Source organism: Rattus rattus, chromosome 15, assembly GCF_011064425.1.
Source record: "Rattus rattus isolate New Zealand chromosome 15, Rrattus_CSIRO_v1, whole genome shotgun sequence".
NCBI lineage: Eukaryota > Metazoa > Chordata > Mammalia > Rodentia > Muridae > Rattus > Rattus rattus.
In genome coordinates, this window is record NC_046168.1 from 79,227,905 (window position 1) to 79,291,544 (window position 63,640).

The 63,640-nt window shown below is 40.2% G+C and overlaps 1 protein-coding gene and 1 pseudogene across 1 annotated transcript; both read right to left on the bottom strand.

Annotated features, from left to right (window-relative positions):
* Nucleotides 1-7,459: 7,459 nt before the first annotated feature.
* On the bottom strand, nt 7,460-29,670 carry Srfbp1 (serum response factor binding protein 1). Its single transcript, XM_032885597.1, has 8 exons — nt 29,551-29,670; nt 21,886-21,974; nt 20,916-20,988; nt 14,726-14,797; nt 11,623-11,704; nt 10,285-11,005; nt 9,169-9,206; nt 7,460-8,794 (listed from the first exon to the last, which is right to left on the bottom strand). Exons 1-8 carry the CDS (start codon nt 29,614-29,616, stop codon nt 8,610-8,612), a joined length of 1,326 nt encoding a protein of 441 aa, XP_032741488.1. The 5' UTR covers nt 29,617-29,670; the 3' UTR covers nt 7,460-8,609.
* Nucleotides 29,671-63,082: 33,412 nt separating this feature from the next.
* The window catches only part of LOC116884425, a 10,154-nt pseudogene continuing 9,596 nt past the window's right edge, over nt 63,083-63,640 (bottom strand).

A 63,640-nucleotide genomic window follows, 5' to 3' on the forward strand; every position in this document is an offset into this window, starting at 1 on the left:
GACCCAACCCCAATTTATGTTTGGTCGTGGTGTTTTAACACAGCAGCAGAAACCCTAACTAAGACAGGACTGAGTGCCTGTCCTTCATGGGTGATACCTATGGTAAGATAAAAACAAAAGAAATGTGCTTTACCTCATACTTACCTTTGGAGATGACCTAGCTGGTTGTTTGCTAGCATGCACGAGGCTATGAACTTCTGTTTGTGACAGAGGGAGCGAAACCCGCTGTGGAATATTCATACCATGTTTAGTTTAAAAATAAATACGAATAACCCGCATCCCTTCATTGACCCTCTAAGTTTTGGCTGTCTTCACTGAAAAACATCCTTTTAATTTTACCCTGAAAACAACATGGAGAATGACTTTCTTTCAAAACAAGTTTACTCGTGAAGAGAAACACATGTTCCAAGGACAAACAACATTCCAGTGTCCGGCTTAAGGCTGCTTGATTTCTGCAGGATGACATCATACTTCAGCTACTGAACGTGTCTTCACACATAGTATTTGTTCCTCCGTTCTATAATTTTTCACAGAAGGCTCGGTTTTTATGCAATTAATTACAGAACATGCTTGAAATGCAGCTGCTCCCCAGGTTATTAATAATCTCTAAGAATAACAAGAGTTACATGCTAGCATATTTTTAAAAATAAAACTTGGCAAGTGGACTTGAAAATTTACTCATAAAAAGGTATTTGTGTACATAAGGGAATGGATATATAAAAAGATTTATGGGTATGGTACTTTAATTTTCATCACGAACTTTAAAGGATTTAGAACTACTATGAAAAGACACTACTGAGTGTTTCTAGGAGGGGATTTCCAGAGAGAGATTTAAATGAGGAGGGACGACCCACCCTGAATGGGGGCAGCTCTGCCCATGACTGGCACTGTAGGGGAAGTGAAGAGAGAAAAGCTTACAACTGAACTATCTTCTGACTGCAGACAGCAGTCATCAGCCACCTCACATTGCTTCCGTGGCTTCCCCACCATGGTGGATTGTACATTCAAACCACGTGCCAAATCCTCCCTGCTTTAAGGTGCTTCTATCAGACACTTCTTCACATCTAATCTAGTGGGTAAGCCAGGATATTGCTTTTTAAATGAAATTTAGAGCTGTGATTTCCCATGGTATAAAGAGATGGGCATGCATCCATGTGAGTGCACACACACACACACACAGAGAGAGAGAGAGAGAGAGAGAGAGAGAGAGAGAGAGAGAGAGAGAGAGAGAGATACAGAGACAAAGAAACACAACACAGGGTGAGGTAGACAGAGAGACAGAAACCAGCTAGGAATATTACCATGATTATATGATGATACTTCCAATTATCAGTGAAGGAATGACCCAGTTAGCCAACAGTAGCCTTCAAACATTCACATTTGAAAAAAGTCTAAACTATACATTGAACGTGTGGTAAAACAGCTACAGTGACAAATATCCCCAGTGACTAAATCAACCACTTCTTTTCTGCTTATGTGAATGACGATCAGGGGGCAGCTGGATATGGTTGGGAGGACCTTTCCCATGTTATCAACAAGAGACCCTAACAGAACCTCACCAACTTTAAAGTCTGTCTTGCAAGACTGCTAGACCCAGGACAGCAATATCTAATGGAAACAGGAAAGGGGTCCTCTGATGTTCAGAGGCACAGGTAAAAGCTGCATAATCATTTTTTTGTCCATATTCCATTGGTTACCATTTGCCTACCTTCAAAAAGCTGGGAAATGCAATTCAACCAAGTGCCGAGATGGGGTGGAAATAGTCAATGACCATTTAGCCAATGGTCATTCATAGACTATTAAGAATGTTTTGTTATTAAAAATTCTACCACACTTACAATACAATGATTCCTTCCTTCTTCATGGGAGCCAGTCCAAAATCCCATCCTGTTACTCAGCACAGCTCTAAGTGGGTGTCCTGTGAGTCACAAGTGATGCTATCAGCTCTGGGGAAGGTTCCTGGGGGAGCAGTGACCCTTGCCCAAACACAGCTTACAGTGGCGATTGCCAGTAGCCCAGCATACTGGAGTGAGCACGGAAGGATTGCGTTTATTGTTGCTGTTGTCTTTCTGTTTGTTTCTTTGTTTTTAATAATAACTGCCAACTAGTAAAGAAATGACACAAGAGAAGGCTCACATCTGAGGTAGCCATACCTATTGAGTGGGCATTTTGAAATCCTCTGCTCTGAAGTGAGGGCATTTCTTTGACTTTAATTTGCTTTTAGGGGAAAAAAAATAGTACTTTGTTCCTCTTTGTGGTCCTCTTGGATGACATTCCACTATTGCCTTCATCCTCTTGGAGGGTCTTTTTTGCACTTGAAGGTTATGATGGGGATTCTACCTTTTGGGGACTACACAATCTTTTGTCACATACTTCTTCCTTAAATAACTACTGTGGCCTGGGCATATGTTTCCTAACAGGCAATTCAAATGCTGCTAAAATTAACTCTTGCAATGTTTTTTGGCATTACAAATAATTCAGTACAAAGATATGTGGTTGATTATTTTTGCAAATAGTACCCTCCCAAGGTTCTTTCCTAATTCCAGTTTTCAAGTCTGCTAATTGGTTTCTCCCTTTGTCTCTATATTTCAAGGCTGACATATTTAGGAGGTAATCCTATTCCTTTTCTATTATCTATGATGGAGCCCTAAGTCTCAATTAAACTTTGGAACTAAAAATATAGAATTTTCTTTCCTTTTTGCTCTTGTCTTATCTGCAAACTAGAAAATTGTTAACATGGTTCATCTGTCTCTTTCAAACTCCATTTCTTTGAAAAAAACAGATAATAACATTCACTAAACACTCTTAGTTTCTACCTTCACCCTGAGACAAGGGGTCATAGGCATAGGTCCAATGTGCAAGTAATTGTGAACAACTCCTTTAATAATTGCCATATAACATTAAAAAAAAACCTCCTGTTCTTCAGACCTGCAGAGTAGATCTCATCTGACCGTGCAGGTAATTTGCAGCCTCCTTTCTTCCTTGCATGAACACCCTTTTCCAGCACCAAATTCTCGCAATAGAATATTCAACATGGGTCTTTTAATCCAACTTCTCTTTCACTTGACACTCACTTTGATGAACACTCAAGTCTCTGTAATTTACACAGAGAAAATCCTCTCCCTTTTTTTTTTTTTTTCTGCTAACAGTTGCTCCTTCATAGGAAAGGTGGGGGAGGGATCATCCACCTGTGGGACAAAGAAGCTAAGTTTTGTGGGCAAGGACTGAAGCGACTGACACAACTTTCTTTCTTATTCTGTTCATGACTCAGGCAATTCTTTTTTTTTTTTCTTCCATTTTTAAATGGGTTTTTTTAATCTACATTTTAAATGTTATCCCTTTTCCTGGTTTCCCCTCCACCCATGTAATTCATAAGTTCTTTGACTCAAATCTAATTCAAGAGAGGTTAGCCATAGGGAGACTGAGGCAGGTGAATTGGTGTGCTTTTGAGAATAGCTTGAAGGTGAGATCCTGTCTTAAAAACCAAAGCAACAAAACAATAAAACAAATGACACCTCTCTCTCTCTTCTCTCTCTCTCTCTCTCTCTCTCTCACAATACACACACACACACACAGAGAGAGAGAGAGAGAGAGAGAGAGAGAGAGAGAGAGAGAGAAATGAGAAACTAAGAAATGTCAATTAGTTAATACTATAATAATTGGTTTAAGTAGCTTGCTAATCTGCCAGACACAGAGGGATAAACTCCAGATGGATTAAGAATACACATTTCAACATGAAGCTATTAAAGTATTGGAGGAACAGCAGGGTTATTTGGGGATATCATAAACTTTACAGGGCATGAGAATTTTCATGGCTGAGTGGAGGAATGCGATGCTGGATCAGAACCAAGTAATTTTATTACTCACAGTAAAAACAAGACACACAGCATGAATATGATGCCTATGCCAGATCCCCAGGAGATTTTGATCTTGAAGACTACCCCGAATCTCAATGTTTCACTAGACTCAAACGACTCAGAAAAATTTGTTGTACTTGTTGAATGTTTGGTGATTTATTTACATCATTGTCATCATCGTCGTCTTTTTGTTATTATTACAATAGGACACAGTTTAAAATTAGCACAGGGAGAAGGGGCATGGCTTGACATTCAAGAGACAACAGGTGCATCTTGTAGGCCTCTTCTCTTAGTGGAGCCATGGATAGACATTCTACATAATGACACCACAACAGATGATAATGTCAGAAGTCTGAGAAGTTCCTCTGAATTCCCATGACCAGAGCCAGCTAGCCGTCTGTCTTTCTTTCCTTCCTTCCTTCCTTCCTTCCTTCCTTCCTTCCTTCCTTCCTTCCTTCCTTCCTTCCTCTCTCCCTCCCTCCCTCCTTCTTAATGGAGAATCTATCACACAGGTGCAAACTGCCAACCTGATCTCAGCAACTCATGCCTTCATCTCTTAGAAAAAGCAATATTAAACACAAACCATACTTCTAGTAATAACCCATTGATCACATTGTCAACTTATAGTGTAAGTTAATCTGCTAGGAACCAGTGAGGCAGGTCCTAAATAGGATTTTCTCAGGGTGTGCTCATTCTCCTTGCAATGATATATTACAGTCCATGGGATGTTTCCAACCAGGCAAGCTCACTGGCATGTTGGTGTCTTGGGTTTTTATTGGGTCAGTTTTATACACACACACACACACACACACACACACACACACACACACACACACACACACAATTTTCATGATTTATGAAGTTTGGTACACAGCCTCTGTTTAGAAAAGGCCACACAGATTTATAAATTACTTTGTTAAACACACTATCTGACCAAAGAAGTATTCTATGGCCCAAGTTCATACATATACAAACAGTTCTTTTCAGGCAGGAATGTTAGTTCAGACCTTGTTTCCCAAAAGGTCCAGTCCAGAAGATAGGCAAATGTTAGGAATGTGCAAAGTTTGAGTAACCCAAACCTAATGGTTGACCTTTTCTTGACGCCTATATTGTCCAAAGTCCTGTAGAGGAAATGCAAATGAGCCACTGTAGACTCTTCACATACAGTGATTGTTAATAAGGAAGGGGAACACTTTGTGCTAAAGTTACCCAATCTTGTGATTGGTCAGCAGAAAAACAGCTTGAGAAATGAACAAGCTGTAAAGCTAATAAATAGGTCTTGATGCTCAACAAGATGGCAGGGATGCTCAAAACTTAGGACAGATTTTTTTCCCCTCTACCCTGGGTAGGCTTTCTTAAGCAAGGGATAAAGCAGAGTTGTAATGAGTTATGAACTTGATCATATACAAAGTATATCTATAGCATAAATGATATTGCCACAGTGAAACTAGGACATAGAACACAGGAAGCTGAGAAGATTGCTGTTGAAAGATATGAACTGGATAACTTGAAAAACGAACTTTTCTTGAGTCCGTTAGAGAAGTGAGGTAGACAGTGTAAAAAAACGGACCTAGCGAAGTCCAGCCATTTTCTAAGAGTGTACACCTGGCTTACCTGTAACAGGACAGGTGATGGGGTTGCTCTAGAGCAGTGGTTCTTGACCTGTAGGTCATGACCCATGTGCCAAACCTCTACCTCCAAAAATATTTACATTATGACCCAAAACAGTAGCAAATTAGTTATTTAGTAGCAACGAAAATACATTTTACGATTGGGAGTCACAACATGAGGAACTGTATTGAGTTGCAGCAGTAGGAAGGGTGAGAGCTGCTGCTCTAGAAGGATTCAGCTCAACTTTTTGACGGATTACTACAGCTGAATGGACTTAGAGCATATAGTCCAAGGTCCATCAGAATGGAGAGCTCAAATCCTCTTCTGGACTAATGGAGATGAGCCAACACTGAGCGTGCATGAAAGGAGACACAGAGATGAGGCAAGCTTCTGGTTGAATTTCAGTTGAAGTCTTTGGTCATGGACCATGCTACAATTAGAACATTGTATTGGTTGACAAGAATTTGTTTTGATATGGGCATTAAGATTGACTTGGTAGTGTTGTTCCAAACTACACACAAAACTGCATTTAGATGAAGAGCCCACTATATCATGACAAACTCCTTTTACGTTCTCGGATTTTGTCTTATGGGCTGGTGTTCTGGCTATGAGGTGACACAAAATGGTAAACGGAACACTTGGGGTTAATTGGAGCAGGTTGAAAACCAAAGACTGGCTGCCCATAGTTTCCAAATAGCCAAGAGCTGTTTGATGGCTACTATCTGCTACACCAAAGCTCAGAAAGTAACATATAACCGATCCAAGAGGTCTCATTCGGCATATTCTCAAGTTCTACCCATGCTAATAGTATCAATACCTCATTTCTCCTGTAGATCACATTTCTTTGGATATTTTGAGTGTATAGCTATTATTTGCACTCTAAACATTCATGCTTAAATTTTAATGAGAACACATTTTCCCAGTCTTTGGGAAATACAGCTAGTTGACTGTAAACTGGTTACATAAAAATCCCATTATTTCTAAATTGGCACGTTAAGTGGTCATCCATAGGTCTCCAAGTCTGTCGGGTTTTAATTTTTTTAAATGTGTATGAACGTGTGCATGTGACTGTTTGTGCATGCAGAGTCAGATGAGGATGTCTGATCCCTTGGAGCTAGTTCCAGGTCTTTTGTCTTGGGTGCTGTTATCTTAACCCTGGTCCTTGTAATCACAAAGCAAGTGCTCGGAACCTCTGGGCAAAGCTGCTCATTCTTCTGCTCTTCAAAGAGCATCATCTCAACTGACGTAAGAGCTCGTCTCAACCTTTCTACTCCATAGCACTTCCTAACCTCTGACTTTGGTTCTTCCTAACTTTGTTTCTTGACACCACAATACAGGCATGTGTCAGGCCTTTCTCTATAAAACAGTGCCCTATAGGTTGGAACATATTTAATTTAGCTCAGTGTTTTTTTTGGTTGAAGTTCAACATTTGCTTTTCCTCAGTTTCTATTTACTGCTGCTCCCTACCCCCTTGTACACATGGGCCACACTTTGTGTATAATTTATTTGTTGAAAATTAGACACATTAAAAATCAGTACTCTATGCCTAAGGTTGGTGATAGCTTCTGAATTACTTTTGTGAAATTCAGTTCTCTTGATGTGTAAGGCCATTTGCAGTCTGTTCAATATAGCTTGACACTGCCCTAATTTGATAGATTCCCTTAAACAGACATGCTTTCATCACTTACACACCAGGATGTGCTCTCCCTTGGAGTACTGAGCAGGCTCCCACAGCCTGTGCTTGCGCACTATCTGACTTCTAGAAAGCATTACCTTCCGTGGATTTCCCTCTCAGCTTTTTGATTAATGTACTTTATACCTCAACAGAGTTCTGCTGCTTCTGGCAGCTTTAATGTACCGCCTGTGTTTCTGAACAGCGAGCTTAAGGGAGAATGTGGTCAAGCTAACCCAGACTTGCAAACTAGGTGCTTGCAGGCTGAGTGGAAGGCTTTACCTTATACTAACAGAATTAACACGCCGGCCAAATGGAATTCAGTTAGCACTGTTTAATTAATTAATGATCTTTTTTGTCTTCCACAGTAGTAAAAAGGAAGTAGCTGAAGATCTTTAAAAAATTCTTTTTCTTTAGAGCTACTGTACAGTATGAAGTAGGTAGTTCTTTATGAGTCATTTTAATCTCTCCCTGTTCTACATTTCAAAAAGATAAAATACCAGCAACCCCAGTACTGGGAGAGTAAAAACCCAGCCCTGCTTGAGTCACACAGCAAGGTCTCAGTGGTAGAGCAAGTTCAAACCCTAGAATGCATGAGGCCCTAGACTCAATTCTCAGTGCTGTACCCCAATATAACGCTAAGTGAGTAGACACCACGGATAACTTTTCTGTACCATGAACATCTGGATCCTGTACTTGGTCCATGGACAGGAAAGAACTAGGGCTCCACCTATCCATTCTTCAATGAATGGAATGCTTGCTCCAGAGGCACTCTGAGTGTCGCTACACATGAGCAAGTGGCTTAAACACCGCAAAGACTAAGTTGCAAGTAACTGCGACTGTGACAAATTAGTATTTATTTATATTTCCATATCCACAATGAAGACTGCCACTTCTGTTGTCTTATAACAATAACATTTCTAGTCCTGATTTCTGCATCTTCCCACTATTATTTTAAATATGTCCTAACATTTTTTATGACATTTACTGTGTGTTTGAGCACACGCATGTGTACACAGGCACATGCCACACTGCATGTGCAATCAGAGAACAACTGAGTGGGTTCTGCCCTCACACCCTGGGGCTGACTCTCAGGAGCAAACTCGGGTCCTTAGGCTGTAGGAGGTGAGCCATTGCCTGAGACCTCTCTGCCCTATTTTCAAGGCCAAAGGCAAAGCTTAACTATCGAAATACGGTTTGCAATCCTGAATGAGAAAACCTAAAATTCTGTAATGTCTAAATTACTTTATGTAAGAAATAATTTGGGGCAGGCACTCTTATGAAACAAATTTAGAGATCTGTAAAAAGATTATGTAAATATTCCCCAAACTCACATTAAAAAAAGAAAAACAAGCAATATATTTTATAACTCTTTCAAAGAGACTTTTTAAACACAAGTTTAAATAACAAGCTGGTTAAAAACAAAACCAAAATTTTTGACAGAAAGCTCGGAAAGAGGCAGCAAGCAATCAATCATCAAACGTAATTTTCTTCCCCTGAAACACAGCGATTTTGGACTGCTGCTCCTTCCGCCTCCTGCTTGCTTCCCAGGAAGGATGCAGAGGTGCATACGACGGCTGCTTCGCACCCTCGAATCCTCTGCGTGCACTCTTTGTAAACTTATTCTGGATTGGAGGTTCATTTTCTGGAATATCTGGGAAGAGAAGCAAAAATGACAAGTTACTATACCCGAACTGGACAGATTTCACTTCTTCACACCAGTTATTAAAGAAAATCTCATTTTACTTAGACACAGTATCTCACAAACTAAAGCTGAACCCCAACAGAAGACAGCTTCAAGTTACATGAGGAGTTAATTTACTAATTATTGTATGAAGCTTCTTACAACATGGGGAGACAAAACAAGCCAAAGGAAACCGATAAAAACTGCTATTGATAACGATGACACTCTGTTTCCATTTGTGTGGGTACACACGTCAGGAACACTATCAGGAAATGATAATTTTCATCCTCTCACTGTGACAAAGCAATGTTTGTCTGCTTGCAGGCTGAGCAGTCTGTACACACCTGGGGCTTTATTCTTTGGGGCCTGTTCTCTGGGATCCCTAAAAGAAAACAGAACAACATTAGGACCTATAAGATAAATCAAATCCTCTGATGATGGAATGGGTGATAAAACTCACTCACAAGATGCAGTCACCTGCTCACTCTAACATCCAATTAAAAAAAATCAAGACTCAGCTAATCAGACATTCAATTCCATTGACAATCCCCCCCCCCCAAATCCCCGTTTTGGCTATCTTGCCCTTGCTCTTGCAGACTGTCTATATAAATAACTTCAAAAATTTTCTCAAGGGGAGAAGAATTTATATAATAATGAAAATTAAAGTTTACATTTTTGGTGCAGAACCAAGAAAAACCTAGAAACATTTTGGGCATGGCTGGGTCAGATAAGTAAATATTTTAATTATTCTCAAGGTTCTATACTCCAAGTTTAAGAAAAATATTGGCTGTATTATTTTATTAAAGACTATCTCTAACCAATAAATACATAGAAAAAAGGTCATTATCTTTTTAGATTATTTATTTATTGTTTAGACTTTCTAAACAAAGCTAATCACAGCCTCTACATTAAAATGCACCATCATTCTCTATCAAGACTGAGAACTGAAATGAAACGTTACAGAAGATCAGCTGAGAAAAGAGACTATCTGCAAGTGTGGACAGCAATATCCCAATATAGAGAGTCTGGAAAAATGCAGCCCCATGCCCTGAATCATAGGAGTGAGTGAAGCTTAGAGGAGTAGCAGCCCAACACACACCTCCCAAAAAAATCTTTTCATCAAGACAGACAAGAAAACAAAGTTTCTCCCTAAAAAAAAAAAAAAAAAAAAAAAAAAAGGTTCCACATTTCGAAACCCTGATAATGGAAAGAACAATAAATTGGCCAGGCATGTCACTGGGCTGCAAAGTAGCCTTTCATGTGAAGCTAGGCAGTGTGCTGCTGCTGTTTCCACACACCATGCAATTTACAAAGGTGAAGAGAAAGCACCAGGCCAAATCCCAGCATGGATGAGACAAAGCAGGTCCACGAGGAGGGCTTCTCATACTGTGAGGACATGTAGCCACGTCGTATGTCAAACAAATGAACTGAACCATTTCAGAACACAAACTCGCCCTTACCTTCTGGAGCTTTTAGGTCCAGATAAAGAGTGGAAAAACACGGATTCTAACTTCCTGGCTTCTGGAATCAGCTTATGTTTATCGTTTCTTATATCCCAGTGGGTTTCGAGTGTATTTGTTTTGGATGACACTTTTGGGAGGGGCTTCTGTTCCTTAGCTGAGGAAGGGACAGCACATTCCTTCTTTCGGGTCCGCCTGACTTTTCCAATGAAGAAGTCGTCCCCACTGTCACTGTCCTCAGATGCAGAGGACTGTTTGTAGAACCGTTCTTCAGTGCTGTCATCAAAATACTCCTTTTCCTCCTCGCTCACCTCTTCCTCACTGATGTTGTCATCAGGTTCACACACGCTGTCCTCTGTGGTTCTGGTTGAGGCTCTCCCCTGGCTGTGGTTCCCTGGGGTTGGGGCCCCCTGGCGTTCAGAGTTAACCCCAGCACCCTTTTCTGAAGGCTTCCCTGGAGAATGTGGAGTGGCCACTGCTTTGGGTCCCTGCTTCGTCTTGGCCAGTTTTTCTTTTGAGCCACTTCCTGCCTTCTTGGCTGTGGTGGGGTCCTTGTCCTTGCCCTTCTGCTCACCGACAACAGTTCTCTCAGGATGCTGTGACTCACTTGCTGCAGCCTGTGACCTTGGAATGTCCTCACACTGGCTTTCTTTTGAAGCACTCTTAGATGACTCAGCCTCCGGAGCACTCTGCCTTGCGTCTTTGAAGGCCTGGATAGCAGCTGCAAGCAAGATAGTGCAAGACTTGTTTCAGCACGGGTACACACAAAATGTCACTGTCCCCGCACAGTCCTACTTCGGCTATGTGGAAACATTTACGAGGATAACTGGAATCCACAGTGCGTATGTAAGAAGTCACAAAGAAATCTTTTCACTGTGTATAAGGCTCTTTCCTCATGTCTCTTTAGTCATGAAAAACAGTAAAAATATTGCTGAAAACAATGAAATGGCAATACTAATTTCTGTGTTATTGCATTGATTACATTTCTAGACATCAAAATAAGTGGTAAATAATCTTTGACAAAGTTCTTAATTTCATAAGTACATTTTATAAAAGATACATAAAAATTATGTGACAGTATGGAACTGCATAAGTATTTAAAATATCAACTGTTCAACATGGTTATGTGTATATATTTAACATAAATTTTATATTTAATAAATACTAAAATTTTGAAAAAATACAAATTTGGTTTCTTTTTATGACATAAAACATCTTTCAAACTTATAGGCAAAGGCCCACAGTTCTATACATTAAAGATGACTATTTAAAATCAATGAAGTCACCTGCTCAGAATCGTGGCTCAAAGCATTGCGCACACAGCCATCTGATTCATACCTTTTAGCGCATCAACTTTCCTCTTCAGAAGAGGGTGAACTGCTAACCTGGCAATCGCTCTCTCAGTTGCAGTAGAATCTGGCTGCAAATTAAAAGCAATAAATACATAACATCAAAATTAATCTGGCACTATTGGAAATGATTACACTGCAGTCTATTAATCTTTTGTATGTATTAATTGGAGCACACAATTTGCAAATATTCTCTTTAGAAAAGTAACATATGTAATGTAAAGACAAAGATCACGCTGATAAAAACAGAGCCAATCTTGAATAATTAAAATGTTACCATTTAACAGTCTAAAAATTTGGACTCAATTACTGTATTAGTGCTAAGCTATGATGACAGTAACATTTGAAGTCTCATTTATGGGAGACCTAGAATAATATAATGCTCTCTCCTTATATGTCGAATGTCTTTTACCTGTGATATGTGCTCAGAGCCCAACACAGTACCCAGCTCATTAGTAACACTTTACAATATTTGATAACGGGAAAGGAACATGTAATTCTGCAGCACTTATTTGCAAATTAAAATTTCACAGCACATGCTATTTGCTTTACCTGCCCACTAGGCCCAACCTCTCCCAAACCTCTAGCTCCTAGCTCCAGCCGGGGCTTAGGTAGCGCCCCCTTGGCACGGCTAAGCAGACATCTTTAACAAAGCCCATCCTCTCAAGCCCATCTCCCCCACAGCCGTTTCCGTGTCCCTGTATGTCTCCCCTCCAGGGGTTCAGGTAAAGATTCGGCTGCCAGTTTGCCTTCCCTCACAGACCACGTGACTCCTTCAATGAAAATAGTGCCATGACAGCCTGTTCTCAAGAAGGTAAAATGTAACAAGTTATGTAATGCTTTTATCTTATTCCTAAGAAAGCAAATTTAACAACCCACTTCTAAACCATTAAGATGTTTGTTCTTAAATGATGCTTCACTTAAATTTTAAAATTCAAATGCTAATAAGAAAAGATAATAGGCCAAAAGCTTTTTTCTATATATATAAAGAAAAAAAACCAATCTAGTCTTGATGTCAAGATTATTTGAATTTAACTATTAAGGAACAAAGTGGAACTCAAATTCAGATTTGTGAACTTAGTCTAATACTTCCCCACAAGTTTTCCTCTAATTCACAAATCATTTGTGACTTAACTGAGAATTATTTCTGCACTAAATTGTTTAATGTCCACATTAAGTGTTTCCACAAAAAGATAAAAACATCGGTGAAAAGGCCAAACCCAACCAGGACTTAGCTTGCTGTGTCCTGGCTGCTCAGTCTTGCATACACCATGTTTAGTGCAGGACCTCAAAGGAACAAGGAACCCTGCACACCGACCCTCTGTCTGCGCTCCCTCAGGACACTCACTGACTACACGGTGTGGCTAAAATGTCCCCACAAACGACTATCGAGAGCAGAGTGTGATAAATGTCATAGGAGAGACATGTCACAGTGCTGTCACCTGCATCAAAGCCTTCACAGGGTCAGACTGGAGGACAGAAACCGCAGCTTTCCTTATTTAAAACTGAAACAACTTTTGCCATGGAAAATTCTCAGGAAACTGTGGTTTTTCACACACCTCCAGTTTCTTCCATTTCAAATAAATTAAACAAAAAAGGAGAAAACACCCTCATCTTTTAATGGAAAATTTTTACTTTGGTATTGGGTATTTATTGTCAACACAAAGGCATTTGTTATTCAATTTTGAAAAAAGTTCTTCAAATATACTCTGGATGACATTAAGTGTCTGATAAAGAAGGATTACTTGTGTGCAACACTAATTCTTTGAAATATCACCTAAACAAACTGTAAATCCACTGGCAGAGCAAGAATATTTAACACTTGTAATAATAAATTGGGCTTAAGTTCAACTCCTTTTATTTAAAGAAACAAATCAGCAAACCACAATCACTGACGTACAGTTCTTGTCTTAGTGAGAATGCGTGCTTTTGAGCTCCTTTGACCCCAAGAAAACAGATTTTGGTTACCCAAATCCCATAATGCCAACATGGAAGCAGTTTGGCGAAGTTTTATAGTTTTACAGAACAAAGAAGACCGTAAGTCAAGGCAGGTTTAAAACATATGGTGGGTACAACAGAGAGACAAGAGAGGAAGCTTTTCCATAGGCCTAAAAAGCTATGCAGTTCCCTTTCCCCAGCAGCCTTTCCCTTCTAGACACTTAGATGCTACTGAGGCAGCGTCTGAGTCCCTGGCTAACAGACTCCTATGTGACACCATCTCTTTTCTGGGGACATTTATATCAATGGAGGTATTAGTCTCCAGCTCCCTACACCCACCCCTGACTCTGGAGTGGGAATCATACGATCCCTGGTTCTATGAACCAACATTCTCAGAAAATATAAGAGACTCCCCCATTTATGTGTGGTTCTGATTTCTCTTAAGAGACCCTGCCATGCTGTCAGCCTCTGCACTCCCCTTAGACTCCATCATACTGCGGTACATCCGCCTAGCTGACTGTGCACGCATTACTAACACTATTAGTTACCCCAACAACCCACCTCCGTGTATAGTAAGTCCTGAATTTTTGAGCCAAAATAAATTCTCTTTCTGCTTCTATTACGTTGTTGTTTTTTTAAATGGAGATAAGAAAAATGGATTCATTCTAAGCACAGAAAGTCTTTATGTTCCTGGTCATCACACAATATAATAGCACGTGAAGAACGACTATTAAAAAATAATTAAAAAAAATGGAATAACAAAACATAGAAATTGATCCATATATCACATACTTGACTTGAATTTTAAGTAGATTGAGGGCAAAATAAATCTTTTCTCTAACAGGAAAAAATATAGTTTTAATATAGTGAAGTCACTGGGCAATAATGACAGGAAGAGGGGAAACACTGAGCACCCAAATTAAATCAATCAATAAATAATCCAAACCTTTAGTAGTGATGTAAGCTTCTTTCTTATGATTCTTGCCACTGCTTTATGTATGAGTAGTAAACACACAGTACTGGAGGGAGGAGAGAGGGAGTGGGCAAAAGAGAGTGTGTGGGGCGGAGTGCCAGGAGACGGTCACAGGACAAAGGCCGGGAGAGTGCGCCACATCCCATGCACCCTTGCTTCCTTGTCGCTATCACAGACTTACCTTTTTGCAAGTTTTTTCAAAGTTGATATCATCATTAAGAGCAGATTTAGTTATGACATCAGGTTTCAATTCCTGTGGAAAAAACAATTTTAATTAATTTATGAGTATCGTGAGTTATTAATAAAAAAGCTAAGTTCTAGAAAATAAATAACACCAGCCACAGTTAAGATCCTACCACGGTACTAGAAAAACTAACGACAAATGCCTCAAATGTTGATTCCCTTTGCAGCAGCTCACATCATCAGGTTCAGTACAACTTCACGGACTATAATCTGCAACCCAAAGATTCCTATGCAGTCAGGAAGCCTTCAAAATCAACTCTTTAAATAAATAAATAACTGAATGAATGAATGAATACAGGCTTGAACTTAAGGGAATACTGTATACAGGAGCCCCTGTAGAGGGATACTCTAAAATAGAAACCAGTCTGGGAGAAGGAACTTTATTAACAATATTTGGGGTCAAGTATAAATTTTCAGGTTAGGAATAACTTCAGTGATACTGCAGAAAAGCATAATCGATAAAGCTCGTTATTTTGACTGCACCTGGAGAAAAGCAGAGGAAGAGAGGAAGGGGTGGAGACTATTATTTTACACACCACACGCAGACAGGAGCCCAAAGGATACCATTTGAAATGGACAAACTACAATGTAATATTTCAGAGGACCTTAGTTCTAAGTCCATCAACCCCATGGCAGCTCACAACTGCCTGCCACTCCAGTTGTGACTCGCAACTGCCTAGACCTCCAACATTAGGCATATCTGATAGCTCTGGCCTCTTCAGGAACTGCACTCACAAGCACAGACCATCCCCATGATTAAATGAACAAACCATTAGGCAGGATCAGAGTCCCTGAACAGAGACCAAGAAAGGCTATTGGTCAATGGCTTGGTTGCAGAAGACCCTAGCAGTTTAGAGTTATTAGTCCCATGGGACGACCTAAAGAACAGCAGCAGCCAAGGAGTGGAGCTGGCTTGAGCCAGGGAGCAAAATGGGTGCAGAAGTCAGAGTAGGAGAAATGCCCCAAGCCCTTTGAGGAGCCAAAAAGACTGTGAGTGACTCCCAGACATTAGACACTGAGTTATTTACACTGTTGGGAATTTGATTTTGCTTTATTCAGAGCAAAATCTGTGCCCTGGGTTCCTCCCTTTTGAAATAAGAAAGTACTTGCTGTTGATTATGACAGGAGCCCACAGTTAAAAAGACTTTGAGATTTTAGAGACTGAACTTTGAAGTGTTTTGAAGACTATGGGACTTTTAGGTCAACTTGACATAAGCTAGCACAGTTTTCAAAGGAACCTTAATTGAGAAAATGCCCCTACCAGATTATCCTGTGGGCAAACTTGATTTGCACTTTCTTAGTGGATGTGGGAGGCTCAGCTTGCTGTGGGCTGTACCACACTTGGGCTAGTGTGGCGCTCGGATGCTGTAAGGCAGGCGGAGCAATCCATAAGGAAGAAGCCAGGAAGCAGTGGTCTTCCATGGCCTCTCCATCAGTCCCCACTCCCAGGTTCCTGCCCTGACTTCCTCTCATGATACACCTGAAGTGAAACCACCCCCATCCCCAAGCTGCTTTGGTCATGGTGTTTTATCAAACCAACTGAAACCCCAACTAATACAACAGATGAATGAAGCCATCTTGGAACACAATGGAGAAACAAAGGCTTAATAATATCTGTTTTACATGCATAGGACAGATCTATAAATCACTGTCTCTTGTACTCACTGTCTCTCCTGCCCGCTCTTTCTGGCCATTCCTCTGCTCTGCCTTCAGTCTCACCGTTTTAGAAAACACAATTGCGCAAAAACCTTGGCTGTGCCTATGTAAGGAAGGTTGTGAAATGGAGTACCACCTGCAATCTTAGTCACCACTCAGACCTTTACGTCTCCTTCATCCCATCATCCAGCAATGACAGCTACTCTATTAAAGACAGACATTAATAACCATCTGTTATGCTACAATGGTGAACTGAGACGGAAACTACTGAGACAGGACAACATCCCTCCTAAGGAGATGGAGATGGGAACTGGCCCCGTAGTGCAGCACAGCAGGACTGGAGCGCCCAGAAGCTCATACCTGCCACGGACTGACTGATCTCCGGCTCTGTCTGTGGTACACAGGGGAATACTGATATCTAAGTGGTTCACATATATTTTCCTAGTTCTAGGTTAGAATTTCCACTCGGTGGCGTCTTCCTAAAATCATGTCAGACACTAACCTACTCAATCTTCCTCCTTGGCTGTCTTCCAATGGAATCATTCTGACAGCCAAATCAACAATCTACTCCACACACCCTCTAAGTTTTAAACTAAAATGTACAAAACCTGCATATGTAATATAGAACTTTAAGGAGTTTTCTAGATACCAACTTTTTCATTTTAACTCAAAGTTATTAATTCTATGACCCACCAGACATGAGTACTAAAACTAGATGTTAATAATTTTGATTAAAACTACATTTTAATAATATTAAAAACCAGAATGTGACCAGAAGAACAAATTTTCCTGAAACCTGCAACATCTTCATAATGCATTTCAACAGTTATAAGGGTTTAAGAACATGAGTTTTCTCTCTGGAATTCACCACCACATATAAACAATAGATTTTAAATTTGGCTTCCTTTAAAGATGTCTCTACAACTTTACTAGAAATTGCCAAGAATTAAAAACTGAAACAATACTCCCCTTGGAATAGCTTTTTATTCTATTAAAGATGTATTTATTTTTATGTGTATGGGTGTTTTGTTAGCATGCATTTTTGTTTTTACATTAATGGTTGAAAATGCTTTGCACACTTTCATGGTTATTAGGAAACATCCTGACAGGGTAAAAAGTTCACATTTCCAGAATTACAAAACTTGAAAAATCAAATAAAAACAACAGCCTCCCCAGCCCCCACGTATCATTCTCTACTCCTAAATCTTAAAAGGAGGCTTATCTGAATGGGTCGATTCCAGAATAAGTTCTCTGCCCAGAAGCCTGGTGTGCGTTGTAATCTAAGAAGTAAGAGCACTGCATTTCATATTTACCAGTAAGTCCTGCAGCCTGGCCTGCTTCCCCTAGGACCGGAAGCTTCAGAGAAGACAGACACCACTTACATTTGAAGATTTGCTTATTTAGAAGAGTAAGGTAAGGCCATCATATGCGAGACAAAAATGTCTATATTACAGGACCTACAATGAAACAATATTAAGGGGTCAGGAATGTGGCCTATTTGAAGCTCTGATTTTTAACTGGAGAAATTACATTCCAGAAAGCAATGTGGGATTTCAATATAAAGATTCTATTTTTCAACTGGTGTTTCCTGAGTGTGAGGAAGGCAGTATATGCTGATCTGTGCACATACCGACATTATTTCCTGTGGATTATTTCAAAGGTCACAAGACCTAAAGAACCTTTTACTAAATGAAAGACAGCTCCAAGCCTAGAGACTTCAGCTTGATCGCCATGGAGAAAGACGAGATTCAACGACTAGACACTGTCCTCTGTCCTTCACACAATGCATGTGCTCACAGATGCAAAGACACATAAATATATAACACTGTAGAAAAACACACACACACACACACACACACACACACACACAGTGAGTGGCATTATTATTATTCTACATACATAGTGGCCTTAGAGCATTGACTAAGGTGACTTTAAATAATGAAGAACTAGCTTTTTCAATTTTATGTTTCTGAGACTTAGCACTAATAAAAGAAAACTTGATTTCATAATCTTTTTAGTAACAGTTTAGCAACATTTTACATATGTCTAGGGATTAAGAATAATCCCAGTACTATAAATACAGCAATGTAAGTTTAAAAAAAAAAAAATGCTGCATTAAAATCACTCAGCCATCCATGCCAGGAAAAACAACTGAGAAAGCTGACTCATCATCTAAGACACCCTCCTCAGCTATTAGCAGGAATGCCGTGAAAACAGACAGCTGAGAGGCTGACAGCGGACAGACCAGGGCTGTACTGAGAGGCAGGGAGCTTTTGGAATCAGAATGGTAGCGCTATAGAAAGTTTCTTAGAACTAGCAATGTGAAGAGGAAGGTGTCAGGCACTGGGAGATGAATGATTTAGTGGGAATGTTGATGCCACATTAAGTAGGAAGATTTGGATTCAATCCCCAGCATTCACATAAAAAGCTTCACCTTTATCTTTTTTGTCTCCAGGTAAGTAACCTGGGGATCTTTAGATTCCTAAGCCACCTCTCGATGAGAAAGCCTGTTCCAGAAGCCAGCATGTACATTAACACTGAGAAGTGTGGGCATTATCAGCGGCAGCATCAAAGACGGGGCTCATACTTCAGTGTGTGAGATTAGAGCCTCTCACTTTACAGAATCACAAAGATCTGGTCTTGCCCCTGCCCCACTCTGCCATGACCAAAAAGAAACTTACTCCCATTTCTAAAAATATATGGGTTTTCTTCATGAGACAGCATTTTGCAAACAAATACCCTGTTATCATACCGAGAGAGTATCAGACAGTATGGCCTGAGGACAACTATAAAAATCTAGTGGTGTATAAACTAAAGGAGAAATCCCCTGTGGAAAGACAGAAAGTAGAGGTTCTCCTTCAAATTTAATTGTCGCTCTGAATCCACTGTATTCCGACCATTTCTTTTGATACTCCCAAATGTATGAGAAACACTTCCTTACAATAAATTATCAAAGACCTTTCAACTGGAAAAATGATATATTTATTTCAGAAAAGGCTGATTCTGTAAAAGTACCATAAGCTGGAAATAAAATTAAACAGTTTAGTTAAGTAAACATATAGTTTACTACTCCTATTCTGAGTTTTTATATTTCAACGTAATTCTATGTTTGAGTTCATATCAAAAGAGAGAAAAAAGCCAGAAGGAAGCAACCAAATAAAATGAGGCTAGCCAATGCGGAATACCTTACCCCCGACAGGAATTCAAATGCATAGACTCTGAAGTGTGTGAACTCACTGCAGTCAGTAAACTGCGGCTTTGGGGGTGACAATAAGTGGTCTCAATTACAGGGAAGACAGTGGTCACTTTGTAAACTTTTCTAGCACTGGGTCTGACCTGCTGCTGATAAAACTAAAGAACAGAAAGCCGACGTCACATATAGATCAGATAAGACAGCTCCTCAGCTAACACGATGAGGAGTTGCTTTTGTCATCGCCCTCCTTACAGACTAAACATTTGTCCCTTGTATGTACCCAACCCTTCTTACAAAAGAAACCCCTAACAATCACCTAGTGTTTCAAAGCCTGTGCATAATTAAAATTACAAATATCAATATTTAGAAGAAATCACATGAAAAGTTCTATCGAAAGGATTTTAGGGCCTGATAGTCCTACAGGAGGAGCAACAAATACAAATAAATACACTTCACGCTAACCAACCATTTCCTATACCTAACTCTTTAACTGGAGTAACTGTATCCTGTTCAATACCTTTCCTTCTCTTAAAAATAGTGAAAAGCACTGATAATTTAATTCAATTAAAATATTGTTAAAGAAATCTCTTGTTCTTTTATCTTACCTGAACTTAGATGTTAAACCAAATTATAAAAGTCAAGCATATACAAAATTACCCTGCAATTGAGATAACTGCTGGTACCAAATGTTGTTTTTAAGTTCTGCAATAAAAAGGCTTCCAGACATTTAATGGTATGTCATTTGGTAAATGAAAGTTTCCACAAAGAAAGGGCAGAAAGAGGACTAAAAATGACACCAGTGAAAAGTGTGGCTGGAAAGACAAGAATATGGAGCACGTTGGTCCAACACTACACTTATTTTAAGTTCTTACAGAACCCAGTAAAACGCGGACACCACTCCATAAAAATTTATTGAGCTGGCAACAAGAGAAGCATGATGTCAGCCACCAGCATCACCATCCACATTCCCAAATAACATGGACACTTAACTGTTGGCCTTTCTTTAGAATACATGCTCAAGAAACAGTGAAATAAAAGCCTTAGGCATGAGGCATTATAAAACACAAATGAGTTTAGTTTGGCAGTTTTGACTCAAATTAGTCTAGCACTTCAAACCAGGGAGACATGCTCACACAGTGCAGCTCTGCAAACCTGCCACTCCTCAGCAAGCCCGGCTACACAAATGAGCCTGGGGCAACTCAGGAGACCTTGACCAGGGACCAGTGAAATGAGCTGCCAAGGAGACACTTGTATATGATGTGCAATCCCAGGCTTTTACCTTCATGGCATGGATTTCTTGAAGCAACCTCTGGGCTCGCCTTTGGTTTTTCAACAGTGCCTCTTCAGAGCCCCTATAACAGATCACCAAGAGGAGCGTTAGCTTTAGAGCCATGTCACGGTGAGCAAAGCCTGTGAGAGGCGCTGCACCCCGCACTGCTGTTTTCAGGCCACAGCAACACACCCTGATGTCACTGTACTGGAAACGGGACAAGACACACATTATCCTGGAGTCGTTTCACTGGTAGCTTCTCTAGTCCTTTAACAGCAAGGTCGGCTACACCCTCTGATCAAAAACTCTATTTAATGTAATACAAGCCTCCAAAGATATGGTTAAAGTTTGGCAATGCTTTTATTAACTGAAAAATTGTTTTCTGGAATTAAAGAAAAAATAAAGATGTTCAATATCTGCTTAGTCAGAAAGGAGGGTTATCTTCTAGAATACTTATGAAGGAACAGAAAATCAGAAACCATACTTTTGAAGGCTTTCTAAATCCTTGTGTTTAACATTAAGAATTATAAATAGATTTCCATTAATGCTGCTGATACTAGAAATAAGAAGTATTCTTTTATTCAAAAATATCACACAGTATATAAAAAACTGACAAACATTTCCACAAATACTGAAAATTTCAAAATACTAATCCAAAGAAAGGCTGACGAAATAAAACCATAAGTGATTCAAAGCAGACAGTCTAGACTTACTAACACCTTGAGATAACTTCTAGTTCTACAAAACACATTTGGAATACTGAAGGCAACTTCATTTTAGAAAGGGGAAAGGGAAGAAACGGAAGACACCATCCGGTATCTTAAGCAACAATAGTTCACAGCACAGCAGGCCATGCTGACACAGCTCATCCTTGCTCACCCCATCACTGTACACGGAAACTCAAGTGCTGAGCGCATACTCGGCCCTCTCACTTTATAAATATTAAACGTGTCCTGACATCCGACTTCCCATGACTAACTTTTTGGACTTCAGTCTGCCGACACTCCGGACTAGTTTTCGGATGACCAGAACTCGGATTCGCTTCACTTCTTTTCTCATCTTTACAACCTTAGAGAAAAAGAAGACAAGATAAATGGATTCTTAAAGGAAATAAGACATTCTGAACGTTATTACACTTAGTCTGCAGTTTAACCAAAGTTCTGCTTAACCATGCTCGGATTGATCAAGTCACGCTTCTTCCATAACAGTGTGGGAACATGACAAGGCTGGCCATGTATGTGCGGGATGGAAGGAGAATCAAGTCAGGATTCTGATTTCAAAGCCAGAGCCTTCCCAGTAATTAGCGGTTTACTTTTATGTCCTGTTGGTACTGGAACACACTAAATCATGATTTGTTTTCTATGAGAAATCCCTTTGTCCTGGAGTTCTGGGACTCATATTCACCATTTTCGATATCACACATTAACTTCCTTCCACAGTGTCGGGCACTGTTCAGACACTACAGGGCCGACTCTCACTCTGGCCTCAGCATGCTTGTATCACCATCACAGCTTTTACTGGAGTCTTTCTTGTGACAGGAAGATGTCTTCCCAAGGGCTTGTTAACATCTGTTCTTTCTGATTGGCTCAACATCATTTCTAAAGGTCACAAATCTCATACTACTGCAATTAAGGGTACTTTTACAATTTGTCACAAAAGTAAGAGTCTTTTACTGTTAATCCAATTATGTTTGGTTAAAATAATAATTGATGTGTGTTCCCTCCAGATAAATCCCATGGAAGTCAACAATCTTATTTTACTCAACACTGGTTCTAAACACTTGAAATAGTGCATGGCACACAGATCATGCTCAACAGATACTTGCTGAACAACTAGTAACCCAGCCCAGCTTCTGTCCTTTTACTGTAGCAGATGCACTGTATCACATGGATTAAAAGAACATAACCACTTTCTTTCCCACTAGAATACAGCAACATCTTTGGAATTTCTGGTTTTGCTATAAAACTTTTTTTGAGGAAAGAAGAAATACTGTCCATCAACACCAACTCTTGTCTTGCTTGAGCTCATGAGCAGAAGGCAGGCAGGCAGGCAGGCAGGCTCCCATCTGTGACCCAAGGCTTGGGATGAAGGAAATGGAAAAAGGCATGTCTCAGGACAGCCTGTCCACGTGCTCAGCTGGAAGCAAGCCTGGGCTACAGAGTAAGACTATTGCAAAACAACAAAACAAACTTAAATATCGAGAGACAGAATCATAATAGGTTATCATACATTGTAAAATTAAGTCATTTATAAAAGGAAGTACTACCAAGTGACAATTTATACATTCAAACATTAATATTCCTCAAAGTTTAATCTTGCGGGCTTATAAAATGATAATATACCACTCACTATTAAGTATTAACAACTATTAACTAATAAATCACAGCAGGCAAAGCCACTTCCCAGTTACATTCCAGACATAGGACACTAGTCTCCAACTCTAAAACTCCAATTCAAGAAGAGGTATGCTAGACATTACACGATAAAGAATTCTCAAAGTAGGGGGAATGCTTCCTATACTCATTCACACCAAAACCAAACATGCTCTCTTTTTAACTCTCTCAGTGTCTGTGTATAGGCAACAGAGAAATTCAGCTGTAGTGTAGACATTCACTAGATATAAAAATGAAATTTTAATTCTTCTCACAACTGTTTACTCTAAATTCTTAGCTCTATTTTTGTAAAACATTACTAGTGGCCTTTTTTTGTGAGGCCATTGAAGGTCATCAATTCATGTGTCAACCAGGAACTGCAGCACCAGTTGGCAGGAGGCCAACTCACTGTGCATCACATTTGGGCAGTCCCTGGGTTGGGAGGTGCAGCCATGGTCCCAGCACTCACAGGCTAAGGCTGAGGAATGCAGACTTTGGGAACTACAATGTGTAGGTTGATGTCATTATGCAGGTGAAGGCAGACAAGATAAAACAAGGCCTGTCATTGGACGAGAAGGGAGGAGATGGGAGGGAGGGAGGAGAGGAGGCTGGGAGAACATGGCGGCAGATGTTAAGACTCTTCTCTGCGCATAAATACAGGTTGTTATGACGAGTTTTAAGGGATGGGTGTGTACAGAATTTTATGTTGTCTGGATGGCAAATTATGTCTTATCAATTGGATCAGAGGATATTGCATGGTCTATTTTTTCATGGTACTTAATTGAGTCCACAGTAAGAGAGGTGAGAGATAGGTGGTCTCTGTATGAAACTGTCGTGGCGGCCACCCCCTTAGGAACTAGGTGGGTAGAGAAATTGCTGGTGGAGTAGCCGTGGGGACAGTGTAAGAAGGGATGGCGCTTAGCGGCTGAGACTGAGATGAAAGTATCGCACAGACGCCAAGTGGCCCTGCAGTGCCTCCACTAGCGTGGGATAAAAGAAACCACTTTTTATTTTACCACAACAATGGACTACACGCAAGACCCCCTTTCAGAAACTAAACAACACTCACCCACTCATACACACCCCATTCGAGCCTGGGAGTGATGGGCACAGCGGATTCTTCTCATGCAGTGCCAGCCTCCCCTGAGACACGGCCCAGGTTACAGTTGGTGAGAATGCATTTGGCCACACTGGATGCCCGGGTACTAGGGCTTCCTTCAAGGTTGGCAAAGTGGATATTGTTGCCATTACTGACCTCAACTACATGGTTTACATGTTCCAGTATGATTCTACCCATGGCAAGGTTGACGGCACAGTCAAGGCTGAAAACTGGAAGCTTGTCATCAATGGGAAGGCCATCAGCATTCTCCAGGAGTGAGATTTCACCAACATCGAATGGGGCGATGCTGGTGCAGAGTATATTGTGAAGTCTACTGATGTCCTTACCACTACAGAGAAGGCCAGAGAACACCTGACCCATGAGGGTTATCATCTCTGCCCATTCTGCTGATGCTCCAATGTTTGTGATGAGTGTGAACCATGAGAAGTATAACAATTCACACAAAATTGTCAGAAATGCTTCTTGTACCAACAACTGCTTAGCACCCCTGGCCAGGACATCCAGGACTCATGAACAGAGTCCATGCCATTACTGCTAACCAGAAGAAGTAGGTGTCCCTCCCTGGAAGGGAAGATGTGGCCATGGGACTGTATAGAACATCATCCCTGTATCCACTGGTGCTGACAAGGCGTGGGCAAGCACAGAGCAGAACAGAAAGCGCCCTGTCACAACCTCCCATGTGCCCACTGTGAATCTAATGCTGCCTAGAGAAAGCTGCCATCAACAAGGCAGGGAAGCAGACATCTGGGGCCACTCAAAGGCATCCTGGGCTACAATGTTGTTTGGGCGGGAGAGGGAAGATTATAGGTAAAACAGATAAGGAGATAACAGAAACAAAGTGAAAGATATGTACAGAGTCTGGAGAGAGAAAATGAAGTAAAAATCTCTAGCTTATCATTACTCAGACTGATGATCCCTAGCAGAAAAAAAGGGCATTTAAAATAACGCACTACAAGATTCAAAGGTGAGGTGTCATGTGGAATCTAGGTAACCTGAATCGCTTCTTGGATAGATAACAAAAATAATAAAGTCAAAACCTAATATTCCCACCGAAAAAGGGACAGACAGAAAGTCAACTCAAAAATGAGAAAAGAAAAAAAAGGGAACCACAAACAGGTAAAAGCAGACCACAAAAGATGGACACTCCATCCAAAGGGTTCTCTGGCTATGACTTAAGCCCTCTCTGCATCCAATATTCCATTGCTGGTGGTGATCAGCAGACAGGAAGAGTGTTTTACAATGTGAGCATTCTCTCTAGATGTCACATATTGTGTAATGGGACACTTTACTCATCTAGCCTATCTCTTAAGCTTATGTTTTCTGAGAACCTGCTTGTGAGAAAAAAATATATTTTGCTATTAACAATTAAAAGTTTTCGATACCATAGTGCATAGACAAAATTAAGTGATTTGAATTGACTTTTGCTGACTGTCTGCTATTCATCAATCAGCTAATATCAAGTAATGCATACGTTGCCATGTACTTGGTCTAGAGTAACCTTTAACAACACTGATGGTTATAGGAAAAGCTGAGCTCATCTGTGTACTTCTGGAATACATTACAACTTTTACTGAGTCACTCCATACATAAAAATCATAAAACAATAATCAGGACACTGGAAAACAGGCATGCTCATATACCGCTGGTAGAAACGACAACTTCTGTAGTCCGTATGGAGGAACTTTTGGCAATCTTTAATAAAAATACTCCCGAGAGTCCATCTAGAAGGCATACTTACAACAAAGGATCACTCACAATGCTTTCCACACCCCTCCCACTAGAACGTGCTTCATAAAACACATGTATAAAAAACACACAGAATGACAGACATTTCTGCAATGCAGTATCTCACATGTTAAGTTTAGAAATATACACCAATACTACACATTAGGTACAGAAATGGTAGAAAATAATGAGACACATAGGTAAGAAAAGCATACACCAAAAAAGTTAATAATTACCTCTAAGCTAGAAATAAGTGTGATACTACACAATATTGAGACTTGTTATAGGAACTGTCATTTTCCATGTGTTTCAAGTATTCCACAGTTATAAGCCTTTACATTACATTTATGCCTTTACAAGGAAACTCTAGGTTGGTCATTTAGTTTACCACTTACTATTAGAGTTACACTGTTGAATTATTACTAATAAACAAGAATTCCTAAAACAAAATCCAAACTGGTAAGTGGCTGTCTGTGACTTAACCACTGCCAAGCCTATGCTGCCACCTAGCAAGGCTTGCCAGGGTGTTAACAAGCAAGCAAGCTGGTTGTCAGTTCAAGGAGAGCAGATTTATAGCTTCAGTCATTTTCACAAATACTAAGATATAAAAAGTTTTACATATATACATATATGTCCATATATATACATAAACACAGTTTTGGGTATTCTTATCATTCATAACAGAAAATAAATTGGTTCTTAGGCATTTTAGCTCCTACCTTTACAAGTTACCTCCTCTGCGGGAAATATTTTCTGATACTGAAAGTGGATGTCTGAAACCCTGGGTAGTTCAAAATCCTGTAAGTAAGAGTTCTTTTCCCTATATATGCCTAAGTAGACACGAAATTTTAAAAGCAATAGAACAATAATCACTACCACCCCTACACACATGCACAACAGTCAAATACAGAAGACCAGAACTACTCCCCGAACCAACTTAAGAAGAGCTATTTACTTTAAGATATCGAGGATCCAAGCCTGAAAACTGAGCTCCATCCCCAAGACCCAGACGGTAGGAGGAGAAAACTGACGCCCAGGAGCTATCCTGGGCTCCTCATGTGAACTGTGGCACCCTCCCTCCTATATAAAACAAAGGAAATATTCACAAAATATATACTGAGAATACAAGCAAGACTGTAAAGACAGGTAGAGGGACACAAAATCTCTTTCACATATACAGTCCCAAGTAAATGCCATTGCAAGTACTGACAAGAAGAATTACATGGTACTTCCAGAACTTACACAAAGGACAAAAACTAGCAATGGGCTTCTTAAGAAAGTGTTAAGAAGGAACAACAAGAGGACATTCCAAATCCAGGAACAGCATGTGCAAGGACTGTAGTGGGCCAGAAGGAAGCCAGTCCAGCTGCAGTGCATGGGTTGACACAACACGGATAGGCTGCCCTTCTGTTGCTCAATTTTATCCAAAAGCGAGCTAGTGGATTTAAGACAAGGAAATGACCTGATTAAATCTGTGTTGAAGAAAGTGCTCAGGAGCAGTTAGAATGACCAAATTAAGGGTCAGTTTGGGTGGCTAGGAGGAGAGCAGAAGAGCTTTCTATGTGGATGTAATCTGGACCACTAAAGCAGCAGTCACAAGAAAAGAGGAACGATGTGGAACAGTGGATTTCAACTTTTCCAGATCAGCTTCCTTTATGGGTAAGCTGTTGAGCCATTTCTTTTGACAAACTTTTAGGGAAAAAAGAAGTATGCTTGAGGAGCTTTTTCTAGGCAGTTAGTTGTCTCTCTTCCTTCTTTGGGTATGCGCCTGTTTTATGTAGATCCATCATAAACTTTGAAGGGATGAACACAGGGCAGTGGCCCCATAATAATTCAAGGATGAGTTATGTCGTAGCCATTTCCGTTTGTGTGTTTCCAAAGACAATGTTACCAGATGCCACACTTCTTACACCTTGTTGCCATTAAGTGATAGGTAACTATATTTTGTATTTCTACTTTCCTCATTGACCTTAATTATAATATCAACATTTCCACCCTTTTCTGTCCTCTTTATCCTCTCTGAGGACATATTAAATTTAAATTTGAGATATGTATCATTTCTGATTGATAAATTCAGACACAGGCACACAGAAACAGATTTTCACAGCGTGGGAAGCATTCTGGTTAAAATCAATTACCAACTGCTTCCTAACGGTCATATTTAAGCTATTCTGAAAAAGTCTACAAGTCAGTGACATGCAAGAGGAACCTTACTTGACAGATGCCCGAATACTATGACACTGACATCAATACTGGACCTAAATGTAATTATCCTTTTCTGTGATTTCCAATTAACCTAAGATCACTCATAGCTCATACATAACCTAATAAAAATGTCCCACCAACAGTTATCTTGTACAAAACACAAGTTTAAGTGGGTGAAAAAAAATCAATAAATCCTAAATACTTCTTTGATCTGGCAATTAGACAGTAGTAGCCTATTTGTTAACTCTCATTAGTTGTCTAGGCCTTCTTTTTTTCATCGTTTCCTACTACCCTTTCTCTGCTTATAAGACCTTCAGATATCTTAGGGAACTATTGTATGCAATTCCCACATATCTTCAAAGAAGATTAAAAACTGTATCTCACATCTGACTTTGCCTCTTTCAAAAACTTCTGCACTGTTTTTGGGAGGGATGGGACCTTCATATTTACTTTTTATCTTAGGTTACCGGAAAAGAAAAAAAAAACATAAAGGACATCATACACGGCTGTGTAACCTGCATACGAACGGCAAACAGGGTAAACAATTCTTTCCATGCCGGTAGTTTTGAGATGTTCTTTTCGATCCTTGCTCTCCAAACCTTACTTTTTAGGATGTCAGGTAACAGTTGGGAAAAACATAGAGCAGAAACTCAAGGTGGCCTAGTGACAGTAGCAGACTACAGTGGAGGTGGTGGTGAAGGTAAAAGCGCGAAACCAGGTTAGAGAAAACAGAGATAGCGTGTACGAAATGCTGTAATGGGGACAAATGGTACCGACAGTATCAGGAGAAAAGAAATGAGGTGCGTGCGTACACAGTCATTAAAGATCTGGAACTTCTTAGGACAACTTATGCCTCAGTTTGAATTCCCTTCCCTTCATTTTTGACAATTAAGAAAGGAAGAGCTTACTCAGGGTCCCGTACTACGCAAAGATTTCAATAAATTTGTATCTTACAACCCTCTGAGGAAGATACCACTCTGAGCTTCATTTTACAGAGAACAATTAAAAGTGACTGTACACTGAGCGACCCCCGCTTCGGTCGCACAGACAGAAGTGTGCGGAGCCTGAGACCCGGGACCCGACCGGCGCGTGGATCCGGTCTCCACGGGGTCCTGGGTGGCCGTGCTCCGCCTTTCCGGAACCTCTCAACCCACAGCGGCCCGCGCGGCGGGAGACGCCGAGAGGAGGCCCCACATCCCACGGTCTCGACCCGCGTGCTCACCTCGTTATTGAGGTTCAGAGGTCCCGGCTGAGCCATTGCGGACGGAGGAGAGGGGTCCGCCGCCATCTCGGGCACGTGAGCACCGGCAATTACACCACGGTTGCGTAGACACGCCCCCGATGGCGGTCTTTTCCGCCCAAACGTAGGGATTTTCCGGCAGTGCCGGAAGTAGGAACAGTGACTTCCGGTTCGTGGGCGAGCAGCCAAAATTGAGCGTTTCCTTGGAAACCAAGCTAGTGCGCGCTGAAGTAGGCGTTGCTTTAGCTGTTGTTAGCGGAAGTACCGGAAGGTTCTTGCTCTGTTAAAGTTGGGAGGCCGCAAGGAGAGCCAAACGTGTTTTTGTTTTTTGTTTTTTTTAAAAATAGATCAAGTACTTGAGTTGCCGATTTTGTTCGATTTTAAAATTTAGCGCTTGTGAAAATTTTTGCCCTTTCAAGAACATCATTACAACACCCTCAAAGCCTTTTGTTTCCTACTGGCCAAAGCATGAATATGTGGATAGGTTGAATTTTGGTAAACGGGATATTTGAGGTAAAATAGGAGCAATTGCTTTTGCCTGTAAGAACTGTTTTGAAGAGCCGAACACTAGGCTGAAGAAATGTAAATGAGAAGTCTGAATTAGACCAACTATTAATTACAAATTTTAGTAGTGACCTTTACAGTAGGTAAAACCCTGGGCCAAACGCTTTACTTGATTTAATCTTAAAATCCGATCTTCATTTTAAAAACAAACAAGACTGACAGTTAAATAAAATGGCTTGTTCAAACTCCCCTAGCTGGGGACTGACTACAAACAAGACTTTAGGAACCCCTGCATAGTTTATGGGGTCCAGTGCAAAAGAGAAATGCAAGACAACCCCACTCCCCGATTTTTAAAAAGGAGGAAAATGTTTGCTGCATCGTGTCTCTACTTGTACTACTACTACTACTACTACTACTACTACTACTACTACTACTGATAATAAATCGTAAAACTACCATGATGTCTCCTCAGTTTTCTTTTTTTTATTGGATTTTTAAATTTACATTTCAAATGATATTCCCTTTCCGGGTTTCCCAGATATAAGCCCTCTATCGAATCTCCTACACTATAAGGGGGTTTCCCTTCCCATGCACCCCCAACACACACACACACACACACACACACACACACACACACACACACACACACACCTTCACTGGGGGTCCAACCTTGGCAGGAAGGGCTTCTCCTTCTATTGCTGCCCAACAAGGCCATCTTCTGCTACATGTGCATCTAGAGCCACGGGTCAGTCCACATATAGTCTTTGGGTAGTGGTTTAGTCCCTGGGAGCTCTGGTTGGTTGGCATTGTTGTTCTTATGGGGTTGCAAGCTCCTTCAGCTCTTTCAATCCTTTTTCTAATTCCTCCAATGGGGGTCTCAATCTCACTTCAGTGATTTGCTGCTAGCATTCACTTCTGTATTTGACATGCGCTGGCTGTGTCTCTCAGGAGACATCTATATCCTGTTCCTGTCAGCATGCATTTCTTAGCTTCATCAATCTTATTTAGTTTTGGTGGCTGTATATGTATGGGCCACATGTGGGGCAGGCTCTCAATGGCTTTTCCTTCAGTCTCTACTCCAAACTTTGCCTCCATATCCCTTCCTATGAATATTTTTGTTCCCCCCTTTAAGGAGTGAAGCCTCCTCATTATGGTACTCCTTCTTCTTGAGCTTCATGTGGTCTGTGGATTATATCCTGGGTAATCCAAGGTTTTGGGCTAATATCCACTTACCAGTGAATACATACCATGTGTGTTTTTCTGTGATTGGATTACCACACTCAGGTTGATATTTTCTAGTTCAATCCATTTGCCTATGAATTTCATGAAGTTATTGTTTTTGATAGCTGCGTAGTATTCCATTGTGTAGATGTACCACATTTTCTGTATTCATTCCTCTGTTGAAGGGCATCTGGGTTCTTTCCAGCTTCTGGCTATTATAAATAAGGCTGCTGTGAACATAGTGAAGTGTCTTAGGGTTCTCTAGAGTCACAGAACTTATGAGTAATCTCTATATCGTAAGAGAATTGGTTGATGACATACAGTCTGTAGTCCAACTCCCAACAACAATCAGCAGCAGCTGTGGATGGGATTCCAAGGATCAAGCAGTGGCTCTGTCCCATGAGGCAGGCAGGCAAAAAAGAGAGAGACCCTCTTCTTCCAATGTCCTTATGTAAGACTCCAGCAGAAGATGTGTCCCAGATTAAAGATGTGTACCACCACGTCTGGGTCTGGGACTTGCTTAGTCCCAGGTGACCTTGAACTCAGAGATCTCTTTGCCTTAAGCTCCTGGGATTCACAGCCACTTTGCCTCAAGTTCTCCATACTAAGATCCAGGTCAGAAACTTGTATCTCCCAGGCTTAAGATCAGGATCAAAGGTGAGCCTTCCAATTCTGGATTATAGTTCATTCCAGATATGGTCAAGTTGACAAACAGTAATAGCCACTACATGGAGCATGTGTCTTTGTTGTATGTTGGAGCATCTTTTGGGTATAAGGCCAGGAGAGGTATAGCTGGATCCTCAGGTAGTGCAGTGTCCAATTTCCTGAGGAACCTTCAGACTGATTTCGTGGTTGTACCAGTTTGCAATCCCACCAACAATGGAGGAGTGGGCCTCTCGCCAGCATCTGTTGTCACCTGAATTTTTGATCTTAACCATTCTGACTGTTGTGAGGTGGAATCTTGGGGTTGTATTGATTTGCATTTCCCTGATGACTAAGGATGTTGAGCATTTCTCTATGTGCTTCTGAGCCATTTGAGATTCCCCAATTGAGTATACTTTGTTTAGCTATTTATCCCATTTTTAAATAGGATTATTTGGATCTCTGGAGTCTAACTTCTTGAGTTCTTTGTATATTTTGGATATTAGCCCTCTATCAGATGTAGGATTGGTCAAGATCTTTTCCCAATCTGTTGGTTGCTGTTTTGCTTTAATGACAGTGTCCTTAGCCTTACAGAAGCTTTGCAGTTTTATGAGGTCCCATTTGTCGATGCTTGATCTTAGAGCATAAGTGTTTTGTTCAGGAAAATTTTCCCAGTGCACATGTGATAGAGACTCTTCCCCATTCTTTCTTCTATTAGTTTGAGTGTATCTGGTTTGATGTAGAGATCCTTGATCCACTTGGACTTAAGCTTGGTACAGGGCAATAAGAATTTGCATTCTTCTACATGCTGACCACCAGTTGAACCAGGATTATTTGTTGAAAATGCTATCTTTTTTCCATTGGATAGTTTTAGCACCTTTGTCAAAGATCAAGTGACTATAGGTGTGTGGGTTCACTTCTGGGTCTTCAATTCTATTCCATTAATCTACTTGCCTGTCTCATTACCAATACCATACAGTTTTTTTTAAATCACTATTGGTCTGTAATACATCTTGAGGTCAGGGCTGGTGATTTCCCCCAGTTCTTTTGTTGTTGAGTATAGTTTTCACTATCCTGGATTTTTGTTACTCCAAATGAATTTGCAAATTCCTCTTTCTAACTCTATGAATAATTGAGATGGAATTTTGCTGGGGATTGCATTAAATCTGTAGATTACTTTTGGCAAAATGACCATTTTTACTATATTAATCCTGCCAATCCATGAGCATGGGAGGTCTTTCAGTCCCCTGAGATCTTCAATTTCTTTCTTCAGAGACTTGAAGTTCTTGTCACACAGATCTTTCACATGCTTGGTTAGATTCATACCGAGGTATTTTATATTATTTAGGACTATTGTGAAGGGTGTCATTTCCCTAATTTCTTTCTCGCCTGTTTATCCCTTGAGTAGAGGAAGGCTACTGATTTGTTTGAGTTAATTTTATACCCAGCCACTTTCCTGAAGTTTATCAGGCTTAGTAGTTCTCTGGTGGAATTTTGGGGTCACTTAAGTATACTATCATATATGCAAATAATGATATTTTGACTTCTTCCTTTCCAATTCGAATCCAATTTGACCTCCTTTTGTTTTCTGACTGCTGTGGCTAGGATGTCCAGGACTATATTGAATAAGTAGGGAGAGTGGGCCTTGTCTAGTCCCTGATTTTAGTGGAATTGCTTCAAGATTCTCTCCATTTAGTTATTAGCTACTGGTTTGCTGAATATTTCTTTTACTATGTTTAGATATGGGCTTTGAATTCCTGATCTTTCCAGGACTTTTAACATGAAGAGGTGTTGAATTGTGTTAAATGCTTTACCAGTATCTAATGAAATGATCATGTGGTTTTTTTCTTTGAGTTTGTTTATATAGTGGATTACATTGATGGCTTTTCCTATAATATACCATGCCTACATCCCCGCAATGAAGCCTACTTGGTCATGATGGATGATCATTTTGATGTGTTCTTGGATTCGATTTGCAAGAATTTTATTGAGTATTTTTGTGTCAATAGTCATAAGGGAAATTGGTCTCAAGTTCTCTTTCTTTGTTGGGTCTTTCTGTGATGTGGTATAGGCATAATTGTGACTTCATAGAAGGAATGGCGTAGTGCTTGGACTGTTTCTATTTTGTGGAATAGTTTGGACAGTATTGGTATGAAGTCTTCTATGAAGGTCTGACAGAATTCTGCACCAAACCCATCTGGTCCTGGGCTCTTTTGGGTTGGGAGACTTTTAATAACTGCTTCAGTTTCTTTAGGAGTTATGGGGTTGTTTAGATGATCCTGATTTAAATTTAGTATGTGGTATTTGTCTAGAAAATTGTCCATTTCCTCCAGATTTTCCAGTTTTCTAGAATATAGGTTTTTGTAGTAGTATCTGATGTTTTTTTTTATTTCTTTAGATTCTGTTGTTCTGTCTCCCTTTTCACTTCTGATTTTGTTAATTTGGATACAGTCTCTGTGCCCTCTGGTTAGTGTGGCTAAGGTTTTATCTATCTTGTTGATTTTCTCAGTTCCTGGTTTTTTGATTCTTTGTATAGTCCTTTTTGTTTCTACTTGGTTGATTTCATCCCTGAGTTTATTTCCTGCCTTCTCCTCCTTTTGGGTGTATTTGCTTTTTTATTTTTTTATTTTTTGTTGTTGTTCTAGAGCTTTTAGGTGTGCTGTCAAGCTGCTGACATATGCTCTCTCCTCTTTCTTTCTGCAGGCAGTCAGAGCTATGATTTTTCCTCTTAGCACTGCTTTCATTGTGTCCCATAAGTTTGGGTATGTTGTGCCTTCATTTTCATTAAATTCTAAAAAGTCCTTAATTTCTCTCTTTATTTCTTTCTTCACCAAGTTATCATTGAGTAAAGTGTTGTTCAACTTCCATGTATATGTGTGCTTTCTGTCATTTTTGTTGTTATTGAAGACCAGTCTTAGTCCATGGTGATCTGATAGGCTTATTTTAATTTTCTTTTATTGTCGAGGCCTGTTTTATGAGTGATTATATGGTCAGTTTTGGAGGGGATATTGTGAGGTGCTGAGAAGAAGGTATATTCTTTTGTTTTAGACTGAAAAGTTCTATAAATATCTGATAAGTCCATTTGGTTCATAACTTCTGTTAGTTTCTCTATGTCTCTGTTTAATTTTTGTTTCCATGATCTGTCCATTGGTCAGAATGGGGTATTGAAATTTATTCTTTTTGTGTGAGGTGCAATATGTGCTTTGAGCTTTAGTAAGGTTTCTTTTATGTAGGTAGGCGCCCTTGTATTTGGAGCATAGATATTTAGGATTGAGAGTTCATCTTGGTGAATTTTTTTCTTTGATGAATATTAGTGTCCTTCCTTATCTTTTTTGATAACTTTTGGTTGAAAGTCGATGTTATTCGATATAAAAATGGCTACTCAAGCTTGTTTCTTCGGATCATTTACTTGGAAAACTGTTTTCTAGCCCTTTACTCTGAGGTAGTGTCTGTCTTTGTCTCTGAGGTGTGTTTCCTTTATGCAGCAAAATGCTGGTTCCTCTTTACATATCCAGTCAGTTAGTCTATGTCTATTTATTGGGGGAATTGAGTCCATTGATATTAAGGAATAGTGTTTGTTGCTTCCTGTTATTTTTGTTGTTAGAGTTGGAATTCTGTTTGTGTGCCTCTCTTCTTTAGGTGCCATTGCAAGAACATTACTTTTTGCTTTTTCTAGGGTGTAGTTTCCCTCATTATGTTGGATTTTTCCATCTATTATCATTTGTAGCGCTGGATTTGTAGAAAGATATTATGTAAATTTGGTTTTATCGTGGAATGTCTTGTTTTCTCCATCTATGTCAATTGAGAGCTTTGCTGGATATAGTAGTCTGGGCTGGCATTTGTGTTCTTTTAGGATCTGTATGACATCTGTCCAGGATCTTCTGGCTTTCATAGTTTCTGGCGAGAAGTCTGGTGTGATTCTGATAGGTCTGCCTTTATATGTTACGTGACCTTTTTCCCTTACTGCTTTTCATATTCTTTATTTGTTTTGTGCATTTGGTGTTTAGACTCTTATATGACGGGAGGAATTTCTCTTCTGGTCCAATCTATTTGGAGTTCTGTAGGCTTCTTGTATGTTTATGGGCATCTCTTTCTTTAGGTTAGGGAAGTTTTCTTCTATAATTTTGTTGAAGATATTTACTGTTTTTTTAAGTTGGGAGTCTTCACTCTCTTCTATACCTATTATCCTTAGGTTTGATCTTCTCATTGTGTCCTTGATTTCCTGTATGTTTTGGGCTAGGAGCTTTTTGTATTTTGCATTATCTTTGATGGTTGTGTCAATGTTTTCTATGGTATCTTCTGCCTCTGAGATTCTCTCTTCTATCTCTTGCATTCTGTTTGTGATGTTTGCATCTATGACCCCTGATCTCTTCCCTAGGTTTTCTATCTCCAGGGTTGTCTCCCTTTGTGCTTTCTTTATTGTTTCTATTTCCATTTTTAAATTTGGATGGTTTTGTCCATTTCCTTCACCTCTTTGGTTGTGTTTTCCTGGAATTCTTTAAAGGATTATTGTGTTTTCTCTTTAAGAGCTTCTATTTGTTTACTTGTGTTGTCCTGTATTTCTTTAACGGAGTTATATATGTCCTTCTTAAAGTCCTCTATCTTCACCATAAAATGGGGCTTTAAATCCAAATCTTGCTTTTCCAGTGTGTTCGGCTGGGCTCTGATGGTGCCAAGTAGTCTTGATTTCTGTTGCTTAGGTTCCTGTGCTTGCCTCTTGCCATCAGGTTGTCTCTGGTGCTGGTTTGTCCTGCTGACTCTGAAAGTGGCTTGGCCCTCCTGTAGGCCTGTGTGTCAGCACTCCAGTAGAACTGTGTTTTTCAACCAGATCTGAGAACAGAGAGCCCTGCTCTCAGGTGTGTAGGCACTCCTGGCTTTCAGCTCTCGGGGCAGGCAGAAAACTGAAGGGTCTTGCCCCTGATTGCTTCTAGGTCCCTGTGCCCAGGGGGCATAGATGGCACTAGGCAATTTCCCCTTGGGTTAGGAATGTGGGCAGAAAGTATTTGTCAACTCTGGGTTCTCAGGAGTCCACACTTCTGAGGGTCCAGCTCTCACCCCCATGGATTTGGGTGCAGGAGGGGGCTGTGGTACAGGTTCAGTTTAGTTCTGGATGCAGTCAGAAACCAGCCAGCCTGCTGCTGACTGCTCCTATCTTCCTGTATCCCAAGGCACTATTCAGTTTCCTCTTGGGCGGGGAATGTGGGAAGAAGTGGTCAGAAGTGGACAGAAGTGGCAGTCTGTCCTGAGGTTTCAGGATTGTCCGCACTTCTGGGAGTTCAGCTCTCTTCCCCCACAGGATTTGGATACAGGGAGCTATAGGATTGGTTCAGTTCAGTTCTGGGCACAGCCAGAAAACGGAAGTGTCCTGTCCCAGAGGACTTCTGCCTTTGTGTGTCCTGGTGCCACCAAGCAGGTCACTTGGAGCAGAAAAGTTGGTCTTACCTCTGCTCTCAGGTATGTAGGCACTCTTGGTGACTGGCTTTCAGTTCTCTGTGCAGGCAGAAACCTGAAAGGTTCTGCCCTTACTGCTCCTAGGTCCCTGAGCCCTGGGGCACAGATGGCACTAGGCAATTTCCTCTTGGGTCAGGAATGTTGTCAGAAAGTTTTTGTCAACTCTGGATTCTCAGGAGTGTCCTCACTTCTGATGGGCCAGCTCTCTCCCCACTCTCCTCAGTTTTCTTAACTGCAAGGTTTCAGAGGTACTATATGGACCCCTCCAAAGTGTTTACGATTTCTGCTTGAGACTCGAATACTTGTGTTTGAACAAGATGGCAATATTGAAGGAGGAATATAGAGATGTCATCTGGTCAGATTGGGTAGGGCAGGACAGCATATGAACTGAGCTTAGCAAAACTAAGGGTCCAAAAGCACACTCAACAGGAACTCAGTTCCCATCAGTTCTTCAAAATTCCCCAAATCCCACTGTATTGTTTTACTTGGGATGCCTTAACAAAATCTCACAGACAGGGAAGGTTACATGATAGAAATCCATGTTCGAAAACTTGTGTAATCTAGAAGTCCAGGATGAGGTTTCTAGGTGTTGGTTTCCAGGCTCTCCAATTATAGATGTTTGACCTCTGATATGGCCTTTATTCTGTGTGCATGTGGAGTGCTTTTTAGTGTCTCTTTTAATGGCCCCAGTCCTGTTGCAATAGGATCTCACAGCAATAATCTTATTTAGCCTTAATTATTCCCACAAATGTTTTATCCCTAAACTACATAGCATTAGGGATTGATATTGAATATATGGATGGAGAATAGATAAAGTCAATGTTCAATTTGGAAGGCACACTTCTAGATTCACCTCAAGGTAATCTTGTCTTCAGACCTTATTTTGTCAATTCTGTCATTTCCCTCAACTTGAAAATAGAAGTCATATTTGCAAACACATATAAAGCTAGATATTTAACATCAGAAAAGAATAAAAATCTAGACACACATCTGTAGACAGGTTTTTTTTTTGACAAAATTGTGAAGGTAATTAAGTGGAGAGAACGAAAATATGTTTATGGAACACTTGTATTACTCCATGAATTAACAGATTGGACAAGCAAGGACTGTCTGCCCCCTTAAGGACTGCTGTGGGGGGAACCATCATACAGAGCCATGTCTAAGTCACCTGCAGAAGACCTCTCCACAATCCTGGAACTCACCCTGAGCTAAGCCGGATCCCTGCCCACCCCACCTGACCCATCTCCAGCCCTCAGCCCCAGTTCTCAACTCTGCGGTTCCCAGTAGTGTCTGGGTGCCCTGGAGCTTGAGAACTGCAGCCCCAACCACAGCCTGTGCTGTTTCTCACCCAGAGCTGAGGCGTCTATTTTAGGCTATGTTTCGACTTCTCCAAGCATGTGTCACATGAACTCCACAGGTTCAAAGCCTAGTGCCTCTGTTTTGCCTCCCTGAGCAGTGTCCTCATACCCCAGTGGTGAGGTGAAACACAGACCCGCACTAATCAAGAAAGCATCTTTTATCAGTTTTACTATCACTATTACATTATCAGCTGAAACCTCTTGCGAGGTTTTTTTTTTTTTTTTTTTTTTTGTTTTTTTTTTGTTTTGTTTCTTTTTGCTGGCAGAATTGGGTGCAGGTGGTTCTTTAGATAGTAATAATCAACTTGTAGTTAAAAGATGATTTCAACCCAAACAGAAATGTCTTGAGAAGATGTATGAAGGAATATGCTGACCATCAGAGCCAATAGTACAAGATTACCAACACTCTGTTGCCAGTACCAAAACTGGCTTCCAGACTGTCAGAAGCAAGGAATTTGCTAATAACCACTGATTTTCCACAATGCGTAGTAGAGATTTGGTGGGTGGATTTACCATCAGGGCAGACATACCACTGTGTTAAAAACAAGACAGACAAGCTGCCAAGTTCTTCAGCATTGACCTGAAATCCCTGCAGGACGACAATAACCAAGTTGCTGTTAGACTTGGTGCCTGTTTCAGCAGCTGCCAGAGAAACGTGACTGGGTAAGGGGTGCTTTGAAAAACTGTTCATGCACTTTTCTGTAAAATGCAAGATAAAGTTCTTATGGCCATGAAAAACACAAGTAGGGGGCCCAGGTGAGTTTTGTTGGGTCAACAGTGGATGCACTGGTCATATTCACCTGTGTGATACTCTTTCATTGTTTTACTACTAAGGAAGTGCATTATCCTCTTTGGGGCTGTCTTCCATTTAAACCTCTGACTTCCAGTTCTACATTTCCAAAGCCCCTTTCATTACACATCACTTCCTCTACCAGACCACACTCACAGCAACGGGTATCCCCCAGTTTGTAAGGATTTTACTCAGATTTTCATCCATGCTCATGGTCTTTTCTTTTGCTGTTAGGTCTTTGGCTGTTAGGCCAAGGTGATACTGACATTCTGAAAATAATTTGGAAATAGTCCTTCATTTTTTATTTCCACTCTACTCCCAGTTAGCTTTCTTTACCTCATCCTTGTGGATCAAGATGTATGCTCTCAGCTACAGAGCTTCCTACCTGCTGGCCACGTCTCCCTGCCTTGGTGGTTACAGACTCCAACAGTCTGGAACTGTAAGCCCCAAATGAATTCATTCTTTATAAGTTTCCTTAGTAATGGCGTTTTGTCAGAACAGTAGAAATAAGACAACTAGTCAGCCCGCACAGAATCTTAGAGCAGGGGTAGTGGAGATTGTAAGCTCTGGATTCAAGGAGAGACCCTGTCTAAATCCATGGTAGATTGTGATGGGAGACAACCGCTGACATTTGCTCTGGGTGTCCACACGCACAGGTGTGCATACACGCCTGCACACACGTGTTCCTCTCCCACAGCTGTTATAGAGAAATACCATTCTTTGATCCTTCTGCTAGAATACTAAAATCAGGCCTCAAATATCATGCTTTGCAGATCGTGTCCTCTAGTATTTTAGATGTAGAGCCGTACAGTATCATGCCATGTGAATGTAAAGCTGGCTTAGGTTTGTCATTCAGATCATACTTTATCAGAAATTACCATAGTAGAAGTATACACTGGTACATGCTACACCCATTTATTTGTTCCCAAGAGAGGAAATCAAGGGTAGAGGTCTTAGTATAGTATAGTGTTCCCTTGTGCACTTATATTTTTCCAAGAGAGTTAGCTTCTGAAATAGAATTTAAAACATTTCTGCAGTTTTGTTCCAATGAAAATTGAATGTGCTCTTTCATTTCTGTTATTGAATTAATTCACATTAAAACCAAGATCAGGGTAGGCATGCACACTAGCACTGCTACTATTTAACACTGCCTTGGGAGTTCTAGGAAAATACCAAAATAGAAGAATAAAATTCTCTAAAGGCTGAAAAAAATAAGCATTGTCTTACTGGTAAGATGGTTGCCTGGAAAATACTTATAATAATGCCGAGAAGATAAGTATATCAAGATTCATTGCTTCTGTTCATATTGGTAATAACTAGATGAAATGACATTATTGATATTTGTTAAAATGGAAAAATCGATAGTTTATTTTCTAGAAGTGTTTGTGCTGTTCATTTTATATGTTTGAGTGTTCGTTTTGTCTACATAGAGTCCAGAAGGTCGTTTTGTCTCTGGAGTCCGGAAGAGGGCATCAATCTCCTGTAATGGAGTTACAGACAGTTGTGAACACAGCAGCTGGGGTTTGCAAACCGAACTCATGTCCTCGGCAGGAGCAGCCAGTGCTCTTAATCACAGAGCCATCTCTCCAGCTTCTGTTTTGTTCTGTTTTGTTTTAGGTGGGACTAGAATTGGCTGCTAGATGTTCTTGTCATTGTCAGCTTAGGACATGTTCTCTATACCTCTGTATCCTGTTGCAGCTATTAGAAGTTACAGAATCTATAGAACTCTAAGTTGCACTTCATTTAAGGATGAAAATATAAGGTATCAGGAATAGTATCATTTTTCTTACACATCCAAATCGCAGCCTTTGGTAGTTGGACTATTTTAATAATTCCCCAGGAAACAGATTGTAACGCAGTCTCCTCCTTTTGACTGTGTCTTTCCACCCCATATCCTCTGGGTGGCAGTATTGTTTTCTAAATTGCACACTGATCCTGAAGTTGGAACGCTGAAGAAAACCGGGTAAATGGTGAGTGAACTCCTATCCCATATTAAAAAGAAACTTGATGGGTCTTCAGAGTCTATATTTCATAAAGTGTAAAGTTTGATTTTTTACTTTACACGAGTTACAAAACTACAGCAAACCATCTAGAGCTACTGAACATTCAAATAATAAGAAGGAAAGCACGAATGGGAGGAGATAGGGAATATCGAGGCTACAGATTTGACATCTTCCAGAAGTTATTTTTTTCCTTTGCTTACGTTTCACTTGAATTTTAATGCAATAATTTGATTACGTTCCTGACTTTATACTTGCTGGTCATCTGAAAATGTCCTATTGTTGGAACTAAACATCACAGTATTCTGAAAAAGCTAATTAGTAGTTTACGAAACTTAGCTTTAGTTTATAAAGTGAGGATAGCAACTCTTAGCAACCTGTAATTGTAGCTAAGGGAGTTATCCCTAGAGTCAGATGACAAAACGCCAACCTTCAGTTTCACCTCTTAACAACTTCGGTCTCTGTTCTCCAGAAACCACTCATGTATGCCAACATTTCTACTTACAAATAAAAAGTGGGAATAATAATAATATTCCAGGTTGTGATGAGCGAATGGAAACACACCACACACTTGAAGAAAGTTTGCTTCTCAATAGTTTGAGTGGCTGTCATTTTCATCATTACATTTGATCTTGACATCACATATGAAGGACTCTTGTCTCACAATGACAAATATGCCAAAGGTCACAGTGGTAACACAGGTAGTTCAAGTCTTCTAATTCTAGTTCAAGTCTTTGGTGAAAGTTTTGTAACAGACACATGAGCCAAATAGAAAGCATTTTAATAATTTGTGAGCGCCATGCTTTTCTTTCTAATCCATCCAATTACTGACTGATCAATCTTTAGCGACATAATGCATTTAATAACTGTAAATCCCTTCATATATGTTATCTGTAGTTGTCATCATTTACACATTAGCTTACTATAATAAGCTCAAGATTATTGTAACAAAAGCCTATAGTAATTCAAAGTAATGCTTAGAAAACACTTAAAGCCCAGTTTCCATTCAATTTAAATAAAGTAGTGGGCCTTTGATTTAATTTATTAAATACTTTAAGTTTTTATTTGCGAAAAGCCTCGCTATTTTCAGTAGATTAAAAACTGAAAAAGATATCCTTTAATAATTGTGGTATGAAGACAGCTTTCATTATGTGTTAGAGTAGAATAATTTTCTAACAGTGGAGCATAGCAAAGCTGTCTCTTCTGGTTTGAAATACAGCAGTTGTGGTTGCCCAAAGACCTTATAGAATTGACTCCTATTAACTTTATCTCTTTTGGAGGGGAGGATGGAGGAGGCTCACTGGACTCAGGAGGCTCACGAGAACCTCACAAGCCCCTTCCCTTTCCTGACACTGTGGTGCCTCTGCCTGTGATCCCATCGTGGGGGAGTGGACCTCTTCTATTGAGGTAGCTGCCTTCAAACTTCTCATGCTTCAGTAAACAGCCAGTGAACCAAGCTGGACTTGGATGGATGCTTTCTTTGGTCTGTCCGTGCAGGCTCTATCTGGAGTGAATAGACATTTCTTTACATTGACCTAGGAAAAGTCACGCCAACAACATGTAGGGGAGCAAGGGAAACTTGAATAGAAGGCTTCAGGAGTAGGTTGTATTTGAGTTCAGATTTGAAAGAGAGCTTAGTATGACTGTTAAAAAACTAAATAAATTCAGACGAAATTAGCTAAGTAATGCAAACAATAATAGTCGAACAGAATGTATAAAGAATTTTTAAATACACTCTTAAATGTTGCCCCAAACATTGTTAGATGTAGAAATTAAAAAATATATTAAAAATATCACATTCCTACTAAAAATCAAGGTACCCTTTATTGGAATTTTGAGTTCCAATAAAGCAAAACAAGGTTTTTTTGAGGAAAAAACCAACAACTTTTACTATACTGGTAGAAGCATGTTTCAAAATACCTGTGAAATCAGGTGTGCAAAACAATTGCCAGTTGTTAGCAGAATTTTTGTGGCATTTTATACAATCGTCAAGATGGGAATTTGGGAGAGATTAAATTGATTGATGTTAAAGCCTGTTCAGAGAAAACATTTTAAGTTTGTTATTTAAAACAGGATTTTATATATGCATATTGCATATATGTTGGATCCCCTGTCCCTCAAAACCGGGATAGACACTGAAGTCAGGATGTAAGTAATGAAGTCACCAAGTAAGTAATAATAAATGTGGTGAGAACATTCAGTTTGGGGGAAGGAGCACTTGAACAATTTTGGTGCTGTTACCTGTTAGTCCAGACAGTATGGAATTAAGAATGGAAGTTAAAAAAAAAAACCCAAAATCTTCAAAATACAGTTAACAGATGAGCCCACTCCACTATTTCTTGTATATGTCCCGAAAATCAGTATTGGCATAAAATAGAGACGTGGGCACATCTCTCTACACTATGGAACCAATCATAACAGACAACGATGGAGTCTGCCTGCACACCTGCCGGTGAGCGAATGGCTAAAGAACACGAGGTTTACACACAACTATGTTTTATTTAGCCAGAAATGTAAGTCGAGCTGTAATACTTTTAGGAATATAGATGGATGCAGAGATAATTTTATATTAAGAGAGACTTAGAAAGACAGCTATTACATTATTTTATGTACAGGAAAGAAAGGGAAAGAGAAAAATGAGACTTTAGGGAAGGAGAAATGGCACCAAACCATAGTGGGTCCAAAACTGGGAAAATGTAGGGTGCCGAATCCGACCATTTTATATGGGCATGAAACTGCCACTATGTTCTACAATTAATACAGGTGCACTAAATAATTTTATTATTAAGAAAGGTAAAATAACCTAAAAAGAAATTCTGAATCAAATGGGTAGAGTTATGGTGGCTGACTGTTAGTGAGCTCGTCACTTACCTGTCTTTGAGGAATTAAAATGCTATTTCTCTACGAAGGAGTAGATGTGAAGAGAACTGAATGTTGTTCATTTTGTGAAGTCAAGTACTACTTCAGCCTTATCTCTCGGAACTCAACACCGCATCAGTTTCTTCCCATGTTAACACCATGTTAATGCCCCCTAGTCAAGGTCACCATTGACCTACATACTAAACTGTAATACAGTGGTCTAGGTATAGATGGCCACTCCATTTATTTGTCAGATTAGGTTATCTGAAAGCACGGAAAGTATTAAGTATGAAGACATTTCCCAAGCAAATGGTCTGCAGAAACAAGCTGGAGCAGCCATTCTAATATAGAATAAAATCAACTTTCAACCAAAAGTTATCAAAAAGCATAAGGAAGGACACTTCATACTCATCAAAGGAAAAAAATCTACCAAGATGAACTCCCAATTCTGAAGATCTATGCTCCAAATTCAAGGGCGCCCACATTTATTTTTATTGGATATTTTTTATTTACATTTCAAATGTTATCCCCTTTCCTAGTTTCCCATCCATAAATCCCCTATCCCATTCTCCCTCCCCTTCTTCTATGTGCGTGTTCTTCCGTCCATCCACCCACCCCTTCGTGCCTCCCTGCCTGATATACACTAGGGGGTCAAGCCTTGGCAGGTCCAAGGGCTTCTCCTCCCATTGCAGGCACCCAATTCATAAAAGAAACCTTACTAAAGCTCAAATCACACATTGCACCTCACACAATAATACTGGGAGACTTCAACACCCCACTCTCAGCAATGGACAGATCATGGAAACAGAAACTAAACAGAGACAGAGAAACTAACAGAAGACCTTTAGAATTTAATGAAAATGAAGGCACAACATACCCAAACTTATGGGACACAACGGCAACAGTGCTAAAAGGAAAACTCATAGTTTTGAGTGCCTCCAAAAAGAAACTGGAGAGATCATACCTTAGCAGCTTGACAGCCAACCTGAAAGTTCTAGAACAAAAAGAAGCAAATACACCCAAGATGAGTAGATGGGAGGAAATAATCAAACTCAGGGCTGAAATCAACCAAGTAGAAACAAAAAGAACTATACAAAGAATCAACAGAGCCTGGAGCTGGTTCTTTGAAAAAAATCAACAGGATAGGTAAACCCTTAGTCAGACTAACCAGAGGGTGCAGAGAGAGTATCCAAATTAACAAAATCAGAAATGAAAGGGAAACATAACAACAGAAACTGAGGACATTCAGAAAATCATGAGATCCTCCTACAAAAGCCTATATTCAACAAAACTGGACAATCTAAAGTCCAAGTGTGGAGCAGAGACTGAAGGAAAGGCCATCCAGAGAGTGCCCCACCTGGGGATCCATCCCATATACAGTCACCAAACCCAATTACTATTGCTGATGCCAAGATTAGCTTGCTGACAGGATCCTGATATAGCTGTCTCCTGAGAGGCTCTGTCAGAGCCTGACAAATACAGAGACTTAAGCTTATAGCCAACCACTGGACTGAGAACAGGGATTCCCAATGGAGCAGTTAGAGAAAGGACTGAAGGAGCTGAAGGGGTTTCAACCCCATAAGAAAAAACAATAATGTCAACCGCCCAGACCTCCCAGAGCTCCCAGGGACTAAATCGCCAAGCAAAGAGTACATATAGAACCACCCATGGCTCCAGCCACATATGCAGCAGAGGATGGCCTTGTAGGGCATCAATGGGAGGAGAGGCCCTTGGTCATGTCAAGGCTCAATGCCTTAGTGTAGGTTAATGCCAGGGTGGGGAGGCAGGAGGGAGTGGGTGGCGGTTGGGAGAGCACCATCATAGAAGCAAGGGAGGGAGGATGGGATAGAGGGTTTCAGAAAGGGAAATCTGGAAAGGGGATAACATTTGAAATGTAAATAAAGAAAATATGCAATTAAAAAAAGGAAAAAAGAAAGTATGGGATGAACTAGACTTCCCTTCTTAGAATCATTGCTGAATAATGTAATTTTTCATAGCAAGCTTTTCACATCTATTCCTGACCATGTGATTGTTATCGATTCCACAAAGAATTACATGACCCAACCCACAATCGAGCTGAGGTTGAAAGCTACACATCGATGACCTTGTCTGGTTCAAGAAACTACACTGTCTAACAGAGAACCCAGGGCTGGATTGTGCAGATGCTAGCTAGCTCCAGCTGGGGAACAAGGCAATGGAAAGGCTTCTTGGAAAACATAAAATAAGTAACAGCACTATATGTCAACCTGCTTTTATCATTACTATGGATTTTAAGCTTCTGGCAAAGTCATTGATAACATTTTCACTCTTTAAAAAAATTGTGTAGATTGATAACTGCAATGGCTTGCAAAGCTAAACAAGATTTATGCAGTCTGTGTTCTAAACCGTTACTTCAGTTTTCCTGCTAGATCTTAGTAATAGCCTTTAAAGATCTCAGGCTCTTGTCTTTGATAAACATACTTTGTATAAAAGTATATTCGGAGAACTGCTCACAATCCATTGACTGCTGTCTCTTCTGCACTTGGCTGCACCTGTTCAGTGGTAAGTTTGGTGTGGGTGGTGAACGAGCTCACTTTGAGCCAGTTCATTTCCAATACCAGTAAGGAGACAGTGTATCTTATGTTGATTGCTTTTAAAAACAGTGAAATATCTTTCAAATACATTACCTCTCTGTGTGTGATTATTGATACTCATCATATCTTGCCTGCATGGTAGAAATTGCTAGAAAACTGATGATCTTCCTAATTCTAGTTTTATTGATGTCAAACCATTCTCTCAAAAGAAGATTGAGTTGCTTACCCAGTTTATGATGTTTAACCTCTCCAGTTTTATTTTGTATTGCACAAGGTCTGACATATTAACCTGTCATTCAAGCCCCCTGACCATTCAGTACAGTTTAGAAATACCATATCCTGGCTTTCCAGTCTTATCAATCCCCATGCATGATCTATACTCAATAATTTAAATATTTGTTAAAAGTCTCTGCTGTGGTTTTTAATTAGTCCATTTTCTTAAGTTTTAAATTTTTATCACATTGATAACCGTTTTGAATACTTGTACCTCTATTAAATTCTTAAATTCATTGTTAGCAGAACTTGTGTTTGATTTCTACCATTTTACTGTCAGTAAAATATTGCAGAATATTCAGGGTATTAACAGAATACCATGTGAGTTTTGCTTCTAAAGTTATATAATAGGTACAGAGTGGAACTGAGTATCAATTGAGAATATTATAAATAAGAAATAGCAAAGCCAGACTTTAATAATCAGGGCTATAAAAGTCAGAGATGAATAAAAATTATATCAATGTGATCACAAAGGCAAGTTAAGCAAAAGCTCAGAAATTAGTTAATTATAAAATAACTTGGTTCTTTGATTTCCATGCTACCTAAATCTAAAAATAAGAATTCCAAATTTATGTGCTGATAGTTTTCCAAAATTTAGAGAGCTAAAATTTGATGAACAATTAGATCCTGCCAAGAGGATTATCATCAACATTTAAGAGCCACAGGCTATGACCCATTATACTTCCACATCTAGCAAAAATTATTAAAAAGTTACTAACCAAAATCCTTGGGAAAGGCACTCTGTCATCTAGAACCTGGAAATAGTCAACTGTAAAAAGAGGATAGGAGATGAATGCTAGACACTGTCTTAATTAATTCTGAAAGATAAACGGACCAACAATGGTTCCCCCTGCCCATGCCTCCAAACACTTCAGATTTCTCTTTCACAGAAGGCAATAGTCACACAACCTCTCTCCTTATAGAAGTAGTTAGTTTCCACATTGTCATTATTTTCCCTTTTATTTAAAAGAAACATTGGGTGTCTTAGATCAAGGCATTCTCTATCTTTAAATTCTGCTCATTGTGTTTAAAAATCTAATTCGGGTCTAAGGAAACAGTAGTCCTACTGTTTTCAGCATCATAACATTTTAGGTGGTCCAGCATCATAACATTTTCTACTGGGCCACCAAACACTGCTTACCTACCATAACCTCCCCCCATATCTGATTTCTACTGGTTTCTTTTTTTTAACTGTCTAAATAGAACTTCCTCAGTCTACAATATCCGAGAAAGATGATTTTTTTAATAACTGACTGAATTCAGAGTTTCCTTCACCATTTGTTTTTATGTGATATTTAAGGGAACCGATTCTGAATTTTTTAAAGAGCTGGTATGATCGCTATCTTGCTTGTCAATTTGATCTCGTCTGGTTTTAACTAAAACCCAAGGGACTGTGAGGGAAATTTTTCCCCATTAATTATTTTTATTTATTCATTTTACATCCCTATCACAGTTTCCCCTCCTCATAGACTAGCGAGTGACTCCCCTCCCACTTTGTCCTCCGACTCCCCTTAACCTCTGAAAAGGGAAGGCCACCCTGGGTACCAACCCACTGTGGCACATCAATCTCTGCAGGACTGGGCACATCCTCCTCCACTGAGGCTAGCCACGGCAGCCAGTTAGGGGAACAGGATCCACAGGGAGGGAACAGAGTCAGGGACAGCTTTCATTACAGTTGCTGGGGGACCCGCATGAAGACCACGCTACATATCTACTACATATGAGTGGGGGAGGCCTAGCTTCAGCTCACGTACGCTCTTTGGTTGGCGGTTTAGTCTCTGTGAGCTCCCAAGAGTCCAGGTTAGTTGATTCTGTTGGTCTTCCTGTGGAGTTCCTAATCCCTCTGGGTCCCTCAGTCCTTCCCCAGCTCTTCCACAAGACTCCAGAGCTCTGTCCAGTGTTTGGCTGTGGGTCTCTGAACCTGTTTCAGTAGCTGCTAGGTGGGACCTCTTGGAAGAAGCTATTCTAGGATCCTGTCTGCGAGCATAACAGAGTATCATCAATAGTGTCAAGGACGGGTTCTTGCCTGTGGGATAGGTCTCAGTTTGGACAGTCTCTGCTCCATCCTTGTCCCTGCCCTTGTAGGCAGGGCACATTCTGCGTCAAAGGCTTTGTTGGTTGGTGTCCTTATCCGTCCACTGGAAGTTCTGCCTGGCTACAGGAGGTGACTACTTCAGAGTCCATTTTGCACACTGCTGTGAGTCTCAGAGTCCCCTCCACAGACGCCCTGGGGTCGCCTGCATCTTAGAGATGCTCCCACCCCAGCGGCTGATTTACTCTCACTCTTCTGGCCCCTCTCTCTCTGCATCTCCGCACACCTGATCCACTCTATTCCTCTTCCCATTCCTGCTCTTACCCGACTCTCTCCCTCTGTCTGCCACCGATGACTAATTTAACTACAGGGTTTTCCTTAATTAAATAACCACAGTGGGAAGACCCTCCTTTAATTCAGATCTTTTCAGCTGGGACGAGTCACCTTTAATCTGGGTCACACCTTCTGGCGGTACCTTATATAAAGGACATGTAAGAAAGAAGCTTTTGCTCTTTGCCTGCTTGTCCTTGTTCTCATTAGCAAGTTTATTACTTCACTGGCATTAGAGCCTACTCCTTCAGGATTACAGAATTACAGTGTATACTGAAGACCAGCGGAGACATCCAGCCTCATGGGCAGAACAATTACCAGATTCATGGACTTTCCATTGGTACATAACCATTGATTGACTAGCTTGACCACAGCCTATAAACTACTGTAATACATCCCATATATACTCATTTTATTAGTTCTGTTCTTCAAAAGACTAATGCATTTGGGACCATGACTAATACATTTGGGACAGCTAAATATATGCAGCTGCCCAGAACAAAGACCTCTTCCTATAGAGAAGCCTATTGTCCAGATAGCTTGGCTTCTTTACCGTTTAGAGAAAAGCTTCTCCAGTGGTAAATTTCTGTTTGTTGGTGTTATTTATCCCTTCATCTACTTTCTCTTGTACCCTGTACTCTGCTCCATTGCCCTCATTTAGCCCTTCTAGTCCCATTGTTCCCTTTTGATACTTCGTATTTATTCCTTCTGTCCCCCTTCCCTTGAATGTACCTCCAACGCCCACCTTTAATAATTTCCTGAGGATATTTAAAACAAAACACATGTACCTGAAGATTTAATGCTAAGCCAGGTGATAGCGGCACACCTTTTTTATCCCAACATTGATGAGGCAGAGGCAGGAAGATTTTTGTGAATTCAATACCAGACCTTTCTACAAAGTGAATTAAGTCATTGAGTTAGGGAAAGACTGGAAGAAACTGAGGAGGAGGACAATCCCATAGGAAGGCTAACAGTCTCAACCAACCTGGGGCCCCCAAGATTTCTCAGACAGTGAGCCACTGCCCAGACAGCATACACTAGCCGATATGAGGTCCTCAACACATGTACAGCAGAGGGCTGCCTGGTCTGACCTCAGTGAGAGAAGATGCACCTAATCCTCAAGAGACTTGAGGCCCCTGGGAGTTGGGAAGCCTGGTGGTGGGGGGAGACATCCTCTTGGAGACAGGGGAGGAGTGATGGGATGAGAAACTGTTGGAGGGCAGACCAGGAGGAGGACAACGACCGGACTGTGAAAAAAGGTTAAAGATAATTATAAAGAAGAAAAGAAGAAAATAAAAGAAAAAAAACCAAACCAAACCAGACCAAAACCAAAACCAAAAACCAAAACCAAGCAAAAAAACCAAACAAAATGAAAAACCCCAAACAATAAAATAAAGAACGCAAATAGAGCAATGGGCTAAGTAACTTAACTGAACACTCAGTTCTGAAAAGGTGAAATATAAAAAGTCAACAAATACCTGAAAAAATGATCAACTTAATTAGCCAACAGAGAAATGCAAATCCATCTTACCCCAATCAGAATAAAAAAAAATAACAAATGCTGATGAAGAAGTGGCCCAAAGTGAACCCAATACTCTGCTGGCAAGAACTAGTCAGTCCAGTCATGATGAAAATGTCTCAAAACCTCAAAGTTAGTCGGCAATATGGTCTAGTTATAGTATGCCTGGGTATTAATCTGGAGAATTCCAATTACTCTGTCTCAGAGATACTTATCATCAGTAATTATTCCAGCACTATTCACAAGAGTTATAGAAAGAGCTTAAGTATCCAAAAAAAAAATTGGGTACAGAAAATGTGGATATTTTTTAATTATAAACAGAATAAAGTTACAGTGTTTGAAGAGAAAAGGATTTGACTGGAGGTAGTCATAGTATACAAATTAAGACAGTACAACAAAGATATGATTCTTAGACTTTATAAAAACATGTAAATCATATATGTATATATCATAAGAGTAGAAATGAAGCTGTCTTGGGAGAAAAGAGGATCAATTATATGATAAAAAAGGGAGATAGAAAGGAGGATATGTCTGTCTCTCCCTCATTTTTTCTGTATAATAAATTACATGTTTATCACATGTTATATCTGTATGTTAATATAATATATATGTGTGTATACATAATTTTTAAAATATAAACAGTGAAAAGACTTGCAAGGACAAGAATTATAAAACCATGTTATTTTCTTAACTTATTCATTTAGTGACCAAATTTATTTTAGATTTTGGAAGTGAGGGCTGATTATGCATGTTTATCATATGTTGATTTGAATGTTTTATATGTCTTTATCAGAATAAAAATCAGTTATAAATAGGACTGGTACAGTTCTTGCTGTGGAATGAAAGCAGATAGGTAATTTTAATGGTGCTGAAATTAAGTGGTCATGAGTTCCTTGTCTTTACCTTGCTGCTTTATAGCAACACAGGCTTTCATGCTACAGGGATCATGATTGGCGTTCCTCGGTGCAGGGCTCCAGATGGAAGATGTGCCAAGGAGACTGGTGGATTCTGGGTTACAGTTGCCTCTAATATATTATCTTGTCTGTGGTCAAACATAATTAATCTTTCTTAAGTATGTATGGTCATTAATGTTAGCAAGACTCATAATTAACAAATTGAAACCCAAAGTATAATAAAACTCTCAATTCAGTAGAGGTCAAAAGATTAAGAGAACAAATGCATTCTCTCTGAAATAAAGACAGATGGACATGGTAAGAAAAAACTTATCTGAACAGTGAAAATCTTTCAAAAATTCTTTTATATGAGAAAGTTAACTATATACTGACAGAAGTAGTTTGACAAATGCTACTTTTAATTATAAACTAATAATATTTTTATATTAAATGATTTTATGTACTTTCAGTCTAGATTTCTGTTCACAGAAATGGGAGAAATGGACTCAGGAAATCAACAGAGTAATGAATTACTCGTATAACTCTGTGAGAGCCAGAGCTGTAATTTCGTACTTCAATACTGCCTTGTAGTTAAGACTCTTGATGTCTTTTGCAACAGTGTGAAATTAAAGGTCTTTCCTTAGAAACGAGTGTGACATTATTTTCTAACTTTCAGGCAGTATATTTTTTAAATTCCCATATTGTATTTAACATGAGAATGGTTTTTAAAGTTAATACTTTTAAATGTAGTGGTTAATAGCAGTGGTATATCACATCACATTATCAACCTCTGCACAGAAAAAGTTGAATGAATGTAATACCAAATATAAAAACCCATTCATGAAATAATTCTTCATTGTGGAAAAAAGTTTCCTACTGTTATAATGCATGACTTTCCTTGTACAAGAGAATAAACAGCTACGCATACCAGGTAGTGACAGAACAAGGAAATAGTTCCATCAGGTCTAGCTTCATGAAACAAGGGATTTATTGGGGTCACTCATGGGAGAGTGACTGAGATAGCAGCACACATTCTCATAGCCAGAACTGTAGCAGTTCTATTTAAAATTAATTTCTATTCTGATAAAGACATATAAAACATTCAAACCAGCATATGATCAAATGTACATTTAATATCTTCCCCCCAGCAATTGGTTACTGCTTTTATAATCCCAAGGATGTGTCTCTTGATTCTTGTAAATTTCATAAACTTCCTGAATGTCTCTGATCCCCTTTTCTTCTTAAAGAGAGACTGCTTTCCTTTGAAGGAAATAGCTATGGAACCCACTACTATTTAACATATCTCACAGGGGTTGAGTATATTCACCACTGGTTTTATATTGTGCTTTTTCAGGATGGCATAGCTAGCTGTTTCGAATCTAACAAAATAGCACTTTGAGTGCCTCCGAGGAATGAGGAGCTGTGTGGGTTGGTCCTTATTTCATGCGTACCACACCATCAGGACAATTGTAAATGGTTTGTCTCAACTCTGTAGCTATTTTAAGTTCATGAAGGCTGTTTGCAGTTTGTTGATGCCATAAATTACTGGGCTACATAATAGTAATTTGTTCAAAATTATGATATGTCTGTTCTTAAAAGTGTCACAAGTTCAAAATTGTTGAACTAAGCTGTACTTTCCAGCTGCTCCTCATTGTTTCAATCGCTATTGAGGATTACTTTTATCCAAGTGATAATTTATACTCCCACCTGAACCTTGTGAATCTCTCTTGATTTCCGTGCTTTTTTCCTGCTGACTTTCATTTGTAGAGTTGAGTATTTAGGCCACCTATAGAGTGACAGGGAACTGAACATGGAAAACTCGATATTGAGAGGTATTTCACCATTTTCTTTCACATCCCATTTCTCTAGCCCAAATGATTTTGGATTACTTCACTCTGGTATTCCATTTATGCCATAAAAACAGTTCCGTTACTTCCCCCATGCCGACCCTTCTCACGTTCCATCCCTTATATTGTGACTGGATTTGTTCCACAAACCTAATGTCATGAACATTCCTCTTTCCCCTTTTTCACCAACTGCTAAAATGCTCCTGTCTTCTATCTGTCTCCTCTTCAAGTCTTTCCTTCATCCTGCTACCTCTCTGTCTGGGGCATCAGACGTCTTTCACCTGCCTCGCACGTCAATGTGGGGCATTAATCATCTCTACCTTGACCTTAGTAGAGCCTTTTTGGCTGGTCCTTCTGCTTCTAGATTGACAGTGTTCACTGTGAGTTCTAATCTGTGCCTAAAAGTATAATTGGGAATAGGATGTACTCCCCCGCCCCCCAAATTGGTCAATATTTCCTCATTGGTTGCATGATAAAATTCAAATCTCTTTACCACCAACTACAACACACTCTTTGCAACATCATCTAGTCCCAACTTGGCATTTTAATGTGCTTTAAACTGATACATAAAACATAACACTTACTAAGACTAGTGAACACCATGTGATGCTTGTTTCCAAGTTAGGGTTACTACTGCTGTGATGAAACGCCATGACCAAAAACAACATGGGGAGGAAAGGGTTCGTTTCACACACTGCTCCATATAACAGTTCATCATCAAAAGCAGTGCGGTCAGAATCCAACCAGGGCAGAAGCCTGGAGGCAGGAGCTGATGCAGATGCTGTTTCCTGGCCTGCTTTTCATGGCTTATTCAGCCTGCTTTCTAAAGATTCATTATATTATACTAAGTACACTGTAGCTGTCTTCAGACACACTAGATGAGGGCATCAGAACTCATTACAGATGGTTGTGAGCCACCATGTGGTTGCTGGGATTTGAACTCAGGACCTCTGGAGGAGCAGTCAGTGCTCTTAACCACTGAGCCACTTCTCCAGCCCCCAGCCTGCTTTCTTATAGAATCCAGTACCACCAGCCCTGGAAATAGCCTCATGCACAATGATCTAGGCCAGTCTAATCAATCATTAATTAAGAAAATGCACTGAAGTCTCGCCTCCAGTCTGATCTTATGGAAGCTTTTCTCAATGGGAACGCCATCCTCTCTGATGACTCTTGCTCAGGGGTTCTCAACCTTCCTAATGCTGAGACCCTTTAATACAATGTCCTATGTTGTGGTGACTCCCAACCATACAATTATTCTCATTGCTACTTCATAACTATGATTTTGCTACCATTATGAGTTATACTGTAAATATCTGTGTATTTCAATGGCTTAAGAGAATGTGAAAAGATCTGTCAACCCCAAAAGGGGTTGCGACCCACATGTTGAGAGCCACTGCCTTCTTGTTTCAGGTTAATATAAAACTAGTCAGTACAGCTTGATATATATGTACATAGTGTTTAAATAAGTTTGAATGTTTTCCTCCTTCTTCATCATTGCCATGAGCTAAGAACTCTGTTAGGTTTTAAACCGGAAACAAATGCCTGGGGTGCCTATTTAACATATCAAAGCAGACGCTGGCTACCAGCTTCTCCCCGCAGCCTCTCAGTCTCTACGTGTTACAGGTCCTCCAGGCTGGCATGCCCTGCACCCTACCCTGAACTCTCCATACCAGCGGCTGGGCTGCTCTTCCCTGTATAATCTAAACATTTTGGTCACCTCCTCGTTTTGAACCTTGGTTGTTCTGGCTGCTGCACCTTGTTCCCCTTCCTTCCCTGTGCCCGCTTCCCACAGGGCACAGGTCAATCTGATCATGTCCACTCTGGACTCCCCCAGATGACCCCACCTCTGGCTCTGCTCTCCCTTTTATCCACAATAAACCATCTCCTCAACCATACCTAGGAGCAGTCCTCCCCCTCCCCTTTAAATTTCTTTTTGTCATTCACTTTGGATGTCCCTTTATGTGTTGACGTTGTCTAAGGATGTTCCACATGAGACTGAGCACAGCACTGTAGCCTCTGCAGTTTGACCCATTGGGTATCTCTCTAAGAGCCTCTGTCCTCTGCAAAGAGGAGCCCCTCTGATGAGGTGTGAGAACTATACTTTTCCATGGGTATCAGGACTCATATTTCGAAGTATTTCGAAGGCAGTTGGAAATGACAACTTATCAACCTGGTAGTAGTTAATTCTCCTCATGAATGGGGAAAAATCCCATAGGGCCCCACCCATAAACAAAAGGTTATAGGCAGTGACTGAAGAGGGAAGGAGAAGGCTTTCTTCCAGGACAAATACTAAATTTGTAGGTATGGGAAATACTGATATGAATTCAAGGGGGCTGTTAGTGGGGACCCAAGGAAAGTTGCAGGAGGGAGGGGGAGTGTGATATAAATGCAATGTACTCAAGGATGAGAAGGGAAGAAAAATAGAGAAACACAAAAAATGTTCATCTGTAACATTGCTAAAAGATGATATTTAGACAGTAAAGCTAAGTCTACAGAGATAATTTTCCTATTTCTTGTATGGGTTAGTAAAAATTGAATAATTTTGTAGTAAAAGCTCTTTCTTTGTTAGGGTTTTCATCGCTGTGAAGACACACCATGACCACAGCAACTCTTATTTAAAAGACCTCTTAATTGAGGATGGCTGACAGTTTCATAGGTTCAGTCCATTATTGTCATGGGGAGAAACATGGCAGAGTACAGGCAGACACAGTGCTAGTGAATTCTACATCTTGATTCCCAGGCAGTGGAAGTAGACTGTGTGACACACTGGGCATAGCTAGAGCATGAGAGACCTCAAAGCCTGCGTCCATGAGACACAATTCTTCTGACAAGGCCATGCCCCCTAAAAGTGTCACTCCCTCTGGACCAAGCATTCAAACACACGGGTCTGTGGGTGCCGTACCTATTTAAACCACCACAAAATCCCAAGTTCCAGAGGCTAAGCTATCTGTGGAGAACTTGTAATTAACTTAGCTATTTTTATAATAATATATAATTGCCATTCTGCGGTTTGATGGTGGCGGATGAGTGGGGCATGACAAGTTCAAGCTGTTGATTGGACTTTATGATGCTACTGAGTTTTTGCATTGACAAAAGAAAACATGATTGCAAAGGGAAAGACACTCTCAGCCAATTAAATAGTCTCCTCTGGCCACAAAGAAACAAACAAGCAAAATAAAAAATAACCATCTAACTTTAAAAATTGTACATTGCCTCATTACCAGGTGTAGTCACGCATTGCAACAGCCTTGGGGCATCTGTCTCCTCTCTAACTGTAACTAAGTCACAGTGACCGAAGGACCATTTCTGAACCCCTCGCTCTGCCTTGGGCTGTGTACGCCAGTTGTCAGGAGTGACTTGTAATCCCCAGAATGCCCAGCTGTCCCAAGCTTGGTGACTTTGCTGAGGATATTCCCACTGCTTGGTTTGCATAAATGATAAATATTTAGTCTTCAGGCGTGCTTCTGGCCAGATATTTACATCCTTCCATCATTCAAAGCATTATCATTCCAGCTGGTATCTGAGACCCCTAGGGCTTCTCAAGAACCATCTGTTTAATCTGTAGCCGGACGCCCACACCACTGCGACTGACTACATTTCCCAACCTCACACAGTTTAATTCTCTGAGTCCCTCCAGTAAACTTTCTGAACTTATGCTTTCTCTTTCATCTCCTATATCTTTAGGCCCTTTACTAAACTACACTTTAATATTTGTTTATAACAATATAACTTCTCTCCAATAGATATAATCCTGTGCATAATTTTGCTTTACATTATAGCATTACAAGCTTGTAATTATATATAATATTTATATGCATATACATAACATACCTAATATGTAATTCTCTCTGACACACACACATACACATGCAGGCATAATCCCATGCAATTATTTTCTTTGTCAATGAATAAGGAATGATTTTATTTTACAGCTAATAAAAACTTGCCATTGATTTGCACAACTAAAAATTGATCTCAGGGCAACCTTTGGAACATAAAGTATCAAAAGTTGTTATTATTAATTAGTTTTGGGAACTCTTTGTTTTTGTTTTTCCATTTTTATTAAATTGGGAATTTCTTATTTACATTTAAAATGTTATCCCCTTTCCCGGTTTCCAGGCCAACATCCCCCTCCCCCTCCTCCTCTATATGGGTATTGCCCTCCCCATCCTCCACCCATTACCGCGCTCCCCTCAACAATCCCATTCACTGGGGGTTCATTCTTGGCAGGACCAAGGGCTTCCCCTTTCACTGGTGCTCTTACTAGGCTATTCATTGCTACCTATGCAGTTGGAGCCCAGGATCAGTCCATGTATAATTTTTGGGTAGTGGCTTAGTCCCTGGAAGCTCTGGTTGCTTGGCACTGTTGTTCATATAGGGTTTCAAGCCCCTTCAAGCTCTTTCAGTCCTTTCTCTTATTCCTTCAACGGGGGTCCCGTTTTCAGTTCAGTGGTTTGCTGCTGGCATTCACCTATATATTTGCCATATTCTGGCTGTGTTTCTGAGAAGAGATCTACATTCAGTTCCTGTCAGCCTGCATTTCTTTGCTTCATCCATCTTATCTAGTTTGGTGGCTGTATATGTATGGGCCACATGTGGGGTGGGCTCTGAATGAGCGTTCCTTCAGTTTCTTTTCTAAACTTTGCCTCCCTATCCTCTCCTAAAGGTATTCTTGTTCCCCCTTTAAAGAAGGAGTGAAGCATTCGCATTTTGTTCATCCTTCTTGAGTTTCATGTGTTCTGTGCATCTAGGGTAATTCGAGCATTTGGGCTAATATCCACTTATCAATGAGTGCATACCATGTGTGTCTTTCTGTGATTGGGTTACCTCACTCAGGATGATATTTTCCAGTTCCAACCATTTGCCTACGAATTTCATAAAGTCATTGCTTTTGATAGCAGAGTAGTATTCCATTGTGGAGATGTACCACATTTTCTGTATCCATTCCTCTGTTGAAGGGCATCTGGGTTCTCTCCAGCTTCTGGCTATTATAAATAAGGCTGCTATGAACATAGTGGAGCACGTGTCTTTTTTATATGTTGGGGCATCTTTTGGGTATATGCCCAAGAGAGGTATAGCTGGATCCTCAGGCAGTTCAATGTCCAATTTTCTGAGGAACCTCCAGACTGATTTCCAGAATGGTTGTATCAGTCTGCAATCCCACCAACAATGGAGGAGTCTTCCTCTTTCTGCACATCCAAGACAGCATCTGCTGTCACCTGAGTTTTTGATCTTAGCCATTCTCACTGGTGTGAGGTGGAATCTCAGGGTTGTTTTGATTTGCATTTCCCTTATGACTAAAGATGTTGAGCATTTCTTTGGGTGCTTCTCAGCTACTCAACATTCCTCAGCTGTGAATTCTTTGTTTAGCTCTGAACCCCATTTTTTAATAGGGTTATTTGTCTCCCTGCAGTCTTACTTCATGAGTTCTTTGTATATTTTGGATATAAGCTCTCTATCAGTTGTAAGATTGGTAAAGATCTTTTCGCAATCTGTTGGTTGCCGTTTTGTCCTACCAAAAGTGACCTTTGCCTTACAGAAGCTTTGCAGTTTTATGAGATCCCATTTGTCGATTCTTGATCTTAGAGCATAAGCCATTGGTGTTTTGTTCAGGAAATTTTTTCCAGTGCCCATGTGTTCGAGATTCTTCCCCAGTTTTTCTTCTATTAGTTTGAGTGTATCTGGTTTGATGTGGAGGTCCTTGATCCACTTGGACTTAAGCTTTGTACAGGGTGATAAAAATGGATCGATCTGCATTCTTCTACATGCTGACCTCCAGTTGAACCAGCACCATTTGCTGAAAATGCTATCTTTTTTCCATTGGATGGTTTGGGCTCCTTTGTCAAAAATCAAGTGACCATAGGTGTGTGGGTTTATTTCTGGGTCTTCAATTCTATTCCAGTAATCTATCTGTCTGTCTCTGTACCAATACCATGCAGTTTTTATCACTATTTCTCTGTAATACTGCTTGAGTTCAGGGATAATGATTCCCCTGGAAGTCATTTTGATTATTCATTTTGATTATCAAACATTTCTTTATTTCTTTCCTTTGGGGAAGGATCATAAACCTTATTTAATTAATTTTTTTCAATTAAATTTTAGAATTTTTAAAAAGAATTTCAAACATGAATACCATATTTATTCCTACTCCCCCATCCCTCTGACTCCTCTCATATCACTCCTCTCAAATTCATGACCTCTTCTTTATTGTTTTATATATGTTCTTATATGTACACATATGTATACATATGTAAACACAGACTGCTGAGTTCATTTGATGTTGCTGACACTTGTAGGTATTTTTGGTTGACCACTGGAGATTGGGTAATCCATCAGGAGCTCATCTCTGAAGAAGACTGATTCTTCTTCTCTTGGAAGCCATTAATTCCTTGTATATCTTCATCTAGGGGTAAGGCCTTGTGGGATATTTCCCATCCACACTTACATGTCATTGGTGATATTATTGTGTAGTTCTTGTTTAGGTGACTATTGTTTTGAGATTTTAAAGGTGTAGCTTCCTTTTCATACTTAGAAGATGCTATACTTTAACAAACATCCCAGTCCTCCGACTTTTGCCATCTTCCAGCCCTCTTCTTCAACGTTTTCTGAACCATAGGTGTAGGAGTTGTGTTGTTGATGTGTCGATTGGGGCTGGATAACCCCATAGTCTATTGTCCCTGGATTTTGATCATGGCTTTCTGCAATGATCTTCATCTGCTCCCAAAAGAAGCATCTTTGATGAAATATGAGAGCTATGCTTATCTCTTCATGCAGGCCCAAGTATTTAGACTGCATTTAGGAATTAGAGTGGTTTAGGCAGTACATAGGCAGTAATAGATTGTCCTTTAATGTCTATGACCTCATCAACTATGGGTGATTTTTTAGGTTTACTGATGCAGACATAATTTCCCTCCTACTTATTGACCCTTAAGTACCATTAGATGACTACTGGGTACTCTCAGGATAATAGTTCTCCTGTTGCACCACTGGGAGTTGCTGAGCTTGACAAAGATTTCCTTGAAGGCAAGTACAAGGATCCAGTGAAGATTTTCTTCCCAATGGGTATTCCAGGAGCATTTGTAGGGCGTTAAGAAATGCTAATTAAATGAATATGATCTTCTCACAGTAGCACCAATTTAGCAAATTCAGATTGTAGGAGTATTCCCATGGGGCCACTCAAATCTGAAATTAATTTACTTCCACAGATTAGGCAGGGAAAAGTGCCAGGTTATGAAGACACCTTAGCCTGAGTTTATAGAAAAGGCAAGGTTATGCTAACAATTTTACTGCCTGCAAAAATAGTAAAATATTAAAACTTTCTGTATATACAACAGGTGCAGCTGCCTAATTAGTTTCTTCAGAAAGGCTTGACTATTTTGATGGAGACATTTGTTTTCTGTTATTAAGGCAGACGTTATTTATTATTTAAGATTCTCAGAATAATAATCTTGATTTATAGTTCTTAATACAGATTTACTTCTAGATCGTGGTATACTTTGAGCTTAAACAGCCCCATAGTGTTTATGGCACAGAGAACAAAATGGCCATATCAAACCTTACTAGATTACATGGGTTATAGATTTTTGCGAAATGGATACATTCCAGTTTGCCTTTTCAATATGAATGTTGATTTTTTTTTGTCATTGCCTATACTGTAAGTTCTGCTGATCTCATCATGTCAATATGAAAATCAGGGCTATGTATACAACATCCTTTCAACGGCGTAATTGGGAAATGTATTCCACCTCCTGAGAGAATCAATCTGCGCACTTACAGAACAGATGTGAACAAAGAAATAAGTGAGATGCTCCGATGGGAGGACTGTGCTAAGCAAGGAGCATGTGTCATAAATGTGAATCTTATATAATAGAACTGCACCTTTTACAACACAAATGTGATCATAAAACCATCTGCTTCATAATCAGCTTGGAAAGTGCATCTGGTATTGCTCTATCGGCTCTCCAAATTGTTCCTGGATGCACTTTAAAAACATAACATGAACACAAGCATTATGGGTGGAGAGACTGAATGTCCAGATGGCTTCCTTTAGTATCGTTACTAATTTCATCATTGTGTTTCTTAATTAAGCATTCTCAGTAAGCATGTAACTGTTACCACTAAAATCATATTAATTAAACAAGTGTTTAAAGGACCAGGTAAGTGGTGCTTTCCAATTAAGTTCTGTAAGTTGCTTATACATTTTTGCTTTCTCAATCACTCCTCTCTGTTAAGGCAACTACAGAAGCATGAAAATCTTTACTGTGATATGCTCAATACGACAAGCTGAAGAGAAAATGGTGGCTTAAAATGGTACATTAATGCAGGGTCAGTAGGCTCTGGAGCTAGACGTTAGTCTATACTGGGAAAACACTTTTAGTGTTTGTTATTACTGATACCACGTTGCACAATTAACAATATTGATACTGGAATTGGAAATAGCTCTTTTCTCGCTAGTAACGAGATTTTCTACACAGTGGGGAAATGTTCCTCTTTAGGTTAAAAGGACAAAAGAACATTGAGTTTATGCATCTCTGGTCATTTTAACTGCTACAAAGATTACACTTGTCATTGTAACTGGAATCCCATGAGAGTTAGCAGTTTTTTCTCAGTGTCCCCTGTTACAAAACCCCTGCCTCCAAGCTGTATTCCAAGACCACGTCTGGAATCAACTAAACACCAGCAACCGAGCACATCTGTGAGGAAGAAATGTCTTCGTGGTTGGATGGTTGGTGGTGGGAAGACCCACTCTAAGTTCAGATCGTTTGAATTCAGGAGACCCAGCCTAAATCTGGGCCACACTTTCTGGTGATAGCTCATATAGAAAGACAGAGAAGGAAGCTTTGCTTCTTCCCTGTTTGCCCTCATTCTTGCTCGTACCCCATCTGTTCTGCTGCTGAGGCATTGCTGCCCTGGTCTGAGAACCTTCTTTGGGATTCCAACCCTGACTGAAGAGCAGCTGAGACAAATGCACTCAGACTCTCGGCTTCTTCGTCGGGAGACAGGGAGTGTCTGTCACTTCGATCTTGATCTTCTAGATATCACTTCTATCATATTGTTCTAGAGAACTCTGACTAACACATCTCTCATTACTCCATTTACAAGGCCAAGCTCCAACACTAATTTTAATTTTGAAAGTTGAAGGTTTAAGTTGAAAATTCTTAAGAAAAACAAAACAAAACAAAGCCAGACTTAATTCTTTCATTTTTTCTTGTATAAAATCCCTTATGTGGTAGGCACAGCTGGAGCCCAGGTCCTCTGAACAGAGACTCCGGTGTGGGTTTTCACAAGATGGTCAGAGAATGCCTGATAGGGAGACTGGGTGGAAAGTCTCTTTCCAGAGGTCAGGGGTCAAGTAGCTGTAGGTCTTAGAGATGGCATCAAGGTTGCCCAGATGGGCAGTGCAGCCCCTGGCTGAAGTGTAGCAGTCATCTCTACCGGCCATCATCAGTAGCTTCTTGGGCACAAGAGCAGAGACAATGCCAGTGCCTCTGGGGTCAGGGATAAGACGCAGCAGCACAGAGCCACAGCGGCCTGTCACCGTGCATGGCACAGTGTGGGACTTGCCAACCTTGTTCCCCCAGTAGCCTCTGTGCACAGGGACAATGGAAATCTTGGTTAAGATGATGGCCCCTCGAGTGGCAGTGACTACCTCCTTGGAGCACTTAACACTAAGACCAAAGTGGCCATCGTAGTCCCCAACAGCGACAAAAGCCTTGAACCTGGTCCGCTGGCCAGCCCGAGTCTGCTTCTGCACTGGCATGATTTTCAGAACCTCATCCT

What these genes read in the sequence shown, in the direction of transcription:
- Srfbp1 (XM_032885597.1), bottom strand. Translation starts at nt 29,616, where the DNA reads ATGGCGGCGGACCCCTCTCCTCCGTCCGCAATGGCTCAGCCGGGACCT. An exon ending in TTGAAAAAACTTGCAAAAAG is followed by an intron (nt 11,705 to 14,725) that starts GTAAGTCTGTGA and finishes TTTAATTTGCAG; the next exon opens with CCAGATTCTACTGCAACTGA. An exon ending in GGACCTAAAAGCTCCAGAAG is followed by an intron (nt 9,207 to 10,284) that starts GTAAGGGCGAGT and finishes GTTTTCTTTTAG; the next exon opens with GGATCCCAGAGAACAGGCCC.